We start from the raw sequence: 71,478 nt of genomic DNA, 5'->3' as shown, positions 1-71,478 counted from the left end.
AACTTGCAAACAGAGCAGAGAACAGTTAACTCATATTCTAACCCCATATTCAGGAACAGGATCAGCGTTCCTAATCACTTTCGGAGCAAAAGCAAGTGGGTTGCGAGACTCAATCTGTTTACGAGTTGCAAGAACAGTATCTTCATGAATAGGCTTGTTGAAGCATTCTTGACATGAACATGGCTCTATGCAGTAGACACCAGCAGCAAAGCATTCACAGTAACTGCACCATAAGTATCAGAAGTTGAATAATAGACTTAAGGACCAGTGCAAGAAGTAAAAAGAATCAAAGAATATCAACAGTTTATCCGCCTCAGGAGATTATGCAGGAGGTAACTCTTCTGCATGTAGACTTTGTAATAACTACCAGGTTTACAGCTTTTTCATAGCAAAGGATAATGTTGATTGAGATAATTGGATGCAACTCTAAAGTGAGGGAAATGAAATTCCTAAGCCAATAGATATCTGACTGATGATAGATTCAAACATGCAACAAGGGCTATGTCTGAATGCAAGCAACGTGACAAAAGTTTTAGGCTTCACTAAAAGGGAGATGAAGAACCTACAGTTTCAGACACTTTGACTTTTTACAGTTGCAACGTTTGCAAGAAGACTCGGTTTCTCCAGCTTGTTCAAACTTGGGCCTGCACATCCAATGAGAATTATAAGATGTCAGATAAAAGTACAAAAATGTAACCAATCACACGAAAATGAAAATGAAGATGACATAATAATTTCATGAAGAATATCTGGTCAACAGAACATGCCTCTTCTTTTTCGGGCTATTCTGGTTAAACTCTTCATTAGCTAAAAATGCAGGTTCTTGGGAAGCATCTTGCAGCAGTTGAACCCCATTTTCGGTGCCATCCATGTCCCTTTCAGAAGAAGCTGAAGAGAAAGATTCATGACCAGGTCCTTGACCAGCTGTGGGGGAATTAGCAGGGGCAGTGAGGTTGGGCAAACTTAGTTGTCTACCATAGGCCATATTTTCACGCTTAATGGTTTTGTAATCTTTTGAGGTTGTTGCAAGAGCATTTAAGTGCAAACCAATTCCAGGTAAGATGCACCGTGAAGATTCACCACCAGGTTTCATTGGAACAAGTTGCTTATCATTTGTGGTGACTTTTTCATCAGATTGAGATAACATAGAAGAACTAGAATTTGGAACATTGTCTAAACTCTTCCTGCGCGCTCCCACCATCTCAAAATCTAGACAGCGCCTTCGCAAACCACGATGCAAATTTAAACCAGGCTAATGCACAAACAGAGAAACTGGCATTAGCACAACCATCAACAAACAAAACAAACAAGGTAATGACAACAATTCATAACAAAGTCAAGAATCTTTGGAATCGGCATTATTAGGACTATCGTGATGGCATAGTGAATGCTTTACCTTACAATTGAACTGCATGGGTGCTTCCAAGTTATTATCTTCTTTCTCGATTTGACTGCTAACCATACAACTATTCAAATGGTCCTGCATCAGTTCTGTGTCTTCCGGCTGACTAGCTTCTCCATATTGAGATGAAGGATCTTCAGTTTCAGGCTGTTCTCCGGAAACAATTGTATCAAGGACTAGCACGTTTTGCTCATCAGCAGTTTCATTCTGTGAGAGTCGCGGCATCAGAGAATTACAGAATCTTGTTACGGAGTCCAGAGGATTCTGCATTATCCCCCTAAAAGCCTCTGAGCCATTGGGGGAATCGAAAATTAATAGGTCGCTAGCACCAGAGATCAAACTCTCCCAATCACAGCCTGTCAATTCGTTTCTTTGCTCACTCTGACATATGTTCTGTAGATGTGCTCCATCATCGGAAGAACCATTTTCAGAGGTCTTTTGAACGTATGGAACGAGTGGAGCTGACAAGTCAGCCACTTCCGACTCACAACCTGCCTCAGTACCACAACGAGTTGTTGCTCCACACTCAGGGCTACCACAGTCATATTTCAAATTTCGCGGCAGCTCAATTACAAACTTTGAGTGCTCATTACGTGGCTCAACAGAAGCTTCTCCAATAGAATCCCCTGGAACACAATCCTCATGTAACTCTGCTGAGTTAATACAGAGTTCGGCCGCATCTTCATTCGTAGAGACTTTATTTCCACTTTCCAGAGAGGACTCGGATTTTGACGGATCAGAAGGGTTATGCCTGAAAGAAATGGAGTATAATTTACTAATAGAATTAGGTAAGAAAAACAAAGTAAAAAAGAAATACAGCAGTGAATTACCCCCTCAGGAACCTGGATTCCTTGTGAGAGCTGACATGGGGCGAAGTGAAGACGGAAGGGAGGGATGCGAAACCGAGTGAGCTGAACGTCTGAGTAATGTGAACAGACTTCACAGGCTTGATAGGAGAAAGACTATTGATATAGTTAAACACAGGAGAATCCTGCACATGTGATGAAAAAAATAAAAAAAAACTTCTTACAGGATGAAACGATTTCATGCAGACAGTAATTGGAAAAAATTAATATATAATCTCAATTGCACCACCAAAAAGAAAAAGAACATTCACAGAATGCATAATACATACAAATTGGTAAAAATTAAATTAAATTCCATTAACTACTGAAAACCAGTAAAAAAAGAGGGGGGGGTGTAAATTGGTAAAAATTAGGTCCACAACAATCCCAAATGGAGTTTTCTGAAGCCAAATGGTGACAATTGCCCCTGAAGCTGAGCTCAATTTTGAGATCCAAATCACAAAATTCTGAAAACCCACATAAAGCAGACATTTTTTTTCCAAAACAAAATAAAAAAAAATAACGTGAGAGAAAAGGATAACAAATAATCTGAAAAGAAATATATTTGAGGACTGATCCAGCTGAAAATCAAAGATCAACCCACATGCAGTGATGCAGGGAAACTTGAACCCATGAAAACAAACAGGAAACTCAAGAAATTCACAAGCTTTAGAAACACAGAGGAAACAACCTCAAATACCAAACAAAACCCAATTCAGCAACGACCTTAATAATTCAGAAGAAGAAAAAAAACAAGAAAATGGGAACAAAGCCTGACCTCAAATTTGGCCTTGGGGGTGCCGATCTGGTTTCTCTCTGGGGTGTCCATTTCCAGAGAGGCAGCTCCACCGCATGCCACCACTACCGCAGCCACTCCATCATCCCACCACCACCACCACTCTCTCTCTCTCTCTCTCTCTCTCTCTCTACTCTTTGGAGGTGAATTTGGCCTTCTTGTCTCCACAGTCCAAGACTGTAAAAAAACAACAAGGAAAGAAATGGCGAGGTGGGTCTTGTGCAATTTGGAAAATAGGTCTAAGAATTTGAAGAAGAGGGAAGGCGGGAGAGTTTGGAAACAAGTCTCGTGGGGATAACTTTGACCCTACCACCACCACCTCAAAGCCCCACCGCTCAACAGCTGTACGTTATATGTATATATGTTTCTGTAATTTTCTCACCATCACCCACCCGACCCAACGCACCCGGCTTTAAAAAAGGTAACGTACAGTTTACTGCGTCTGGATTTTCTCAATCTCTCTCTCTCTCTCTCTCTCTCTCTCTCTCTCTCTCTCTCTCTCTCTCAGCACCCTTCACTCTCAGGCTCCAATTCTTCTCTCTTTTTTGGTCTGGCACTTTGGGTCTTTGGCTTTTTATATTAATAATTTTTCTTTGATTTGCATTCTTTTCACTACTTGACTTTGTAAACTGCAATGCCTGTCCCTTGAGTCATTGACTATTTTGCCCCTCTTCATCAAAATAACACTAGTTTTGGCCTCTGGGAATTACCCATTGTGGCAGTCAATGCCAAGACAATTACTTTTATCTTCTTACATTTTTTACATGTTAATGCATAGAGAAGTATCATAGATTTATCTACATGTGAGTGTTCTCCTTAAGGGAATACCCTAATGTACATTACTAGTTTGGTGTAAATTGTATCCGTGGAGCCAAAAATAATCACAAGGCGACATGTGGATTTTTGACAAAAGAAGACAAAACTACCCTTGAGGCATACCGGGATTCCTACGCGCAAGCAGCAGACAATTATCTCTCAACCAAGTCAAAAGTGGCCAAAATAGGTATCAAATTAAAACCTAATTTATTCATATATTTCCCATTTCATTATTTAGCTAATCAATTAGTTAAATAATATACTTATTCCTTTCATATTTCCTAAAATCATAATAATTGACTAATTAAGGGATTAATTACCTAATCAATCCCTTAATTATCAATTGAAACACCCATCCAAACCTAAAACTACTAAAGTGGCCGGCCAATCCCATCAAGAAAAGTAAACCATCTTATTCTCCACATTTTCCACTATTTTCCCTTTTTAATTACCCTAATTAACTAGCCAATTAATTTCAAAAACCACAAAAACATTCATTTTATGTTTAAATAGCCAAATAAATTGGCTAATTAAACCTAAATCAAACACAAAAACCCTAGCTAGGCCGGCCACCCCTATCCCTATAAATAGATTCTCATTTTCACAAAAAGATCATCCCAACACTTTGGCAAAAATCCCAAAATTCTCTAAAACACTCTTTCTCTCTAAATTCTAACTTTGGCATCGGAGGTTCTTCGGCCAAAGCCCCCCCCATTCATCGTGGGCGCGTGAGGCTCTTGGCCTTAACCTAAGGTGTTAATTATTTTGTAGGTGCAAAATTGTCCAAGATCAAAGAGGAAGAAATTTGCATTCACAGTATCGTTTTTATAGGGTTAAAGTCATCACTTCAACACCTATTTCAGGGTTAAAAGTGTCTATGTACCATCTGACGCAGTTAAAATCAATGAATTTGACGTTACAGTCTATGTTCAACGTGAATATAAAAAATGATCGTAAAACTTATTTTATGTTTTAGGTTGAATAACACTTTCCATAAAAACTAATTTAAAATTCATTGTTCAAAAACTTGAGTTGAGGTACTTGTCATTATAATTAAGCATCGACTAGATTGTAATGGCAAATACCTCGACTAAGTGTCCCAAAACTCAAAAATGTTAAGCCGTTGGCAAATGTTTATAGGGATTATAATGATGGTATATACATTTACACACCCTAAATTAAGTTAATTAACAACAAAATGTAACGCCCTAAAATCTTATGGTGGTTCTAATTTTATGAAAATTAATTGGTAAATAAATAAATAAATGCATATATGAAAATCTTGAATTAATACAAAACATTTATAAGGTGAACATAAAATTCCCGTGAATTGCATGAACCAAACTTATTCTTGGTCCCTATTTACGTTTTGTCATCATCTTGATTGATATTACTTTTTTAGCCCTGTGAAATGACATCGAAGCTACTTTTAGTGTCTACGCTGAAAGGGCTTTTTGGAGAATGTTCAAATTATTAATAATTATTGGCATTTACTCTTCACCGTTACTTTTGGTGCTTGACGTAACGACAGCGAGTTATGCAGTTTTGGCGCGCAACGATTTCAAATGGTACGTTATTTGCAAATTGCTAGACTGAGGTCCCACCGCTACCTTGTATATTATGGATTTAGTTTAACAATAATTATGCCGCCAAACACAACGGAGCATCAACATAGACGTTAGGTTTGCCGGCCTTCCACAACAAAGGGTTCATCGAATCCTCTACTTCTCGAAGCATGAGTATATTATCACCGTGATATTTTGTGTCCTAAAAATTATTCATATTCTCTCTTTAGAGCAAGTTTTTTTTTTTCTCACAAACGTGGGATAATGAATAATGCTACTAGAAATTACATAATATAATAGCTCAATCTATTGTTTTGTTGCTCAGACACCTTATTTAAAGGACGAACCTCAAAATTTACCATTTTCGAGGCCCACCTTGTTCGTTGTGACTCAACATGTACGGTGTGATCAAAGTCCCCATCATAAACTTATTGCATTAATGTCACACTTGCAAGTAAGGTATCAAAATTAATCAAAATGCAAATAGATTAGGCATGAGGCTCGTAATAATTGATAATTCCATGTTCACCTTTGGACTTTATGCCACTTTTACAAAGTTTGGTTTAGGGCATGTGGTCCCATAAAAAATAAAGGTGTAGTAGTGTCACGTGATTCTCCCCACAATTTTTGTTTTTAGAAAATCAAAATAAATAAGAATAAAAAAGAAGCTTACAATTTGCTCTTTCCCAACTCCCCACATTCTCTGAGAGAGGAAGTTCGTGCGAAATCATAGTGTCTACTACATGCGTACTTTGTCACAACACACAAATTCTCCACCTGCATTCTGCAAATATAAGGTGATTTTTTTTAATTTTTTTTTTGCTTAATTATTGGCTAACACAAGCAAATTAGTAAATTAGTAAATTAGTAATTAGTAATTAGTAATTAGTGATTGGATAAGCGTATTAGTAGGTACAGTTGTGATCAATTATTTGAAGTTTGATGACTGGTTGTGATTTAGATTTGAGTAAAGTCTTGTGATTTAGTGAGTGTCAAATTGTGGGTTACTAGAATAAAGCATTGGGTTGACCCAAATACTTAGGATTTTAATTAATGAAGATTAAGATGCTCTTGTAATCCGCAAGGGACCAAAATAAAATTCAGAAGGACAAAAAGTAATGAATCTAATGATTCAGGCAAATGTGAATCAGTACAAATTATGTGAGGCTAATTTTGGTTTTGGATGGAGATGAGATATTGTGGAAATGTGTCAGCCAAAACCTGCTTTGTTTTTCTCTATGTTATTTTGCACCAGGAAGTTTCTCTTGTTACAAACATGTACTACCATTTGGCTCTCTACTTTTTTCAATCATAAATTAAAATACTAGGGTAAAATCAGTATTTTGTTTATATTTTTTGTGGGTAGTTTAATGTGGGGTGAATGTGTATGTTATCCTACCATATCAATGGGCTGTGGTCATCCTTTTCCCACTATTTTTATCTCAAAGTGTAAATGGATTTTATTTTACCTTTGCGAAACACATAAAGTACATGCCCATACACTGATAGGGATGGGTAATGATTATGGCAGACATATAACCGTGGTTATTTACGTATAATTGTTTAAGTCTTTATCGGCATAACCGTTTCCCATTAAGTAATTGCATAAACAACATAGGGTGAATGTGTATGTTATCCTACCATGTCAATGGGCTATGGTCATCCATTTCCCACTTAAAAGCATCTCAAACCACGACTTTGAGACCTCATTTAGGGACTTTAAGAGAATATTCAGGTTCTAAAGGAATATTGTCTGCAATGGGAGATCCGTATATGATAATCCCTAAATATGGAGACTAAAATATTTTAAAAAAAGCACTTGTACATTTTGTTTGAGTATTATGGCCATTAATTAAAAATAAAAATAAAAAAAATAAAAGAACCCATCTCTACCGTTGTTTTCCGAACGGTTATAAAAAAAGGGAAGCTACAGGAATGGCTACCAGGATTCATGTGGGTGGGTTAAAAAAAAAAACAAAACAAAACAAAACAAAAAGAGAAGTTGTTGTGTAGCATTCTTGCGTGGGTGGTGTTTGTTTCCACTTAAATCAATAGCGGCCCACTCTTTGAGTCCCTATATACAATCCTCACATTTAAGAATTTGTTTGAGGTATTCGGCAAGTTCTTATATATTGAGATACTTTGAGGACTTATATTCCGACCCATTGGAAGCCTTTTGTCCCTATATTTACGGATCATACGGTTGTAGGGACTTCATTTAAAGTCTCCATTCAAGACGCTCTTATTTTTAGCTCAAAGTGTAAGTGGATTTGATTTTACCTTCATGAAACACACAAAGAACATGCCCATGCATTGATCATTTTCATTGATCACTTGCTTCTTCGCACTTAAAGTTTTGTTTAGCTCAAATCACCATTTCATATAGTTACGTACACCTTTGTGTAGCCATGCATTGATCACTTGCTTCTTTGTGCTACAAGTTTTTGTTTTTCCTTTTGACTTAGCCCTAAATGTAAGTACAAGTGCTTTACCACTAAAATTACAAGCATCCACTTTCAATTTATAGCTTAAAACCCATAAAAAATTGGACCTAGAATCCGGGCTAGCCTAAGCCAAATTACAATAGTAAACTTTGTTATAAAATTAGCTTATGGTTTATGAGATCAATGTTTGTTTTCTATTTTTTATTCTAAGGTTCTTTTTCTCACACTGTTGATGCATGTCTCTGGTCAACCACCAACGAAGTCCAAACAACATCGAGCACGGTTTGGTTCTATTACCCTTGTAACATGCACAAAGAATTACTATTCACTAAGGTAATAATTACCAATTGCCCAATAGTCCAGACAATTATCGTCCTAAGGGGTGAGTTGCTATTATGTTTACAAAATATTTTTGGTACAATGGGTCATTGCTATATTAAGCATAATCTTGGTCCAACCACATTTTTCTTATTGTGTTCCGAGTCTTCTGACTTCTGTGTGTGTGTGCTTCCCAATCTTTGTCATGGTTTCTTGTGGTTAATTAAGTCTTGAGCAATTTCATGCACCCAGAGCCAACATGAAATATAATACATTACTTAGTACTTTGCAGGCAATTGGTTTCAAGAGTCCAATGCATTACGTAGCAGTTGAACTTGGGACAACCATCAACCAACCGGTTTCTCACTTGGCTCTTGTGAGTTTTCTGACAAAGTTTGCAAAAGATGCATTGGTTTGCTCTTACTATTTTGACATGTACACATTTGTTTTTCAACTAGCTTTTTATGTACTGTTGACATGTTATAATGTTGTTTCTACATATGCCATTCTTGTAAGCATTCCATTGCATTATTTTAATCACCCGATTTTCGTTTGGGGATGGTATTGTAAGTTGATTCAATACAAGTCAACAAGGATATGAAGCGAATCTACATCGAAGAAGTACATCAATAGTTCAAGGTCTAAATGTATGTGATGATCCATATGATTGCATCAAGAACTTTTAAGATAAGACCTCATATTTCAGTTATATTGACTTAATACCACTCAATATATTGGGTTTGGATGGTTAAAACGGGGATAATGTTGGTACATTGCTGGATATATGTGTTTACACTTGTGAAGCCCGTGATACAACGCTTAAAGTGCATAAAATTAAGGTGGATGACACATGGTTAAGAAGACTCCGACACTCGATAGCAACTCAATTAAATTCCTAGACCAAAGGAAGAAAAATGTTAGGCTTGATACCACCCAAAATACTGAATTTAGATGATTAAACCTAAAACAACATCAAAGCACGGTTAAATTTAATGATGAACACTTGTGAAGCCTGTGGCACAACAAAGCGCTTGATAAGGTTTAAATTATAGTATTTTGGGCTTGGATGTCGCCGAGTGCAATGCACGTGACCTACTCTTAAGTGTAGCAAGGCCAGGCCTTGACTGCCGCGCATATACACTGAAATTTTGAAAGCGGAAGGGGCTGTGCAAAGTAGCCCACCTAATTGGGGTTAGTAAGCTTATAGTTAAATTTATAGGAAAACTAATGAAAATGACTTGAAAACTTTGAGTTTTAACGATAATGACAAAATAAAGGGTAAATTAAATAGTACCATGATTGACTTTTTAGTGTGAAAATGTGGTTTTTCATTAAAGTGAACAGTACCATGAGCTTTTCGTTAAAATTCCCTAAATTTTTTCTTGAGAATTACACATTAACAATTCATTTGTAAATTTCATTCTATTCCCAAAGCCACAATCTTTGGTCCGAGAAGGACTTTTATGAAACTGGTCCATTGCCATTTTAATATTTGATCTAATTACAATGTTCCGTTAAAGTCTCATTCCACATGACATTGTATTATTGAATCAGAATGCTACTGTAACGGTGAACTCGCCTCATATAAACAGCTCTCATTGAGCCCACCCAAAGCCATTCAGACTCTCAATCTCATCCTCACTTGTACTCATATATGCAATCAATTCATTCACACAATATAAGAACAGTTTAGATACGTTTTTGCATGCGAATCCATCACATATCATAAATATCTGTGTATTGCAACAGTAACAAAAAAGTTTCATACTTTTACACAAAAAACTTCCTTTTACAGGTCCTCTTAAAATTGCTCCAGATTTGGTTATCATAAAGATTAACAACTTTCTTGTTACACACCATGCACGTATCAGTATAAAATCCAGACCACAACCTAGATTTTCAACATTCAACCTTCTCTCATCGCAATGAAAAGAAAAAAGAAGAAGCCTTCAAAACTCAAGGCTAATAACATGAAGACCACAACCAACTACAATTTCATGCCAACCAAAGCTGAAGACGATGAGGCAAGGGCCAATGATTGTGAGCACCAAGTAAGAAGCACTCGTGTTCAAATCAGAGAGAGCTTTCACCGCAGCCGATAATTTTAGAGTCAAGCGATCTACATAACCTAAGAATGCCATCACAAACGAAGGACCTTCTTCCTTCTTAGAAGTTGAAGAGTATGAGTGCTGGTCTTTTCCATGTTCAGCTAGTGGAGTTGGACTTTTATTTCTAGTTTTATATCATTTGAGTTTCATGGATATTGGAATGTTTTCTCTTATATGAATAAAAAGTACTATTTTATGTTATGTTTTTATTTAATTAATCAAACTTGACAAAACTTATCAATAAAGAAAAATGAGATGCTCTCAAAAGAATTATCCTATATATAATGAGAGGGGTGCAAGTTGACTATTTTGAGGTGTCAATAATACAACTCAAAAAGGATTATCTTATATATATATATATATATATATAGCGAGAGAGAGAGAGAGAGAGAGAGAGAGAGAGAGAGAGAGAGAGAGAGAGAGAGAGAGAGAGAGAGAGAGAGAGAGAGAGAGAGAGAGAGAGAGAGAGATGAGAAGCTCAAGATATTTGATGAGAATTAAGTCAGGGTTTATAGGAAATCGGAAACCAAATGAATCACTTAAAATTACATAAACAATTAAAACCAAATTGAAAATAGGTGTAATGTTCATTAAAACCAAATTGAAATTAGTTTCCTCAGACGAACCAGACACTAGCCAAATTCATTCTACTCCCAAAATCTCTCTTAGCACAACCTTAGAAAGGTTTAATAAGACTAAGAAAGGTTTAACTATTTTGTCTAGCGATTGCCTTTTGTTAATGTGATTTGGAATGCAGAAAAGTTGTTCCATAGGATGTTTCTTAACATATGGGGATGTTTTAGCAAAGCTCGGTGTTCTTGGAGTTGAATGTGATGACATTGATGAATATGGATCATATGGGCTGGTTAATGTCGTTTGGTAATTTGGTCGGAATTGGCCAACGGTTGATCCTAAAGGGGATCCTAAGGGAACAAATCTGTTGGTAATGGCTAGGGCTGATGATGAGGAATCGGGAATAGATTCTTTTGACTACATCCAAGCCTGGAACAACATATTTCTTCACCAAACATCTGACTTTAGTCATTCATGGTTTGTTACATTTGATAAAAGTTTCAGGATGAACTTTCCAGCTTGGTTTCCAAATTGGTGGTTAGCTCACGGCCTAACTGCCAGCCTGCTACCCGAAGAACTCATGCAATTCCTTTCAACTGGTTTCCAGAAGCATTTTGACAGAAGCCGTTTCGATGATAGAATTACCCTTCTTTCATTATTTATGGCTAAATATAAAGTCCCTTGGATTTTTCAATGGAATTATGAGTGTGAAACAGGTGAAATTTACAGAGCCAGATGGGTTAAGTGGTGGGATAAATTCGACTATGGAAAAATTGTCAGTTTAGTCTCATCAGAATTTCCAATTACACTTGTTCCAAAGATATCTCCACCAACAACATTGACACAGGCATTGCCAGAAATCCCAGAAAATACCCAATCACTATCAGACATTAGTCCTTCATCATATCTCAAAGGAAAATCCAAATCATCAAAAACTTCAAGTTCGAAGAAGAAAGGGAAATCCTCACAATTATTGAAAATGGTAGATAAGCTTATAGCAAAAGCAGCTTTACTAAACAGTGAAGATGAAGACGAAGATTCAAGTTCAAATTCTTCAGATGCTTCATCACAACATCCTCCCAATCCAGCTAGCCAGAAGACCCCATGGGCGGATTATTAGGATTCCCAGGACCCATTTGATTTGTAATCAGCATGTGAATAAACAGTTTTACCATGTAATAATTAACAGAAAAAGACATCAAAAGCAGTAGCAGTCAACAACAATCATTCCAGACATTTTACTATTCATAAATAGTAAAATCACTTTTTTCACTATTCATCAGCAGTAGCCATCATTTCATTTCAGAAAAGAAGAAGTGTGATTCTATAGTGGTCCGACATCTTCATCGGCCTTTGACACCTTTCTAGTTCACAGCACATGCAGAGCGGGATTCCCGAATCTCAATTATCATCTCTATTTATATATTTGGCTTCTCGGCGAATTCTAAAAGAAAAACAGAAGTCATAGTTCAACTCAATCATTCATTCACCAAAATTATCAAACACTTGTATTTTAATTTTCAATCAAGGATGCCTGCGCGCTATTGTAGATATCTGTCCTTTTCTTTTTGTTGGAAGGAGCAATAGGGGGTAATCCATATTGTTCACAGAACGTTCCTAACTCATACTTAGCGATGGATTTATCTTTATTAACTTGTTTTGAAATTTTCATGTCAATACACATTTTCAAGCCTTCTTTCTGGATAATATTAATTATATTTCCATAAGTAAGGGTATGATATGGTATGATTCCTTCTTCGTTTACTAAAACATTTCGGATTTTATGTGCAAAAAGATTTGGTAATCCATTTATAAATTTTTCTTTCCAAAATGGTTGATTACTGTCTTCTCTGAGTATGACTCTAGACATGAATACATCTTTGTACCATCTAAAGTCGCTTAGAGTTGGACATCTCAAATTGTTGAGTTGATCATGAATCCCAGAGGTGACATTACTAGGTGTTCCTATGAAGTGTTCTATGATTGTGTAAAGAAGTGTGTTAATTGAGTCAGGGACGCCTTGTCCAATATGTTCATCAAAAATTGGTATTCCTTCTTCATCTTTTTTTACAGCGTTTAAAATTTCATTTCTAGATTGTTCAGTGAGATGTTTCTCCCACCAAGAATGAAGCATTCCAGTGAATCCAGTGACCAAAAGGTCGACGATTTGGGATTAGCTGAGATTATGATTGGTAATATAACTATTGGCAACCATGGACATATATTGGAGCTTATTAAGAAGCTCTTGTTCTGACAAACCATCTATATTCTATTCATATAGTTTATTAGAAGAGACTGAGAATTGGTTTTGAATGTTTTTTTCTTCAAATTGAATATCATGAGGGGTTGGTCTGGGGTACTAGTTTTTTGTAAGAGATGTAGGATTGATGCACCGATGATTAATTCTTTTAAGTTCAAAGTTCTGAAAAGCTTGTTCAACTTTTCGAATGGAATCTGTACCAGTGTCTGATTCAGAGGATGGAAGTGATGATTCTGATTGAGATTCATCAGGATGATTTATGGTTTGGACAGTTTTTTCTTTCTTTAATTCAAGTAATAACTAATCAATTTTTTGACTTGTGGAGGTTGAAGATGATTTCAAGGCTACTGCCTTTGAAGAGGATTCCAAGAAATGTACTAAAGGTTTTTCTTTGATTTTTGAGATAGAAAGATTATCAATCTTTGTCTCAATTTTATCTAATTGTTTACCAATTGTATGAAGACTTTGATTGGTAAAATTATTTTGTTCAATAATTGGTTTGGTTCCTGCATCTTCTTTTGGGATTTTGAAAGGAGTTGCTAGAATCTGTTTATTAGCAGTTGTGATGAGAATAGTTTCTTGTGGGGGATGACTAGAAGAGACAATAGTGTTGTCTTCTTTAAGCCAATTTTCTTTGGTTATTACTTCAAGTTTTTTGTCAGACTCGTAGTACTTCTCAACATAATCGAAGAAAAATACCTCAAATCTATAAGTTTCCATAAAGGTATTCCATTTTTTATAAATTTCTGATTTTTCTTCTTGAGTGTATTTGTTTCGGAAAATATTCCACCGTGGAATATTCTCTTCTGCTAAAATATCAGCATTGAGCCTTTTACTATTCTTTTTAAATGGTTTATTTAAAACTAAAAGTTGATGATGAACATGACTTGCTTCAAAGTCAGATTCAGTAGGAGAAGTTTGTCCTTCTCGCTCTTGAGTTTGGGGTTGATAGACTGGATGTGTTACTTGAGAGGCCGTTTCTACTGATTTTAGTTTGATATTAATCAAGTCATTGATTAATTCTTGTTGAGTTACTGATGAACTAGTGTCTACTGATTTTAATTTCCTATTGGCTAGCGAATTAATTAACTCTTGATCCTGACTCATCCTATATATTGGTATGGATCCAGAAAAAGAATTTATGTTAGGAGCAAATGATTTTTGTGAGTGGACTGACTCACAAGACCTTATGGCAGGGCAATCAAAATTAATTTTAACAGTCCCATCAAAATACTGTTCGATATTATCTAAATTTACTAGACTATTCTGGATAGCTACTGGCTTACTTTTATTAATTAAACACTAGTCTGAATGTAGACTGATATCTGACCACCTAATGGTTCTTGGTACTTTAATATTTGCATTTTCTTGATTAGTTTGAATTAAAAGTGTATGATCTCTCAGACTTTTGGTTAAAGCCTGAAAGTTCATATTTGTGCCAGTGACTTTGTAATAGACTCGATAGATTAATACCAAGGGTTGTGTTCCTTCAAGGACTTAGTATCCTGAAGTTTTAATATTCAGAGTGAGTGCTTTCAGCATATGTGGGTCTGAAAGGCTTATGGTGAGATCTGGAAAACAATCAAAATGGATAGGTCCATTATAGAGACTTGATTCTATCATACCAAGTATGCTATCACTAAAATTAGTGAATCTAGCATCTCTGAGACATAACAAAATGGAGGTATTAAGACCTTTTCTTGTTAATGGTTTTACGGCTATTTGAACTAAGCCTATATGAATGTAATTATGACCATCTTTCCTATGAGATTTAATTTGTTCAGAAGAAAACAATTGACAAGTCTCATGTTCTTTGCTAAGAGTATAAGCTTTTTCAACTATTTTAACATGATGTTCACTCCTGAATGAGGCTACTGACCATTTCTTTTTATAAATATTTTTACTTGAGACTTTGGGGATATTCCAATCTCCAAAATCTATACTATCATCAGTTTGAAAATCAAGTTTTTGTTCTTCATTAATTATGTCTGGAATATTGCCTAAACTAGATCTAGAGCTAGTGCTGGCCATTGAATTAGATCTAAATAATCTACTCATAAAATCACAAATCAAACAAGCAAAATACAGAAAACTTAATCTGATTCACCTTCCTCTTGCGCTAGCTAAGCCCTTTCCCCGCTCATGCCTCTCATGGGTCTTATTGTTTGGAACACACCTTACTGTTTGGTTAGGGATTTAAACAAACGACTATGAGGACTGACAAATAAGATAAACTGTGAATTGAAAGCTTGAATCGGAACTTACTTTGCAGATTATGAAGATGCTAATGCAATTACCACTCACTTGGCTCTAATACCAAATGACGGAAGCCAATTATATAAATAGAGATGAGAAACTCAAGATATTTGATGATTATTTCTTTCTTAGTCTTATTAAACCTTTCTAAGGTCGTGCTAAGAGAGATTTTACGAGTAGAATGAATTTGGCTAGTGCCTGGTTCGTCTGAGGAAACTAATTTCTTTAGTTTTTTGAGATAAAAAGATTTAAGTTATGGGTCATCGACTTTGCTTATTAGTTCAAGAAGAAAATCTTCTTGTTCTTCTTGTTTATTAAGGATTGAGATCTTGTTATTGCAACAAGAATCTACACATCCTACCTTGATATTTGGAGATGAGCTATTGCTCAATGAGTTATTGTTTTACTGGTGGTGGAGGTGGAAGAATGGCTGGAAGCCTCCTTTGACTATTGCTGTTTTTCCCTGACATTCTTCCCCTGCTGAAATTCTCTAGTTAAAAAATCTGGAATGCAGTTATGGCTACCTTTAATGTATTCAATGTCAAAATAAAAAATGCTTAATATGGCTTGCCATCGTGCAAAAATCTGTTTGGATGCAATGTTTTGAACATCTTTTTGTAAAACATGTTTTGCAGATTTGCAATCAACACGAACTAAAAATTTTTGATTTAATAAATCATCTTGAAATTTACTAATGCATAATACAATAGATAATATCTCTTTCTTTATAGTACTATAATTAGTTTGTGCTGGATTCCAGACTCCTGAATGGAAATGAACAATCTGTTTAGGAGACTCAGAAGATGTTATTTGTTTGAGGATACCTCCATAACTTGCATCAGATGCATCAGTTTCAACTATTTTAAAAGAGTTGGGAGTTGGAATGCCAAGACATGACAATGTCTTAACATGAGTTTTAATCTGTTTGACAATGGAAGTATGAATGGTAGACCATGTTGGAGGATTATCTTTAAGACGATCAAACAATGGTTTACATTGTTAACAAAGATGAGGATAAATTTCTGAAACATAATTTAATGATCCAAGGAATCTTTGAAGTTGGGTTTTATCAGTGATCTGATCTGGAAATTTATCAGCAAATTGAATAACTCGATCTATTGGTTGGTTGGTAGACTGATGGATGTTATAACCTAGAAATCTAATATTAGTCTGAAACAGTTTAATCTTAGAAGCTGATACAACTAATCCATTGGTCTTAATAATTCTAGCAAACAAATGCAAATATTTCCAATGTTCGTCTATTGACTTTGAATATATAAGCACATCATCAATGTAAACTGTTGATGCACAAAATCAGTGAGGACTTTGGTACAACAGAAAGTGTTAAGTTTGTGACCTTTGCTAGATTGCTCCGGTCATTAGTGTGGATAAGTATGTAAATGGATAGAGACAGGGAAGCAAACACAAGTTGTACGTGGTTCACCCAGATTGGTTACGTCCACGGAGTAGAGGAGTTCTCTTTAATTGTGAAGGGTTTACACAAGTACATAGGTTTAAGCTCTCCTTTAGTGAGTACAACTGAATGATTTAGTACAAATGACATTAGGAAATATTGTGAGAGAATGATCTCTATTTATAAAAGAGAGTTTCTAGTTTCATTCTGACATTGACACGTGTCGTGTTATGATTGGCTTCTGATGTTGACACGTGTCACGCTATGATTGGCTTATGATGTCGACACGTGTCGCGCTGTAATTGGCCTTCTGGTTTGAGGGAAACTCTTCTGGGTCCTTGACGGTATAACGTTGACCGGTGCTCAGTAGTTTCGGGATTGGTCAAGTATGGTACAAACAGTGCTCCCCTAAGTTCCCGAGTGAGGGAAGCTCCTCGGTTGGGGACTTGCAAGATTCAAGCCATTGAGTAATCACGAAACTTCTAAGTACCGAAGTGTGGTATCATTTTCACTTGCCTTATCTGTCTCATACGTAGCTGTGGCATCTTCTTTAGAAGTATTTTTCCTCCATCCAAGGGTGGTATCTTTAGTCGATGAAGATACACAAGGTAATGTATCAATTTCACTTGAAGCTTACTTGTAGTTTCGGCTTTGGTCAAGTGCAATACAAAACCCTATATTGGTGAAGCTTTTGTGGGTGAAGCTTTTGTGTTGAAGCTTTTGTAGGTGAAGCTTTGGAGTTGAAGCTTTTGTTGGTTACCATGAATTGATTTTGCTTCACACTATCTTGATCAAGATAGTGTAAAGCTTTTGAGAATTTGTAGTTGTCTTCCATTGATGAAGCTTTTGTTGGTGAAGCTTTTGTGTTGAAGCTTTTGTAGGTGAAGCTTTGGAGTTAAAGTTTTTGTTGGGTACCATGAATTGATTTTGCTTCACACTATCTTGATCAAGATAGTGTGAAGCTTTTAAGAATTTGTAGTTGTCCTCCATTGATGAAGCTTTTATTGGTGAAGCTTTTGTGCGTGAAGCTTTTATGGGTGAAGCTTTTATGGGTGAAGCTTTTGTGTTGAAGTTTTTGTAGGTGAAGCTTTGGAGTTGAAGCTTTGTAGGTAAAGCTTTGGAGTTGAAGCTTTCGTTGGGTACCACAATTGATTTTGCTTCACACTATCTTGATCAAGATAGTGTGAAGCTTTTGAGAATTTGTAGTTGTCCTCCATTGATGAAGCTTTTGTGTTGAAGCTTTGTAGATGAAGCTTTGGAGTTGAAGCTTTTTTTGGGTACCATGAATTGATTTTGCTTCACACTATCTTGAAGCTTTTGAGAATTTGTAGTTGTCCTCCATTGATGAAGCTTTGTTGAATTTCCCTTTTTCTTTTTTCTTTTTTTTTTGGAAACTAGAAATTTGAAAATGTGGGAGAGACAACATATACAAATTTTGCTTCCATACTGTTGAGCAAGAGATTGTGATGCAAGCCACACCTTGTAGTAGTCGAAGTTTTGGATGAACCATATAAATTGAATTTGCTTCGAACAGTCTTGAATTTGCTTCGAAGGTTTGAGAATTGTAGTTGCCCTCCATTGATGAAGCTTTTGTTGACACCATAAATTGGTTTTGCTTCACACTGTCTTGATCAAGAGTGTGAAGCTTTTGAGAATTGTGGTTGAACTCATTTGATGAAGCTTTTGTTGGCACCATAAATTGGTTTTGCTTCACACTGTCTTGATCAATAGTGTGTGAAGCTTTTGAGAATTATGGTTGCCCTCCATTGATGAAGCTCTTGTTGGCACCATAAATTGGTTTTGCTTCACACTGTCTTGATCAAGAGTGTGTGAAGCTTTTGAGAATTGTGGTTGCCCTTCATTGATGAAGCTCTTGTTGGCACCATAAATTGGTTTTGCTTCACACTGTCTTGATCAAGAGTGTGTGAAGCTTTTGAGAATTATGGTTGCCCTCAATTGATGAAGCTCTTGTTGTTGGCACCATAAATTGGTTTTGCTTCACACTGTCTTGATCAAGAGTGTGTGAAGCTTTTGAGAATTGTGGTTGCCCTCTATTCATGAAGCTCTTATTGGCACCATAAATTGGTTTTACTTCACACTGTCTTGATCAAAGGTGTGTGAAGCTTTTGAGAATTGTGGGGGTTGAACTCTTTTGATGAAGCTCTTGTTGGCACCATAAATTGGTTTTACTTCACACTGTTTTGATCAAGAGTGTGTGAAGCTTTTGAGAATTGTGGTTGAACTCCTTTGATAAAGCTCTTGTTGGCGCCATAAATTGGTTTTTCTTCACACTGTCTTGATCAAGAGTGTGTGAAGCTTTCTACGAGTTGTAGTGTTTGCATTGTTACAGAGGGGAAATGTTTGAAGCAGATGCAAAATGGCTGAATAGCTTAATCTTCGTATGCCATGCACTGAAGTTGTTGTTGGCTTGCAATAAGACTTTGTTGGTGACTATAACTCTTGTTGGGCAGAAATGCTCATCTAGTTGAGTTGTCAAGCTTGAGGGTTTCTGATTATTTGTGAATGCTAGGAGTTCACATGTATAAGTTGTACCACTCGTCTTCTTGTAGGTGGAATGAATGGTGAGTTGCTTTCATCACTTGGTTGGTGGTACGAAGGTGAGTTATTTCTTCCCCTGGTTGGTGGCATGAATGGCAAGTTGCCAAATGATATTAGAGTATAGGTTGTATATTTCATCACCTGGTTGGTGGCATGAAGGAGAGTACAGGTTGTACATTTCATCACCTGGTTGGTGGCATGAAGATGAGTTCCTTCTTCACCTGGTTAGTGGCATGAGTGGCAAGTTGCCAAATGATATTAGAGTACGGGTTGTACATTCCATCACCTAGTTGGTGGCATGAAGGAGAGTACGGGTTGTACATTTTATCACCTGGTTGGTGGCATGAATGGCAAGTTGCCAAATGATATTAGAGTACGGGTTGTACATTTCATCACCTGGTTGGTGGCATGAAGGAGAGTACAGGTTGTACATTTCATCACCTGGTTAGTGGCATGAAGATGAGTTCCTTTTTCACCTGGTTGGTGGCATGAGTGGCAAGTTGCCAAATGATATTAGAGTACGGGTTGTACATTTCATCACCTGGTTGGTGGCATGAAAGAGAGTACAGGTTGTACATTTCGTCACATGGTTGGTGGCATGAAGATGAGTTCTTTCTTCACCTGGTTGGTGATATGAGTGGCAAGTTGCCAAATAATATTAGAGTACGGGTTGTACATGTCATCACCTGGTTGGTGGCATGAAGGAGAGTACAGGTTGTACATTTCATCACCTGGTTGGTGGCATGAAGATAAGTTCCTTCTTCACATGTCATCACCTGGTTGGTAGGAATAAGGGCAAGGTGTCTAGGCACATTGTAGCAAGTGTCGAATGACACAAAATATGTTGAACCTTTTCAAAGCACAGTTGGCTTATATATGAATGTGTTGGAATTTATGATTGAACGAATATACTGTGAAGCTGTTCGTTTATTTGTATAGTCTTGTTGACATATACTTAGACTTTGTTTCATGTTGGAAGCATTCATGTTGAAGCTTTGAACCCGAGTGTTTCATTGCTAGGAATGTAAGAAGATTAGGATCGAATTGTCTAAATCACCTCTTTATTGAATTCATGCCAAATAGTCTTCGTTACATAAGATGCCGAACGGCTGAAGCTTAACACTTGTACAATGTGAGTTTACTTGTAATAGTACTTCAAGTGATCAGCATTCCATGGATGGCCAAGGGTCTTGCCATCGGAGCTTCTAAGCTTGTAGGAGCCAGGACGACTGATGCCAACAACTTCAAACGGTCCATCCCAGTTTGGACTAAGTGTTCCTTTACTCGGGACTTTGTCGCAGAGTAATCTTTTCTTCAATACCCAGTCCCCCACGTTGAAAGAACGAGGTTTGACCCTTGAGTCATAGTAGTTGGAGATGCGCTGCTTGTATGCGACATTCCTCAAGTGAGCCTGGTTTCTGTGTTCCTCGACTAGATCTAAGTTGAGGGAAATTTATTTGTCATTTTCGCTTTGCACGTAGTTCTGGACTCGGAACGTTGCTTGCTTAAGCTCAACTAGGACAACTGCCTCTGTACCAAAGGCAAGTGAGAATGGGGTTTCTCTTGTTGATGTCCGATACAAAGTGCGGTATGACCAAAGAACTTGGGGTACAAATTCTGGCCAACAACCTTTAGCCTTGTCCAAGCTGGTTTTCAAAGTTCGCTTGATTATGTTGTTGATGGCTTCAACTTGTCCATTAGACTAAGGATAAGTTGGGAAGGCAAAACATAAGTTGATGTTGAACTTAGAGCAGAACATCTTGTCGCCCGTTGTCAGTGACTATTGCATTGGGAATGCCGAATCTACAAAAGATGTTCTTCCATACGAAGTCTTCTATTTTTGCCTCAGTAATGGTTGCCAAGGGTTCTACTTCGACCCACTTTGTGAAGTAGTCAACTGCAACGATTACATAGCGAACCTTGCCTTTCCCTGCAGGCATTGGGCCGATCAAATCAAGTCCCCATTGGGCGAAGGGCCAAGGGCTGATCATAGGAGTGAGCGGCTCGGGTAGGGAGTGAGGAATAGTTGCGTAACGTTGACACTTATCACATGAGCGGGATATTCTGATGGCATCTTGGTGGAGTGTTGGCCAGTAATATCCTTGGCGAAAAGCCTTGTGTGCTAGGGATCGAGATCCAGCATGATCTTCGCAGACTCCTTCATGTATTTCCCGAAGGACAGTTTCCGCCTCTGCGGGCGTAAGGCATCTTAGGTATGGTAGGTTAAAACCCCGCTTGTAGAGTTGGTCATTAATGATCAAGTAACGGGTAGCCTTGTATCGAATCTGCTTAGCTTGGACTTTGTCATTTGGAAGGGTGCCATGAGCAAGGAATCTATAAATCGGGGTAATCTAACTATCCCCCTGTTGTAAGTTGCACACTTCCGCAGCCATGATGCTTGGTGCTGCCAATAATTCGACCTGAATTTTTCTCCTAATCTTGTCTTCCACCGCTGAGGCGAGGCGAGCCAAAGTATTTGCATGACTGTTTACCGCTCGAGGAATTTGGGTGATCTGGTAATGGAAGTGCTTGAGCAACAATTGTGTTTGTGCCATATAGGCTGCCATGGAGCTATCCTTAGCATCAAAGTTGTTGGTGACCTGGTTAACCACCAATTGAGAGTCACTGAAGATATCAATTTGTTTAACCCCAAGGTGTTTGGCCAAACGTAAGCCTGCTATGAGGGCTTCATATTCGGCCTCATTGTTCGACGCCTTGAATTTGAAACGAAGAGCATACTCCATCGCCACTTTGTCAGGGGTCGTAAGGACTAATCCTGCTCCACAACCCTGTTGGTTGGACGAGCCATCAACATATAGACTCCATGCTGGGGCTGTTGGTTATATTTTCTGAGTTTCCGAGGGTAATGAAACCACTTCTTTAGGCGTATAAACAATGTCAACATGATATTTGAAGTCGGCGATGAAGTCTGCCACTGCTTGGCCCTTCTCAGCTGGCTTTGGTTGGTAGGAGATGTCAAACTCACCTAATGCTATCGCCCATTTGATCATTCGCCCGGAAATGTCAAGACTTTAGAGTATCTGTCGAAGATGATGATTGGTAAGCACAATGATGGAGTGTGCTTGGAAGTAAGGGCGAAGTTTTCGACTTGTGGAGGTTGAAGATGATTTCAAGGCTACTGCCTTTGAAGAGGATTCCGAGAAATGTACTAAAGGTTTTTCTTTGATTTTTAAGACAGAAAGATTATCAATCTTTATCTCAATTTTATCTAATTGTTTACCAATTGTATGAAGACTCTGATTGGTAAAATTATTTTGTTCAATAATTGGTTTGGTTCCTGCATCTTCTTTTGGGATTTTGAAAGGAGTTGCTGGAATCTGTTTATTAGCAGTTGTGATGAGAATAGTTTCTTGTGGGGGATGAATAGAAGAGACAATAGTCTTGTTTTCTTTAAGCCAATTTTCTTTGGTTATTACTTCAAGTTTTTTGTCAGACTCGTAGTACTTCTCAACATAATCGAAGAAAAATACCTCAAATCTATGAGTTTCCATACATACATACATATATATATATATATATATATATATATAGACACACACACGCTAATTACTTATACAATTTTTTGGGAGATATTACTTATATATGGTGTGCCCTGTTTCTTAAAAGATGTTTAACGAAGGAATTGTAACTTATTTGGTCATGAGCATACACCATTGCACTGCAGGTACCGAGTGCGATCTCCCCTACTCGTTCGAATTAAAAAAAGTCCCCAAAGATTGTGTAATGGTTGTATATAAATCGTTGGCTTTGTTATTCAATAAATTACATGCCCCGTACATTTTATTAAAGGTAAAAGTAAATGTAGTAAGTGGTGGATTATCTTGGTAGAAATGGATTTTCTTTTTTAACTCATTGTGTCATGACTTTAAATCCTTCTCTTCCTTTTAGCGTAACGTAAAAAAAAAATATCGTTTGTAATAAAATAAAAGTGGTGCTATTTACACATTTATTTTTACATCTCATGTAACATCCCACATTGCCTAGGGGAGTGGATCATCTAAGCCTTATATGTACATTCACACCTCCATTTAGCACGAGACATTTTGGGAACTCACTGGCTTTAAATTCCATTGGAACTCTGAAGTTAAGCAAGTTCGCACGAGAACAATCCCAAGATGGGTGACCCATTGGAAAGTTCTTGTGTGAGTTCCTAGAAACAAAACCGTGAGGGTGTGGTCGGGGCCCAAAGCGGACAATATCATGCTACGGTGGAGTCGAGCCGGGAATGTGGTGGGGGCCCGGGCTCGGATGTGACATCTCACACACATTTCTTAATTTACAGCTATAGGATCGAATGAATTAAAGAAGATTAATTGACAAAAATTAATAAAGGTGTGTGGGAAGTAAAAATAAGGGTGTGAATAGCACTGCCCTAAAATAAAACTAAAGGTTTTTTTTTTTTTTTGCTTAAGGTTATTTTAATTAAATTTCTTACTTATTTTAAGTCACACACACAAAAAAAGTTTTACTTTTGTTTTTAAAATTGAAAGAGAGGAAGAGATCAGAGAGAATATGAGACTGGGCCATAAGGGAGAGAGATTTTTTTTTTATTTTAAATTTTTTAAAATTAAAGATGTTAAAATCACCTGTAGGTGATGCTTAAACAAAAACCATCAAAATTTTATTTGTGAAATTATATTACTACCCTTAACTTTTTTGTTGTGATAGAAGACTAAATAGTCTTTTCACCATCTTTTGGTTAACAAAAAGAATTCTATTAATATGTAGTTTGATTACATGATATACGTGTATTCGTAAACTTACCAATTAATCTTTTTTATATACAATGATATTTTACACTAACAAGTGAAGCATATCAAATTCTCTATTCATGGGTTTCAGAATCTAAGATGTTTCACTTGTAAGTGAAGAGAAATATCATTAAAATGTGGCCTAGTGGCAAAAATAAGAATTTAACATGCTATGTTTTAGTGAAATTTTGCAAACCACATGACACATCCCGACCGAGATCAAGGCATGCTGGCCGTCATGTAAGAGTGACGTAACCATGTGCACATTGCGGAAGCAATAAAGATAAGGATTATACGAATAATTAAAAACCGAGTTACTAGAGTGCACTACTAAACAAGAAGTGATAGAAGTTAGTTACAACAGTAAACACTCCTAAGCAGAGCATATTAAGTCTAGGTGCAGTCCAGTAGGACAAGTATTAATTATACAGTACCAGGAATGTCCTACTATTATTTAGATAGGTCAGAACCGCCGACGTCCTCAAGCCTCCAACAACAAGCTTACTTAAAACCTTAAGGGGTACAAAACAGAAAACGTGAGTGGGCAAAAACAAATGTTTTACAAAATCATTTTCTTTATCAACATATCTAACCCCTCGTTGTAAAATATGTATAATTTTCCCAGAATCAAGATATAAGCATATACATATATATTTATATATCTCAAATCATAACAATTCAATTCATGTTTCACATAATCATATTCAAATATATGCCATGCCAATATATAACAGAGTAAACAATTCAGGTGAGAATAAATTCATAGAAATATGATATGTTTGTTGGAACCCCTGTGGTAGTCTGTACGGTTGAATTCATAGTTCAAAAGTCAATCTAGCCGGAGTCACTACAATAACCTATACGGCAATATAATGCACATAAGTCGGAACCACTAAAAAAGTCTGTACGACAAGATTGGGTGTAATATAGTTATGCTCAATTTTACTCTCTCATAATAGCCAGGTGATAAATCGCTAGTCACCTACGAGTCGGAACCATAAATAAGGTCTGTACGACAAGACTGTGCACTTAAGTTGGATCCAAATGAGCATATAGTGCAGGATGTGACGTAAATAAACAGGCATGTACTTCATATCTCTGGCTAAGTCACATTCACCCTATGTGCAGTTTTATGAGCTCAACATTATTCAATCACATATCACATCATCGATGATTCACATAATCAAACATAACTTACCTGAACTTACCTGTGCCTCCACATCACCGCATTTATATATATATGCAACCATGAAATGCATATTCAGAATATAAAAGCATTTGACATATTATTTCAAAGCATACTTTCCTTAAAAATGCATTTCTAGGAAATATATCAAGTATATAAATATATACTGAAAACAAAAGCCCACTCACTGGTATGTCGACAGGTCGTAACTCCCGAGTCGCCCATGGATACGCTCGTCCTCAGGATAAGTCTCATCTATATGCGAATTAACTATAAAAACGTTATTTTAAAGCATATAGACAAAACTAGCTAATAACTTCTCATACATTGCTTAAAATGGGTATATGAATATACCACAGTGACCTACCCAATCTTAGGATCATCCTCAAATTTTTAGAATATTTTTCTGAGCTCTCACGCGCCACCACGAGCCGGCAAGGGCACGGCAAAACGGGCCGGCCATGCGCGACCACGTGCCTGGCACGCGTAACGGAACAAAAACAGCGTTAGGAATATTCCGTTAAAACCCAACGGTAACCGTCCAAACTAACTGACGGCATTAGCATATTCTGTCCAAATTGACGAAATATTCCGTCTTCGTCTCCGGCGAGTCGCCGGTCGCCGGAAAACTGGGTAAAACTTTAAACTCACTAATCTCGCTCGTTTTTTAACCATTTTTCATGAAATTTAAACCATATGAAAGCTTACAGTGAGAAGAATGGCGTTATACCTATTTAAAGCTTCCAATCTCACGAAATCAAGTCGGAGAAGCTTCGAAATTCCGACCAAAACTGCAACTCGACGTTTCTCGTGATCCCGACGTCCAAATTCCTCAAACGAACTACCCCAAGACTCGTGAGGACCTCATTAAGCTTCCTATGAGCTTAGATTTCCCTAAAACACAAGGTTTTACGTGAGTATGAACAGTGCATGAAGATTGGGATACGGGTTCACAAGTTTTCGAATGATTCCTTACCTAAAATTGGTGTCAAATGATTCGTAGCATTACAAGGAACAAAATGGTGACAATTTCACCCTCGATCTGCAAGGTTTGTGGTGAGTTGAAGCTTGTCCGTACGAAAAAGGGAAGAGAGAGAGTGAAAACCGAGAGAGAGAGAGTAGGGAGTGAGAGAGAGAAGGGAGGAGTAATGTGTGTGGTCCAAAACTAGCCAACAACCCAATCACAACCAAAGCTTCTTAGTTCCTAAGTGGTTCCAAAAACTTAGGAGAAGCTTAATTAATCCATCTCAAAACAAATCACGCACCACACATTTATATATCCAAGGGTAAACTAGTCTTTTCACATCAACGATGATTATTTCTTGGGACGAGCTATGACACCACATCATTTGGTTTGCAAATTTGGTTTAAAAAAATTGATCTTCCTAGCATTACCTTGTTATTTAAGCTTGAGTTTTGGTTTGTAAATTTGGTTTTCCTAGCATTACTCTAAATATTATGCTTAAAAAAGGAGAAATTTTTCGGTAAACTGGGTACACACATAAGCATAACAAATGGTGTTCCCAGCTAATTACTTACTGACAACTCTAAAATAACAATTAAAACAGAGATAACTCTTTCAAAAATTAATTGTTTTGATAAAAATAATAAAAAAAAACAGTCAGTAGCCGATTCCAATTCCCCATATCGACCCACCACCATTTCTCGTCCTTCCCCAACCGCACCGACGACCATTTCCACCATTCCTCCCGTGGAACCATCCATACCATCTTTACATTCTTAATCATGCTTAATCATTTTGTAGATCAACCAAATATAACAAAAATCGAAATAAATAAGAAAAACATGATTAACTGATGGGGATTTCGCTGACCTCACAAACCCTTAAACGACAGCAGATCTGAGGGTGCCGCTGACTATTTTCGGGTTACATGTCAACATAAGAGTGGGAGAGAGAAGAGGGAAGAGGAGAAAGAAAGTTACTGGTGTTGTGACGTGGAAGGGGTAAATTTGAAATCAGATAGGGTAAATTTGGAGTTCAATTGACAAAAAATTCTGATTATTTAACAAAACTTCACTTAAATGATAACGTGACTATTTTTTTTATTTTAAAGCTAAGATATCAAAGTGTTATGATTTTATTTGTTGAGAACTCCATGTCATTTTATTTCATGTTCTAGGTAGTCAGAAAACTTCCTCCTTAAAAAACAAAAACAAAAAAAAGATTTGAGTTTTTGTCCAACTAATTTGTTGCCACTTTTCCCGTATCCGTCTGTACCTCTCAATTGTACCTCTCGTCCTTTTTCTTTTCCTTAATTTTTGAAACAGCCCGTCTCTCTCCTCCAAAGCCGTACATTAGGCAAACCCGCGCTTCCCTCTCTATCCTCTCCCCTTTTTCTCTCCTCCTCCTCTCTCTCTCTCTCTCTCTCTCTCTAAAACTCTCATTCATTCGCTTCTGCCTTCTGGCTGTGGCTGCCTGTTCTGGTTTTTGGTTAATCCTCTCGCGAAATCTCATCCGCAAAGGAAAAACCAAACAGAAACAATAGACAACCTATTAGCCCCAACCTGCCAAAACACCCCAAAAACGTTGTCTTTCTGTTTGTTTATTGTTGCTAAGACAACTTTGTCTTTCTCCTATTCTGTAGTGTTCAAGGGCCAACCTTTTCGTCTATCTCTATAAATTATTCATCTTTTGGGATCGATTGGGATTTTTTGCACGCGTGAAATCCTTCTGGTACTTGTCCGTGGGTTTGATTTGTACCTCAAGGGTTTGTTTTGTGTGAATCGTATATATCTAGTTGTGGAAATTGAGTCGTTTTCTTAGAGTTTATTGCCATTTTTTTGGAAAAAAGATAAATAAAAAGGAAGTGGTTGGTGACGAGGTACTTGGGATTTTGAAGATTGTTTTTTAACTGGGAATATAAAAGAAGGGAAGCTGCTATCGATTTTTCTCTTTGGCGCATGATTATCAATACTGGAGGCAATTTGGTTGTTGTCATTGAGTTTCAATTGGATCATATTTTTCTGTTTGTTTGTTGAATTTAAAGATACCTTTGTTGGTTAAATCGATTTGTTAACACGAAAGGCTTTTCGAATTTATCTGTTTTGAGCATTTGTCATTGATGGGATTCATCCAAATCTGGCAAAGATGATGATGAGATGACGACGAAAATTTGAAGCTTTGTTGATCATGTCTCTCTAAGACAGCAGTTTGACACAGATTTGTTTTTGGGATTTGCTTGTTTTCTTTTGATTGTTTTTTGTTGTTTCGATTACTCTTTGGTAGTTGGTGTTCTGCGATTCGGTTGTTCTGCATTGATTGTTAGCAATGGATTCAAGGACAAGTGAGAATGTTGAAGTTGCGGATGTACCAAACATGGTGGATCACTTGAAAGGTAATATGAAGTCAAAGCTCAGAAGTGCAGGGAGTGTGAGTTTCAAAGAGGTGGAACCAAATATTACGGGCACAGGAAGTATTAGTAACAAAGAGATGATCTTCCGAGCGGATAAAATCGATTTGAAGAACTTAGATATACAGCTTGAGAAGCATTTGAGCCGGGTTTGGTCCAAAAACATTGAGAGAACCAGGCCTAAGGAAGAATGGGAGATTGATTTAGCTAAATTGGAAATAAGATACATTGTAGCTCGAGGGACCTATGGTACCGTATTCAGGGGTACCTATGACGATCAAGATGTTGCAGGTAATCACTAATAATGCCATTTCCATTGTAATTTTGATTTTGATTGGTCCGGTAGGATATCGTGTTTTTGTTTTGATTACAATGGAGTTGCCGATTTGTTGAATACATATTCTCCAAGTATCTCTGATGTTAATTTGGGATCTCATCACCAATTTTAATTTGGATTGGAGTGTAACGATAATGATGTAATATTAGAATTTGAATAATGGTGATGTTAAAGCACTAATTTGGAATATATCAAGTTTTTAGGCATAAACTGGATTACATGTTACATGTTCACATTTGAGCCATGACATGTGAGTTTTATATGGTCATGGTATGCATGCTAATTTATCTTTAGATATTCACCTTATCTTGACGTAGTGATGTATTAGAAGGTTGTGATTGCAGGGCTTAAGTCGAATTTTGATCGACACATCAAAATCACATAATTCTGATATGACACGGCAGCAACTCTCTAATAATATGAATTGTATTTACAATTTTTGGCTTCCGTTATTGACAGTACCATTGCATGTATGGTCAATTGTGTACTGATGTCTATCGAACTTTCTGTCAAGGCGAATATGTGACATAAATCCTGTTGTTTCACTCTTTTCTCGCTAAGTGTTTATCAGTCATATAAGTAGGTGTTGAACCTCGTATATGCTCTCTTGGATGCTTCCGACAATGTAAACTTAGGGGTACAACTTCGTATTTTGAATGATCTCAACTGGTAGTAGTATAATGAATGTGTTAATTAATGTAATGTTAGACAGGCCTTGGAAATAGTAGTTCAAAAAGGAAAAAAGAAACTTGTGGAGCCAGGATGCTAGCAAATTGATAATGGATTATTAAAAAACAGGAAGAACGGAAGAGCTTAATTTGTGTAGAGAGCAAGAAATGTTATACTTTCGGGATTTTCTATGGTAGTATGAGAACTTTCTGTAAAAGGTCATACCCAGTGCACAAGGCTCCCGCTTTACGCAGGGTCTGGGAGAGGTGAATGTCGGCTAGCCTTACCCCCATTTATGGAGAGGCTGCTCTCAAGTCTCGAACCCGAGACCTACCGCTCATGGGCGAAGGCACTTGCCATCGCACCAAGTGCGACCTCTATGAGAACTTTCTGTATGGTCCTAAAATCTGCAAAGTATCGTGTTTATGAACTACTGATATTGGGATTTGTTTGGTATTGCCTTATCCGTAATCCAATGGAGTTTGATCATTTGTCATGGTAGCATTATGATTGAATCTTGGCTTTCCGATATTGTATAACACTTGCGATTTAAATTTGGACTACGACTAACAAACTGAGGTCAAATAAGAGCAACAGAATTGTTTGCCTCTTTGTTTGCGTGTATATCGAATTCTAATTGCAATCTCATGCTAAATATTATAGTGAAGCTGTTGGACTGGGGGGAGGACAGCTATGCCACAGTTGCTGAAACTGCTGCTCTGCGGGCATCGTTTCAAAAAGAAGTTGCTGTTTGGCACAAGCTTGACCATCCTAATGTTACAAAGGTGCATACCTGTTCTTCTTTATATCTTGTGTTCAGTTTTGAAATCTGCACTATTAATGTTCAATATATTGTCAGCTGTGGAGTGATTATCATTTCCATTTTGTGCTGGTGATGTTAATAGTTATTTTACTAAATGATTCGGTAAAATAGTAGTATCTCAGATCCTCAGTGTGGTTCTTTGTTTATTATAATCCTTTGGGTTTTAACGATTCTCTCCACTCCCCTCTTTTATCACAGTTCATTGGAGTTTCAATGGGAACTTCAGATCTTAAGATTCCTACAAAAGGCTCTTCAAGTGACGGTGTAATTTCACATCCTGCTAGAGCATGTTGTGTTATTGTGGAGTACGTCGCTGGTGGGACACTAAAGCAGTACTTGATAAGAAATAGGCATAAGAAACTTGCCTTTAAGGTTGTGGTCCAACTTGCTTTGGACCTTTCTAGAGGGTGAGTTCGATTGTTCTCTACATTTCAGGGCCATGTGCTTTTCCAGTAAATTTGTATTGATCTGGGTTTTTTACCTTTCCCCTTGCAGTCTTAGCTATCTGCATTCTCAGAAGATTGTACACCGTGATGTCAAGACAGAGAATATGCTACTTGATACTCGCATAAACCTTAAAATAGCTGATTTTGGTGTCGCTCGTGTTGAAGCTCAGAATCCAAGGGACATGACTGGTGAAACTGGTACCCTTGGATACATGGCTCCAGAGGTATTCACGCCAGTTAGTATCTTTACATGTTTTGTTACCCTTAAAAGCTAATTCTTTAGTTGTGCTCTATGAACTTGGAATATAAGAACAAAAAGAAAAGAGAAATACGACAAACCTCACTACACTTTTAATGTCATCAATTAACACCTATAATTATGCATAGTTTCTAAATGCATCTTTTTGTTTGGTATTGCCCTTTAAAATGGGTGGAAATAACTTGTGGCTTTCACATGTGAGCAAGCGTGTGCCTTTCATGTGAGAAAAATGCCATAAGCCTGTTGTGGGGCAAATGCAAAGGTAACTGGGCTCAGGAAAACGGTATGAAGGAAAGCTCTGACAGGGTCTCAACATCCCTATTGAAATGTTGGGGATTGCTTGTTGTAGGTGGTATTCATAGTAGTAAAGATGGTATTACAAAGCCACCTTCCTTTTACTTTTGCCCGGACAAATCGACACTTAATTGTACTAACTACTTCTCCATCCCACCTTATGACCCCTTACTCTTAACCGCACCAAATTTGCAAGTGAAGGCGATGAACACAAGGACTCAAATGAGAGGTTTTTTAGCATCCAAACTTGATTACGAATTCAATGTCCTCCCGATCGTCTCCCTTGGCATTCTTGCAATCCCCAGGCATCAAGACCCAACAAGTAATACGTTGAGGTCGAGTCTAATAACCTCTTATTAAATACACTAGCAACGCCACTGAGCATTTAAGAACTAGTTTCATGACCTTTTCGTATTACGAAAAATTAGCTTGACTGATTAAGTTGAATCGAGCTTTAGATGAAAGAGAAAGAAGGGGAAGGTGATAGGGTTTAGTTGAAGAGTTGCAGATTTCAGGATCATAATTGTAGATCATACTGAAGTCATTGTTACTGATGATACAGAATAAGGATTCCAGGCCCTCGCCTGAACTAATACTTGGCATATAAAGGGCCAACCTTTTGAGAAGGGTGTTAGAGAGTGGATAGAGAGAGAAGGCATTATGGCTATGATATCAAGAAAAAAAGGGATGTGTGCCGGTTGAGGGTTGTGATGGGGGTTTGGACAAAAGGGTCTAACTATTAAGTGTCGAATTAGAAGCTATCATTGGAACGAGCCTAGAGTTTATGGGGGTTAATTGCATTTTGTTCCTCCTTGATGAGGTAAAACCATCACTTGTGGTGTTAGTTACAAATATCTACGTAATTTTTTTTCTTTCCAATTTTATGTACATTATTATTGGGTTTGCAATGAATGTCAATGAACGAAAATTAAACTTATCACGTTCCTCTCCTCTCGTTACATCTCTCATTGCATGTTTGAACACACAGTTCAGTACAGTAGCTCATGTGGTAGCATGTAGGGTTTTCAATGGTAAACCATTAAGCTGACAATATATTTATATAGGTTTTGGATGGTAAGCCTTACAATAGAAGATGTGATGTCTATAGCTTTGGCATATGTCTATGGGAAATTTATTGCTGCGACATGCCCTACCCGGATCTTAGCTTTGCTGATGTATCATCTGCGGTTGTTCGGCAGGTAAGTTTGTTCTATGAATAGATGGCTCTTTCTTACATAAGGACGTAGAGTTTACATTTCTCTGTTGGTTCAGTCTGAATGAACTTTCGTGGTTGTCTTAGCAAAGATTTTAATTTTTTGTTCTGTTAAAGATTTGACATATAACTTTCTATGGGCGTTTCATTGTGCATATTATACGATTTTGTTATCAGAACCTACGGCCAGAAATCCCCAAATGTTGTCCAAGTTCTTTGGCAAACATCATGCGCATGTGCTGGGATGGAAATGCAGATAAACGTCCCGAAATGGGTGAGGTGGTGAAACTGTTGGAAGCAATTGATACGAGCAAAGGAGGCGGAATGATACCTGAAGACCGTTCTCCGGGCTGTTTTTGTTTTGCTCCCACTCGCGGTCCATGAGCTTATTACCCTTTATTTGTACCAACCACCAAAGAAAATTGATCGGGCTGTTTTCTTGCCAGAAATAAGATAAAAACAGAAAGAGAGGTGAGGTTTTCTCGGATATGCAGTTGCAGACTCTCTTAAGGTTGCAAACTTGTTTCTTTATTGAATCAACAAAGAAAGGTTTATGATTTTCTCATCAATCTCTATTCCATCTTGTGTTTGTGATGTGGTTGTGTGTCAATACTGCGTCGTGCCATATCAACTGGTCCAAGGTGGTTATTCTTGGGGAGATGTTCTTGCATTTGAGATAAGCCGAGTGAAAGGCTCATAATGTAAAGCTATGAATGCCATGTGTTAGAATCGTAGACTGTAGGAAGATGAACGGCTGAGATCACTTTGATGAATGTGTGAGCTCCAGCTATGTAACTGAGTGCACGATTTCTTTGTGTGAGAGTGAGAAGAATATGAACATTCCTCTGTGGTTTACAGAGGCTGAAGCATTCAACCATTCTGAGCATTTTCCATTGTACAATAATGTCATCACCTGATAAGAGATAAAGAATGCGACATGCACATGGTATAATTAAGTTTATTATGGATGTAACACAAAACCAAGAACTTACCTCTCCTCAAATATCTCATATTATTGTAGCTAACAAAACGTAACGACATGCAGAGCGGATTTATTATAGAACCTGGGTGGTCATGGGACCACCCGAAAGCCCAGAGAGTGGCTGTGAGGATCTCGGAGGACCAACCAAATCTAGGCTGAGGTGGAGGAGAAGAGCAGCAGCTGCTGTAGGAAGTTCTGCAGGCAGTTTTTTGAGTCATTGTTTTGATTCCAGGTAAGTTTGGAGCTGCCTTTGCACCTGTGAAATCTGGGGTTGGTAACATGTCGGTATCGAAAAATTAGGGAAAGGATGTTTGTTTGTTTTTTCATCTTTGGAAATTGTAATTTTTAATTAATTATAAGTTAAAAAAGAAAGGGTAAATTACATAATACCTCCCTCATGTTTGAGGTCTATTACAATCTCATACATCTTTAAAACATTTCACTTTCATACCTCACGTACTATTTTATTTCAAAATAATACCTCCGTTAGATTTTCCATCCATTGGTCTGTTAAATGCTGACGTGGCTGCCACATTGGTATTATGTAATTTATTCAAAAAGAAATAATAAAATATGAGGGGTGAAGCAGTACCTTCTGAGACATTTTTTTTTTCCGATGAACCACCTTCTGAGATTTTTAGATGCAGCCTAAGTGCCTAACATGTTTGAGTTGTCCAACATGGAGGTGGATTGTTTGCCATCCTATTTCCATACTCTTCTCATCATCTCCTATTTTGTGTGGTCACGGTTAACCCACGTCAACATTTTATATTCCTATTATTTTTTGTTTTATTATTTTTATAAAAAAATCAATATAAAATGTTGACGTGGCTTAACCGTGACCACACAAACAGGAGATGATGAGAAGAGTATGGAAATGAGAGGGTAGACAATCCACCTCTGTCCAACGTGTCTCCACGGGTCAAATGAAAAGTCGTAAAAAAAAAAGACTTCAAATGTTATTATTTGACTCAAATTATTATACGTACATTTGTTTTGACTAAAATATTTTATGTTTTGGGACATATTGACTTCTAGTTCACTCTCATCATAATGGAGGCAGATTGTCTGCCCTCCTGTTTGGATGTCATTCTCATCCCCTCCTATTTGTACAGTCACACTTAAGCCACGTCAACATTTTATATTCTTATTGCTTTTTGTCTTATTATCTCTATAAAAAATTAATATAAAATGTTAACGCGACTTAACCGTGACCGCACAAAATAGGAGGGGATGGGAAGGGCACCCAAACAGGAGGGCAGACAATCTGCCTCCCATCATAATACTTGAAAGGGTTAATCTCTGTTTACTACCTTCATGTTTCGTGGTTTTCAACATTTAGTACATCAAGTTTTTTTCGTCCCAGAGTCATACCTAAAGTGTAAATTTTGAGACAGTCACATACATCCGTTAGTCAAACCGTTAACTCTCAAGTTAACTGATGAAGTGGCGCCCATTTGGACAATGACTAGGTGCCACGTATCATTAAGGGTCCACATGAAAATTAAAAATTCAAAAAAATTTAAAATTTAATTAATTATAAATTAAAATTTAAAAAAAAAAAAACCTAAAAGCTTCCCGTATTCTACCTCCCCCATTTCTTTACTCTGCAACGCCAACACCCCCCCCCCCCACCCACCCGGCGCACCCTCTCCCTTCCTCATCGCCCCGCACCCTCTCCCTCCTTTCTCTATTCTGCAACCTTCACCTTTTCCCTTCATTCTCTCCTTCATCCTCTTCTGCAATTCGTCCGCCAAGTCTCCCTCCCGTCGTCATGACCTTGGTTCCCCCTTCTTCTCAAGTAATTGTTATCTGGGTGCTCTTTTCTTTCCCCAATTCTAGAAGTGGTTATATTTGTTCCTGATCAAATATTTGAAATTCTCAACTGGGTTTGGTTTTCGATCTTCGATCTCTTTTTTTTTTTTTTCCTTCTTCTTCTTCTTCTAGGTTGGGGATGGAACTGGTTTGGGTTGGGGGGGGGGGGGGAAGACGAATTGGGTTTTGTTTTTTTTTTCCTTCTTCTTTTTCTACTTCTTGGGGGGTTTGGGGGGGGGGGGGGGAAGGGGAAGGACGAATTGGATTTTTTTTTCCTTCTTCTTCTTCTTCTTTTGGGTTGGGGGTGAGGGCGGGGGTGGGGGACGGGGGGCTTCTTCTTCTTCTTATGGGTTGGGGGCGGGGGAGAAAGGATGGGGTTTTTTTTTTAACTTTTATTTAATTAAATTTTTTAAATATTTTTTAATGACACGTGGCGCCTAGTCATTATCTACATGGGTGCCACGTCATTACTTAACAAGAGAATTAACAGTTTGACTAACGGATGTATAAAACTGTCCCCAAATTAACACTTTAGGTATGACTCTAGGACGAAAAAAACTTGATGTACTAAATGTTGAAAACCACGAAACATGAGGGTAGTAAACAGAGATTAACCCTACTTGAAACAATACACTAGGTGACTTGTGTTTTCGATACTCTAAAAATAATGTGGAAAACAAAATGCATCGAGTATTTCAATATGTGTATTTACTTATTGAATTGACTTTAATTTTTTCGATTACAATTGCCTCAGTGGAGGGAGCATTTTTCATCATGAATATCGTAAAAGAGTCTACTCGCAACATAATGGGAGAACAATGGTTACTTATAACTTAGTTGTCTGCATTAGGAACAATGTTTTCTTGTATTGACAATGAAACTATCGTGACATGTTTTCAGAGTATGAAACCTCATCGCAGATATATTTACCTTTATAGCTTGTAATCTTGTTTGCATAAAGACTCTGGAAAAAAATTGCAGTTTATCGTTTAATTTTTTAATGTTATTTTCGGAAAGAAATGAATGTTATGCAACTTAAATACTATTGACGAAAAAAAAAAAAACCTTTTGCAAATTGTAACTTAAAATCCTACATACGTTCTCAAATACAATAGGTGAATACATGCAAGTTTCAATCTTGAAAGTTGATTTCCACACACTTTTATTTAATTATAAAGAAAGCAAAATACATAATTATACACCATAATTAAACAATGGTGTGTACCAGAAAAAAAAAAAAAAAAGAATACGTCATTATCAGTTTCTAATATTTTCTCTAAATTTTGAAGAAACTGTCATCTCAAAAAATAAAAAATAAAAAAATCCGCTCAATTGGAAAACACGGGGAAATTTTTTCTACAAAACAGTATGATGAAATCCAATACGATTCAAGCGTCCAATCCCAACGCAAAAGGAAGCAATTGAAACATTTCAGTTAAGTTAGTTGGCACAGTTGGTGCAAATCCCAAACAGGGTAAATCCCACAACAATGGCTGCGACGCTCCAACTGAGCCCTCTGGTCTCCGCGGCCCCAAGCCTCGCAGCTCCCACCACCCAAAACGAACCCAAAACCACAGCCATGGAAACTTCCCCAACTGGGTCACTCAGAAACTGCAAAACCATGAACGAAGTAAAGCAGCTCCACTGTCACATCACCAAAACCGGCCATGGCAGCAAACCATCCACTGTCACCAGGCTAATTTCTACATGCGCCGAAATGGGAACCTCCGAAAGCTTGGAGTATGCCCGAAAAGCCTTCGACTTGTTCCTTGGGGACCAAGAAACAAAGGGTATGTTGTTCATGTGCAATTCTCTGATAAGGGGTTATGCAAGTGCAGGGTTCAGTGATGAGGCTATCTTGCTTTATGTTCAGATGGCGGTGAGGGGGATTTTGCCTGATAAGTTCACGTTTCCGTTCGCGCTGAGCGCTTGCTCGAAGGTTGTGGCTTTCTGTGAGGGGGTTCAGCTCCATGGAGCGCTTGTGAAGATGGGTTTGGAGGGAGATGCGTTTATTGACAATTCTTTGATCCATTTTTATGCCGAGTGTGGGGAGTTGGATTATGGACGCAAGGTGTTTGATGGAATGTCTGAGAGAAATATTGTGTCGTGGACTAGCTTGATTTGTGGTTATGCTAGGAGGAACTCCCCAAGGGAGGCTGTTTCTTTGTTTTTTGAGATGGTGGCAGAGGGTTTTGAACCTAATTCAGTTACCATGGTGTGTGTCATTTCTGCTTGTGCAAAGTTGAAGGATCTTAAATTGAGTGAGAGGGTGTGTGCTTACCTTGGAGAGTCGGGAGTGAAAGTTAATACGCTTATGGTGAATGCACTTGTTGATATGTATATGAAATGTGGAGAAACGGATGCTGCAAAGCGGATTTTTGACGAATGTGTGGATAAGAATTTGGTTCTTTACAATACAATTTTGTCAAATTATGTGCGTCAGGGGCTGGCTAGGGAGGCACTTTCTGTCTTGGATGAAATGATGCGACAGGGTCCAAGAGCCGACAGGGTTACATTGTTATCTGCAATCTCAGCATGTGCACAACTAGGCGATTCTTTATCTGGAAAGTGCTGCCATGGTTATGTTATAAGGAATGGACTAGAAGGTTGGGATGCTATCTGTAATGCCATGATTGATATGTACATGAAGTGTGGAAAACAAGAGATGGCCTGCAGAATTTTTGATAATATGTTGAATAGGACTGTAGTTTCATGGAACTCTGTGATTGCTGGTTTTGTAAGAAGTGGTGCAGTGAAGTCAGCGTGGCAAATGTTCAATGAGATGCCGACGAGTGATCTTGTCTCTTGGAACACCATGATTGGTGCCTTGGTCCAAGAAAGTATGTTTGAGGAAGCAATTGAGCTTTTTCGGGTGATGCAGGCTGAGGGAATAAAAGGAGATAGGGTGACCATGGTGGAAGTGGCATCTGCCTGTGGATATCTAGGAGCTCTTGATCTTGCAAAGTGGACCCATGCTTATATTGAGAAGAATAAAATCGACTGTGATATGCAGCTTGGCACAGCCTTAGTTGACATGTTCGCTAGATGTGGCGATCCTCAGAGTGCAATGAAGGTGTTCGATAAAATGAGGAGAAGAGATGTTTCTACATGGACCGCAGCCATTGGGGCAATGGCCATGGAGGGAAATGGGGAACGGGCTCTAGAGCTTTTCGATGAGATGATTAGGCAAGGAGTGAAACCAGATGAAGTTGTCTTTGTGGCACTGCTAACGGCATGCAGCCATGTTGGATTTGTGGAACAAGGATGGAACATTTTCAGGTCAATGAAGTCTGTTCACGGCATTTCCCCACACATTGTTCATTATGGCTGCATGGTTGATCTGCTAGGCCGAGCGGGGTTCTTGGAAGAAGTTGTTGATCTGGTAAAGAGTATGCCAATGGACCCCAATGATGTCATTTGGGGGACCCTCTTGGCTGCTTGCCGAACTCATAAAAATGTTAAAATCGCATCATATGCAGCCGAACAGATGTCCACGCTATCTACTCAAAGGACTGGGATTCATGTGCTTCTATCAAACATATATGCATCTGCTGGGAAATGGGATGACGTTGCAAAAGTGAGGCTGCATTTGAAGGAGAAAGGCGTCCACAAGGTACCCGGATCAAGTTCCATAGAGGTTAATGGAATGATCCATGAGTTTACTTCTGGCGGTGATACAAACACAGAGAAGAGCCAGACTGCATCGATGCTACAAGAAATAAATTTCAGACTGAGAGAAGCTGGTCATGTTCCGGATTTGGACAATGTCCTGCTTGATGTTGATGACAAGGAAAAGGAGTATTTGCTCAGTCGTCACAGTGAGAAACTGGCCATTGCTTTCGGGCTGATCGGAACAGGACAACGAGTGCCGATTCGTGTGGTTAAGAATCTCAGAATGTGCTCTGATTGTCACTCCTTTGCCAAGTTTGTGTCAAAAATATACAACCGGGAAATTACCGTTCGAGATAACAACAGGTTCCATTTCTTCCGTCAGGGGCTTTGCTCTTGTGGTGATTACTGGTGATAGAAATATAATTGAAGAAAGACATCATCTACTCATCTATGGATTAAGCATATTCCACTTTGGACTGGGATTGGGGCACAGATATTGGAAACCCAGGCTCGGTTTCGGCCTCATCCGTCGATAAGCCAGCGTGAGGAGCAGCCGGCTACTTCGACTTCGCCAATGATTTAGCGACAATGAGCAACCTTTCGTGGTGGTTTATCCCTCTCAGAATGAAGGCCTACTGAATTCAAATGCGATCAACATTTTTTGTTTTCAGGATCTTAATAACCGACATTCTAAAGCTTGAGCGTTAACAAAGTTTTTATTTCATCAGGATACAAAACAGAGCAAGTCTACAAAATTTAACGACCATTTTGCATGACAAAATAACCAAGCATCATAAAACAGTCCTAAATGCCTTTAGGCTATCACGATTTGCTTCGTAGCTGGGGAAACATGGCGTCAATGGAGGCATGGTGCATCGGATCTTTGAGCCAGAGATTTGCTACATGATGATGAGATGAGGTCTGCCGGTGGACTTCTTCAACAAGCCAGATGGTGGCTTCAGCTTTACAAGGATGAATGATGGTATCCAAGGGCCTGTACTCCTCCTCACTGTCGATCCTCAGCTGATCCCACTGTTTTAGGAGAAGATTGGTGAGGTAATGCAACGGTTGTCCATACAATTGCTTAATGGACTTGCCTAAACCCGTCCATGAGGTAAATGGAATAACAGAGCCACGGTTTGATGGGATCGGGATCTGCTTCATGTAGTCCTGATACATCTCTGCCCTTCGTGCCAAAGCACCTACAATTAAAAACACGTTTAGAGGATAGAAAGCTATCCAACGATTCAAGAGCATTGGATTCATCAAGGGTGTTAACGTACACTTCATTGGGTGTGAAACGTACATTTCAAACGACAAGAATAGCAATAGTGAGTCCACATTTTATTCAGCTTAGTTAACAAGTTAATCGCATTGTCATACTGGTATTTAATATAGCCAACTATGTAGCCAGCCACTACACCGCAATAACAGGAAAAACAGAACTTTCTGGCGGATTATCTTAGCCAATGAGCGTTTTCAGTAATAAAATGGAAAAATGTTAATCCATTTACCGGAACAAACAGCATTGCATGGCTTGGAACAGAAATTTTTACAGATGAATAACATCTTGATGGAATTAGTCACCGTAATCTAAACATGATACGGGTGCATAATGTTCCAGCTATACAAGGTTGATAATAAGCATCTACGATGATAACTTCCTCAAACTTGAATGTAAGGTATTTTAAAAGCATGTTTAAAGCACTAGCAATTTCAACTGGACTTCATACTTCTTTATAGTTAGAAAAAACCTAGCAATAAATCTTAAATGATAGTAACACTACGATTTCAGCATAAATCGGTTCACCAGTTTCAGCAAAACAAGGCTTCAATAGCTTGACTGCACGTACCTTCTGGTGTTATTTCTTTGTCAGGCTGATCAAATGTGATATTAGTGTCTGACTGCTTGCTATCGCACTCATTAACGGATTCCATCTCCATGTCCGGGGAAGAAGAGTCATCTGATGAAATAACATCCACCTGCTCATCCCAGGGAGCTGCCCTCTTCATAGTATGTGGACTGTAAACCTGCAAACCTGTACACAACATCACTCATTTAGCATTCTCAGGGAGTACAAGATTAAAGAGGTAGCTGAAATAAAAAACACGAAAAAGTTAAGCTCCCAAAAGAACCATAAGTTACTCAATTTCTGCAGCATACACACCACCCACCACCATAAAGCATCATTTCGATAAGTTAGCTACACGGAAGGTTTCAGAGAAAATTACAGATTCTGGTGGCATTTGAAACATAATCATCCTATCATCGGGTTTTTCGCTAATCTTCAAATACAAATTGTCGAAAACAATGGCGTTCCGAGGAAACTAGATGCATGACAATACCTGCTGCTAATTTCAAAACCATGGATGCCCACATGGGAACAACAACTGTCACAAAAATTCTCTATTCCTAATTCCCAAAGGCAAAAATTAAAACCTAAACAGATAAATTAGGTTATGAATTATGGATAAAAGGCATGCAATAAACAGGCACAGTCTAAGCTAATCTAATCTGGACTACCAAAATCATGAATTATCAATTTTTAATCTTTTCAATTTCTACCGGGAACCCATTTCCTTCTGCCAAATGGGTCTTTCAAAGTTTCGCTCGATTCTATCAACTGTGTCAGAATTAACAATTCTACAAAGCATTTTGCAGTGAATTTCCATGAACCATTTTTGCCTAATTAGTTTTCAATTGCATGGTATTTCAAAAAAAAAAAAAAAAAATACAAAATTCCTAAAAACATTCTTGATTCTTCAAAATTTCCCAAAAGTGGCAGAACTCAATCACCCAATTTGTCAAATTAGAAGACCCAATAAAGAAGAGGTAAGAGAGTTTAATGAATTGCACAGAGAGAGAGAGAGAGAGAGAGAGAGAGAGAGCAGCGGAGGACTGGAACCGACTGACCTGTAAACGGCAAAGGAGAAACGAATTTTCGTGGTGACGTCAACTTTTCTCAGTCAGTTGTACCAATTCGGTCGAATTTGTAATAGAATAAGTACGCAGAGGAGACTGAGGAGAGTTCCACTTTGGGCTCCATCATTGACCCGTCCGTATGTGTACTCACATATGGGTCGCCCCGACCCAACCCTTTTACGTGTGGGATCCATTGTAAACTAATGGTAACAATAACTCACAGTCACTTTTGACTGCTTTGTATGAAAAACTAACGATTATAAGGGCTGACAATCACTTTTCCGTGCTTAGCATGAAGAACCAACGACAATTAAGGCTGACAATCAATTTGCATAATTAGCGTGCACGAGGGACGTTAACATTTGACCCTCCCTTTAATGTATAATTCAAAATTATTGTTGTTTTGTTTCTTAGCATGAAAAACTAATGATTATAAAGGCTGACAATCACTTTTGTGTGCTTAGCATGAAGAACTAACGATTATAAAAGCTAACAATCACTTTTGTGTGCTTAGCATGAAGAACTAACGATTATAAAAGCTGACAATCACTTTTACGTGCTTAGTATGAAAAACCAACGATTATAAAGGTTGACGATCAATTTTGCATAATTAGCATTCATGAGAGATTTGTTCATAATTCAAAATTATTGTTGTTTTGTTTCTAACTTTAACTTTTCTTTCATTTTTCAAGGAAAACATCACTCACATCACGTGTTTTAGTATATACAATCACAATCAACTGGTAAGATTTGTTCATGAAAGGGAGTGGCTTTAGCATGTGGGTTTAATGGTAACAATGACTGACAATCAACTTTGCGTACTTAATGTGTATGAGAGTCAAATGTTAGCATTGTATCCTTCCATTATATTGGTAAAAGATTTTGTTCTTTTGTTCCTAGTTTTAACCTTTTTCCTTTTTAAAAAAGGTATTTCGCATCACGAGTCTTAGCTAGTATATACATTAGCAACCAAATAGTAAGATTCATTCTTGGAAAAGATGAAGATCGTATAACTGGCGAACACTATAATATTAATATCATCTTCAATTATATTCCAGGAAGCTCTTTATTAATTCTTCCTCGAACATTATTTATTTACTAGCCTCTCCATACGCACTAACATACGAGAGACATTTTTTTAATCACGGGCACATATCATGTCATGCCCCGACCCACGAACAAGGATCATTCATAAGTTAGGGTGTGAGTCACATCTTAGCTATAAATAAATTCTACAACCAAGATATGGTGGAAAATAAAATTAAATACCATACACCATATAACAAAATCTTACTTAAAATTTATCAAATATGCAGCAGAATAACAATAGTGCACAAATTAATTCACAACAAGAACTACCAACAACAACAACAACAACAAAGCCTTTTCCTACTAAGTGGGGTCGGCTATATGAATCCTAGAACGCCATTGCGCTCGGTTTTGTGTCATGTCCTCCGTTAGATCCAAGTACTCTAAGTCTTTTCTTAGGGTTTCTTCCAAAGTTTTCATAGGTCTTCCTCTACCCCTTCGGCCCTGAACCTCTATCCCGTAGTCACATCTTCGAACCGGAGCGTCAGTAGGCCTTCTTTGCACATGTCCAAACCCATTTTGTGTACGTGTTGATGCTTCACCGCCCAACATTCTGTGCCATACATCATTTACCCCTCCTGAGTTTCATCTATCAACACTATATCGTTTGCAAAAAGCATACACCAAGGAATATCATCTTGAATATGTCCTGTTAACTCATCCATTACCAAAGCAAAAAGGTAAGGACTTAAGGATTGTTGATGCATAAAATCAGTTAGGACTTTGGTACAACAGAAAGTATTAAGTTTGTGATCTTCGCTAGATTGCTCTGGTCATTAGTGTGGATAAGTATGTAAATGGATAGAGACAGGAAAACAAACACAAGATGTACGTGGTTCACCCAGATTGGCTATGTCCAGTAGAGGAGTTCTCATTAATTGTGAAGGGTTTACACAAGTACATAGGTTCAAGCTTTCCTTTAGTGAGTACAAGTGAATGATTTAGTACAAATGACATAGGTTCAAGCTCTTGTCTTCACTTGCCTTATCTGTCTCATAGGTAGATGTGGCATCTTCTCTGGAAGTACTCTTCCTCCATCCAGGGGTGGTATCTTTAACTGGTGGAGATGCACAAGGTAATGTATCAATTTCACTTGAAGCTTACTTGTAGTTTCAGGCTTGGTCAAGCGCGATACAAACCATGTAGTAGGAGTCCCCCAAGTCGCCGAGCTAGGGGATCTGCTGAAAGAGGCGACAGACAAGGTAAGCAATCAGATCTCCAAGCAATCAGTCCCATATCAGAAGTTTGATTTCGAGTTCCGGCTGATTGCTCTCATTCTCCCTATCTTGCAGGCAGCATGAAGGATAAAGAGAAGAAAAGAAGAATATATGATATGAGATACTTTTGCTGAAGAAGTAACTTTCCACAGGCTTATTCTTGAACTGGGCTGGAGGATTTTCTGGTTTCCTCCAGAGTATAAGGCCGACTGAAGAATTTGAGGGTCAAAACAAGTCCATCAAATCTAGAGTACGTTCGACCCTGTTGATATGGGATACTTTTGTTGTTGACAAAGTAGTGGATGTATCGGCACGTGTTCTGTTACGCTTGTCTCCACATGCTTCCTTGTATCCTTCTCACTTTCCCTATCTGTTCCTCAGGCAGATGTGGTATCTTCTCTGGAAGCATAAGATGTTGAAGATGAGTACTCGAGAGCAATGCCAGGTAAGTAATCAGGTAAGGGGTTCCAGGCAGTCAGTTCCTGACTAGAAGCTTGATTCCAAGTGCTGACTGATTGCTCTCTTTCTCCTTGTCTTGCAGGTAAGAACAAGGCCAAAGGAAAAGACAGGGAAAAAGCATAATATGGGATACTCTTGCTTTTAACCCTGATGATATGAGATATTCTTGCTCTGGTGTAGCTTGTTGCAGAGGGATTATCGGGGGGAAAGAAAGATGAGTATTTCGAGAGGCTTCGGTGGGAGTGCCCTCTCAGATATGAGGAAGGGTTGAGCATTTTTGCAGGTCTGCTTGTCCGTTAAGGATGAAGGTCGACATATATAGAAGTTTCCCTAATAACAAGTAGTAATGCTATTCCTTTACCCTGCTTGGTCATAGCACGGTAGTGGGAGCTGCCAGCTTCACGTGTGTTAGAGCACTTTGAAAAAATGATCTGTGGTATCTGAAAAGCTGATGTTGCGTGTGAAGATTACAGACAAGCTTTATCCAAGGAGATCTGGCTCTCGAAGTTGAGAAAGCGGTGCCTCTTCGATTTTCAAACAATCAATCCTGTCGAGGATTTGGCTCTCGAGATTCGGAGAATGGTGCCTCTTCGATTTTTGAGAGAGCAATCCTGCTAGGAGTATGGCTCTCGAGATTTGGAGAGCGGTGTTTCTTCGATTTTTGAGAAAGTAATCATGTTGGGAGTCTGGCTCTTGAGATTCGGAGGACGGTGCCTCTTCGATTTTGGAGCAAGCAATCTTGTTGGGAGTGTTTTCTTGAATGTGAGTAAAGGTTGGGCATGTTTGCTAGTCTACCTTGCCACAGAGCACAGAGGTTGACACATAGGGACTTTCCAATTATCCAGCAATGGTACTGTTCCTTTACCCTTGTGGGTAATAATATGGTAGCTAGACCTTCAAAATTTATGTGTCTAAACTTTGTTAGTGCTGTTTCTTTGCTATTCTTTTACCCTTCTTGGTCATAGCGATGTAGTGGGAGCTGCAAGCTTCACATGTCTAAACTTTGTCAAAGATCTTTGGCAAAGTTATCTGTGGTACCCATGAGCTGATGGTACGTGTGGAAAGTGGATGATTGAACAGTAAGATTCACGTGCTTTCTACTTCACCAGAAATCTTCAACAGAATGCCCGTAATTTCAGCAAAGCTGAGTGTGCATGTGACAGGTGCTGACAAGGCTGAGAAAAGCAAGTGCCTCTTCGATTTCTGAGATCGGCCCTCGTAGTCTCTGAGCAGCCTAGCTTTTGATAAAGCAAGCGCCTATTCGATTTCTGAGATCGGCCTTCGTGGTTTTTGAGCAGCCCAGCTTTTGAGAAAGCAAACGCCTCTTCGATTTCTGAGATCGGCCCTTGTGGTCTCTAAGCAGCCCAACTTTTGAGAAAGCAAACACCTCTTCGATTTCTGGGCAGGCGCCTCTTCGATTTCTGAAGCTCCGTCGAGTGCAGATTTTTATAGAGGCTGGCATTAAGTTCCAAAGCACACTTGAATCTTCATCAGTAAAAGCTCCCTTCTTGCACTTCTAAGATCTTGATTTGTCTGACCTTTTCTCTCTTCAACACTTTTGAAAATGTCTAGCCCCTCCGACCGTCGTTTTGACTTGAACCTTGTTGAAGAGGCAGCCACGCCTTCTCCAGACAACATATGGCGCCCATCCTTCTTATCCCCTACTGGTCCTCTTACCGTTGGGGATTCCGTGATGAAGAATGATATGACTGTTGCGGTGGTGGCCAGGAACCTTCTCACTCCCAAAGATAACAGACTACTTTCCAAACGGTCTGATGAGTTGGTTGTTAAAGATTATCCGGCTCTAAGTGTTCAGTGTGCAGGTTCTGTGTCTAATATGGCCCAACGCCTATTTGCTCGAACCCGCCAAGTTGAATCATTGGCGGCTGAAGTGATGAGTCTCAAACAGGAGATTAGAGGGCTCAAGCATGAGAATAAACAGTTGCACCGGCTCACACATGACTATGCTACAAACATGAAGAGGAAGCTTGACTAGATGAAGGAATCTGATGGTTAAGTTTTACTTGATCATTAGCGGTTTGTGGGTTTGTTCCAAAAGCATTTATTGCCTTCGTCTTTTAGGGTTGTACTGCGTAATGAAGCTCCAAATGATCAACCTCCGATGCCTCATCCTTCTAGGGTTCTGTCCAGTACTGAGGCTCCGAATGATCCCCCTTCGGTACCTTCTCTTTCTGGGGCTCTACCGACTGCTGAGACTTCTCCTAAGCAAACTTTGTGAAGGCTCCCTCTTGTTTGTTTATTTTGACTCATGTATATGTACATATTTGTAACTTATCGGAGATATCAATAAATAAGCTTTGCTTCATTTCAACGTATTGTGTTAAATACACCAAAGCCTTCTTCACTAAGTGAGGTCGGCTATATGAATCTTAGAACGCCATTGTGCTCGATCATGTGTCATGTCATCTGTTAGATCTAAATACTCTAAGTCTTTTCTTAGAGTCTCTTCCAAAGTTTTCCTAGGTCTTCCTCTACCCCTTCGGCCTTGAACCTCTGTCCCGTAGTCGTATCTTCTAACCGGAGCGTCAGTAGGCCTTCTTTGCACATGTCTAAACCACCGTAACCGATTTTCTCTCAATTTTCCTACAATTTCGGTTACTCCTACTTTACCTCAGATATCCTCATTCCTAATCTTATCCTTTCTCGTGTGCCCACACATCCAACGAAGCATCCTCATCTCCTAATTGTTTTATGTTATTCTGGCACGCTGTGTGGCCCGAGCACAGTGATAAGTGAGCAAGGGTCGCTGTATCTCCATTGGCACCCGGATGCAGTGTTAAATGAGCAAGGGGGCCATAAAACTTCTTTTCGAACGACTCCACTCAAAGTTGTTTGGGAGCATATCATATAACAAAATCTTACATAAAATTTATCAAATACGCAACAGAATAACAATAGTGCACAAATTAATTCACAACAAGAACTACCAATTAAATAATAATTAAATTGTAACAATTCTTTCAAATGCATGAAATATATGCAAATGAGATGGATGAATGTACTCACTCCGTTCTAATTCTTCTAACACATACCTAAGGCATCCAAGCATGCACGTCCCATACCATGCTTATACCACTTGGCTCTGAATACCTTAGAATATGAGTTAACTCCCGCTCATCCCTTAAGCCCAATTTTCAGAATTAAATTCTCAATTTCCACTTTATTTATATAGGCACTTCTCCCGACGTCCAATTGTATATTCAAGCCCTTTCTCCTTTTCTCGACGCTTGACATATACAAGATTTCATTATTTATATTCAAGGCAAGCTTCAGCCCTTGAATATCCTCACAACTCAAACACAACTTAACTCTTTTTCTTACTTTACAAGAATGCTTATGTATATGCCATGTTACTGTGAAATATATTGCAGAAATATACCAACCATTTATATGATCAAATATAACAAATCAAATGTATAATCACTATCAGACTTATGAAAATTAAATTAGGACAAAGGAATAAGAATAAATGGCCTGTGAACCGAAGAGAGGCGTGATGTCGCTGCCCTAAAGTCGTAGACACCTCCTTATGTGCAGGTTATGGCAGTGCCTACAACTCTAAGATACAACCCAAAGCCTTACAGGATGTCTGATCCGTTATACATGCTAACGACAGACGAGATTGCCAAGTAGTGATCAATTGCCTAAGAATTGTAAAGTAGGAATGTAAAGTGAGATGTGAAAACTGAGGGAGACAAAAAAGTTTTAATGTATTATGTTTTATGTCTGAGATTATTTAAAGAACTTCTCATACCCTTTTAGAAAAGGATTATGACTCTTCAAATAAAAGACAACTCTTAAATATTAAAAATAAATAAAATAAAATAATAATAAGTTTTGAATCTTTAAAATAAAATATAATTAAAATAATTAAAATAACCAACAATCCCCTACAAGATTCAAAACTCTATGAGGAATGAAATAGACGCAATTGAAGAAATGAAAGTTTGGGCAATTTGTATACTATGCAATGGATGTAGATGTCTTTTGGACTTGAACCTACACTTAGTGTTCATAGTTTTCATATGAAGGAATCATAATGAACTAAGTCTTGAACTAGATTCCTCTAATTCAGATTACAACATTTGACACACATAGTATTGATAAAAAACTTGGCGCGAGTTAGCACTATTTATGGCCATGCGCTTAATCTTGATTCTCATGAGTGTTTTTAGAGAACAACCCAATTCTCATAGTCGCGGCTTCACGACTACTCTCACTTAGGTGAGTCCTCCAAGAGTACATGTGACCTGTACTCTACGGGAGATTGCCTGCCTTGGAACTCATTCAAGACAATGTCCTTCCTTAACATCACATATCATCAGCACAAATGCCATAGGGATAAGTAGGGGATTTATATTTCAAATCTACTATTTTAGAGTGCTGGAATATAAGTCACGCAATATGGATTGTTTCTACCCATTGAACATTCTTCATGGGATCTCCAATCACAAAGGTTAGGTTTCTTCCTTAGGTGACTTCCTTATGGGTTTAAGCCCACCCCCCTCGACAAATCTAGGACTCCATTCCTAGATAGACATTTGGCCAATTGATCAACAATATTCTTTTCCGACTTCACATAGTCCAAAAACACAACTTCTTTATTTAACAAGCTTCTCACAGATTTATGTCTATTTAATTTCTTATTTGTACGTGTCTGCCTCACTAAATCTATCACAGCCTTATTATCACAATGTATGGAGATGGCAGGTATAGGCTTGCTCGCCAAAGGGATATCAAGCAAAAAATTCTTAATCCATTTAGCCTCTATACATGTAATATCAAGAGCTATGAGTTCAGACTCCATTGTACTTCTAGAAATTATTGTTTGTTTCTTAGATCCTCAAGATATAGCTGCTCCTCCTAATAAAAATACATAATCTGAAGTAGATATCACTTTCAGAGCTATCAGTGATCCAATTTGCATCACTGTACCCTTCTACTACATAAGGAAATCCGTTATAGTGTATAGAATAATTCATAGTTCCTCTTAGATACTTAAACACTCACCTTAAGGCATTCCAGTGTTCTTTACTTGGATTATGAGTGTATCTACTTAGCCTTCCAACTGCATAAGCTATATCAGGTCTAGTTTTATTTGCTATATACATCAAAGACCCAATCATTTGAGAATACTAGAGTTGACACACAGGTTCACCATTATTTTTAAGTAAGCACACACTTGGTTCATATGGTGTCGAGACAGGATTGCAATTGGAAACATTGAACTTCTTAAGCATTTTCTCAATTGAACTAGCTTGGTTTATAATAAAAATTGATTGTGTTCTTTCTACTTTCATTCCCAAAATAATATTGGCTTCTCCTAGATCTTTCATATCAAATCTCTTTGATAGATAAGATTTAACATCTTTCACAATTTCCAGACTTGTTCCAAATAATAATATATCATCAACGTAAGGACATAAAATTACACACTGTCCATTGCATTCCATATACTAAACACACTTTTCATGCTCATTTATTTCAAAATCATATTCTAAAATGACTTTATCAAACTTCTCATGCCATTGCTTAGGAGCTTGCTTGAGTCCATAGAACGATTTAACCAACAAACACACCTTATGTTCTTGGCCTTTCATTATAAATCCTTCGGGTTGCTCCATGTAAATTTCTTCATCTAAGTCTCCATTAAAAAATGCTATTTTAACATCCATTTGACGAATTACTGAATTGTGTATAGAAGCTAATGCTACGAGGATCCTAATTGTGGTAATCCTAGATACAGGAGAGTAAGTGTCAAAATAGTCAATTCCTTTCTTTTAAGTGAATCCCTTGGCTACTAGCCTAGCTTTGTACTTATCTATACTTCCATCAGGCTTCAGTTTCTTCCCAAATACCCACTGACAACCAATTGGTGTAGTACCGAATGGTAAATCCGTTAACTCCCAACTGTTGTTTTGTAAAATAGACTTAACTTCACTATTTATAGCTTCTTTCCAAAATGGAGCATCGACGGAGATCATGGCTTCCTTATATGTTGTTGGATCACCTTCAATTAAAAAAGTATAAAAATCATCACCAAAGTTCTTCTCCACTTTAGGTTTCTTACTCCTTCTGAGTTCTGCTAGAGGTTCTTCTTCATTAGTAACTTAATGGCTAATACTTGTGGAGGCTTTGTCAGTACTAGTGCATGATCTATCTACCACTTGCTTTTGCATTCTAGTCTTGAAAGGAAATATGTCTTCAAAATATGTTGCATCCCTAGACTCCAATATAGTGTTATTCGAAATTTCATTTATTTCAGAGTTGATGACTAAAAATCTATTAGCACTACTATTATGAGCATAACCTAAGAAAACAATATCAATAATTTTAGGTCCTATCTTCTTTCTCTTAGGTTCTGGGATTACAACTTTAGCCAAACACCCCCACACTTTCAAGGCTTGGAGATTTGGTGTTCTCTTTTTCCAAATTTCATATGGAGTAGTAGTGTTGTCTTTAATGATTACTCTATTTCATATCAAACATGTAGTCAAAATTGCTTCCCCCCACAAATTTTATGGTAATCCAGAACTCAAAAGCATTGCATTCACCATGTCCAATAAAGTCTTATTCTTCCTTTCTACAACTCCATTGGATTGTGGAGAATAGGCTGCTGTTACTTCATGTATAATACCATGCTCTTCACAAAAAATACTAAGATCGATAAGAGTGTACTCACCACCTCTATCAGACCTACGTCTCTTTATCTTTTCCTCTAATTGATTTTTTGATTTTGTCTTGTAAATCTTGAATTTACCAAATACTTCATCCTTGGTCTTTATCAAATAAATATAACAATACTTCGAACAATCATCTATAAATGTGACAAAATACTTATTACCAGCTCCAGTAGGTAATCTATTTGAGCCACAAACATCACTATGTATAAGCTCTAAAATTTGGGTATTCCTTTCCACGGACTTAAAAAGGTTTCTTTGGTTGTTTTTCTTGTACACAAATTTCACACTTATGCTTAAGGTTCATATTTGACTTTGGGACTAGGTCCAAATCCATCATTACATGTCCCAAACGTCCATGCCAAACATTACTAGATTCAACATTGAGAACTTTTGGAAGATTATTGCACTCGGAAGAAACACTTAACTTAAATAATCCTTCATTGATAAAACATTTTCCTATAAATACATTCTTCTTAGTTATTACAACCTTATTTGATTCCATTACAACTTTATAGCCTTGCTTTACTAAACATGATCCACTAATTAAATTTCTTCTAATATCAGGTGCATGTCGCACATCCTTCCAAATTAAGACCTTTCCGAATGCATGTACATTAGCTCCAGAATCTACCCACCAATCCTTATTTTCATAAGTAAATTTGACAAACGAATCATACTTAAAATGTGTTTGAGAAGATTGTTGCCCCATCAACGTATTTGATACGAGCATATTTATGCGACTTAGTTAGCTTGTTTCTTGGCATTTATGTTGTTAGTTCGTAGTTATTTTAGTACTTTAAGCTATTTTCGTGTGTTTGTAGGTCCAAAGGGTTAATGTGGCAAAGAAGTGCATTTTGGAGCATTTTGGAGCATTTTTGGGCATGGAATGGATAACATATGCTTGGAGCAAAAGGAATGGACGAAATTTGAAGTTTGTGCATCATCCTCTCCATATAAATAACCATTTTAGCACACTCATTTCACCCAAGACATCCATTCACCTACCACTACATCCACTCATTTCACCCAACACATTCACTTACCACTACATCCACTCATTTCACCCAACACATCCATTCTCCAAACATCCATCCACTACACTCATTACATTCACTCATTACCAAACACTCATCTACTACACCCATTACATCCACCTACTGCACCCATTACATCCACTCATTACCAAACACTCATCCACTACACCCATTACATCCACTCATTACCACAACACTCACCCACTACACCCATTACATCCACTCATTACAACTCCATACACTTCTCTCCCTAGCCTATAAATACATCCACCCTTCACCATAATTTGGGGGGCCATCATCCAAAGACACCACATCATCTACACAACTCTCCACCCTTCACCATAACTCACCTATATCCATCCACCGCCACAAGAGACCATCCATTCACCACTCACACCTTGGTGCCGCATATTTGCAAGGAAGGAGGATTGCTTGGAGTTGTGCTAGTCATTCAATTTGGATTGCTAGAGCATTCTAGGTGTATTCTACTTTGGTTTTCAATGTTTAATTTCAATTGTTTATGTTTAATTGCAAGTATGAGGAACTAAACCTCTTTTGGCTAGAGGAGAATTCGAAACCATGAATATATTTGCAATATGAATTGATTTCTTCCAATTGTGATTTGATAAGTTGTGATTGCAATTCAATTATCTATTTTATTCATAACGGATTTGTGTATGTTTATTAAGGATGCATACTTAGTTTTCATGCATGAATTTGATGCTAGGATATAAATAAGTTTCACCTAATCGTTACAAGTTTATATTCATGAGTAGTGAAGGTTGCTTGTCACAATCGCGTTAATTGAATTCTTGGCAAACGTATCATGCATTCATAGTTACAATTGCCTCGTCAACGCTTATGATTTTCATGGAACTTAATGATCTTTAATTGTACCTTTATTATGCATTCATATAGGGGACTTTTAGAGAATGATTTGAGTTGTCGCATGCATTCATCCAATTCAATGAGTAAAGGAAAATCTGAGGGTTAATTTGTGCATCACGATTAATCTGGGGTGTTGAGCATCATAGTTTATTGAAAAGCAATTGGAGATTGATTTGTATGCAAGTGTGTCATGTGTGGAGAAAGACCTTCTAGCTAGCCCATCATCCATCCAAAACAAATTTCGTGCAAATCTGTTTTGTTCTAGTTTCTGTTTTGTTTTACTTTATTTTCGTCCAAAACTCAATCCCCCTTTACTTTAGTGTGTCTAATTAGTTAGAATCTGTTTTAGTTTGTGTTTTTAAGTGTTTTGAGTCTATAGAGTCTAGTTAAGTGTTTTTAAGTTTCTTTTTGTAAGTCAGTTTAGTTTAGATTAGCAATCCCCGGTCCAGAACGATCCCTACTTATACATGTACTATAATTGTCAAAAGAGGGTTTAATCTGAGTGTTTAACTCTCATCGCATCAAATTTTTGGCGCCGTTGCCGGGGATTAGCAACTTTGCTAATCCCCCGTTGTTTCTTTTTCATGTCTTTTGTTTTAGTTACTGACCTTGTTTCTGTTTGTGTCTTTTATTTTTACTTGTGATATTTGATTTAGTTTTGTTTCCTTGATTTTAGGGACTAGAGAAGTAAGACATGGATTTTGCTACCATTCAAGCTCAATTAGCGAAACTTACTTCTCAATTGTCACAATATGCCGAAAGGACCACAATGCAAAGTGTCCCTACATGTGGTGTGTCCTATGGGCAAGGATATCCAACTCATCAATGTCCTCAATTCACTGCGAATGAAGATGCTTGGGGTTATCAAAGCCATAGTCAATCATGGGACAACATGTTTTCCGATGCTTACAATTCAGATTGGAGAGATTATTCAGATTACATGTGTGGAGAACCGCAACAATTCCAACAAGATGGATATTGGCAGCAAGAAGAGGAGTTCTATCACTGGCCATATGAACCATCACAGCCACCACAACAATCTGCCCAATTCAATTAAGGTACATCTTTAGATAATGATATGTTTAATAAGTTACTCACCTCTTTGAACCAGGATGTAGAAAACCAAAACAAAGAGGTGCAAAACCAAGCCAAAAAGACGAGCGAATTGGAAAAGCAATTTGGGCAGATTATGGAGTTCACGGCACAAATTCAAGAGCAAAGTGAATTCTCCAACTCAACTGTTGAAAATTTGAAGGAAGATTTTGAAATCCATGATGCTATTACTTTGGGAAGTGCTATGGAGGTTGGAGGTGAACCCAAGACGCCCAAACCAAGCCAAAACATGGATGAACAGCTGCTGCTCGAAGAAGAGGAGAGTAACAAGGCCACGACAAGGAAAGAACCACCCTTGCCGCAGCCCCATATGCCCTCTATGTCATCCACTACAACCAAGGTAAGCCTAAATTCAATTCGTCCTGACCCCGTTTCACCAAATGTTCTTATTCCTTGCAGGATCATGCAATCTAAGGAAGAAGGGGGTGAGAAAGGCATCTTCGGAACCTTTCCAAAGAGTCAAAAGCAAGAAGTGGATGGGGAATGTCTACAATTCATCAAAGAAGATACCCTTGAGACGAAAACTCCCAAAGAAGGTGGATTTTATGACACGGGAAAAGTCATAACTCTCAAAACACCAAATCTGGCCAAGTCCCATATCCCTGCAACCTTCAAAGATGTGGTGTTCGTAATTGAGTTTGTGTTGGAACAAGCAAGTAAGCCATCTTCTCCAACTTCGATTTTATTATATACTAACTTCCTGATTTTGATGATTCAGGCACCTACACTAGAATTTAAACCATTGCCGGATCACGTCAATTATCACCTTCCATTCAAGGATCAATTCCATGTCGTGGGCCCTGTACAAGCTTAAATGGAGGTATCGTCTGGCTGGAAGACGTTAAAGCAAGCGCTTCTTGGGACGTAACCCATGTATTCAAATAAGGAAGATTTTTGAATTGCTCCACAATCAGTTTTGCGTTTCTAAAAACCTTCCATTTTCTGTAGTTTTATTTTCCCATGATTGTCATTTTTATCTGTTGCTTGTTTAATTGTTTTTGGTGTGGGTTTATTTTTGAAACACTAACAGTTATGCAAGGTATTTTTACATTCATAAAAAAGGAAAGGAACATTAAGCAGATAAATACAATAGGGAGCCTTCACAAAGGCTGCTTAGGAGAAGTCTCAGTAGTCGGCAGAGCCCCAGAAGGAGGAGGCATCAGAGGTTGATCATTTAGAGCTTCATTATGTGGTACAGCCCTAGAAGACGAAGGCAAATGTTGTTGGAACAAACCCACAAACCTCTGATGATCAAGTAAAATCTGACCATCAGATTCCTGCATCTGGTCAATCTTCCTCTTCATGTTTATAGCATAATTATGTGCGAGCCTGTGCAACTATTTATTCTCATGCTTAAGCCCTCTAATCTCCTGCTTGAGACTTATCACTTCAGCCGCCAATGATTCAACTTGACGGGTTCGGGCAAATAGGCGTTGGGCCATATTAGACACGGAACCTGCACACTGCACACGGAGAGCCAGAGAATCCTTAACAGCCAACTCATCAGACCGTTTGGCAAGTAGCCTGTTATCTTTAGGAGTGACAAGGTTCCTGGCCACCACCGCAGCTGTCATATCATTCTTTATCACCGAATCCCCAACGATAAGGGAACCAGTAGGGGATATGAAGGATGGGCGCCATATGTTGTCTGGAGAAGGCGGGACTGCCTCTTCACCAAGGCTCAAGTCAAAACGACGATCGGAGGGGCCAGACATTTTCAGAGGTGTTAAAGAAAGAAGAGGTCAGACAAGTCAAGATCGTAGAAGTGCAAGAAGGGAGTTTTTACAGGCAGAAATTCAAATGTGCTTTGAACATCTTGCGTACTTTTATAAAAATCAGCACTCGATGGGATTTCAGAGATCGAATAGGCGAGCTCAGAAATCGAAGAGGCCAACTCAAAAATCAAAGAGGCGCTAGCTTTCTCAAAAGTTGGGCTTGCTCAAAAACCACGACCAATCTTCTTTTCCAGAATTGTCCGCACTTGTCACATGCAACCTCTACACTCGACGGGATTTCAGAGATCGAAGAGGCAAGCTCAGAAATCGGAGAGGCATCTGCTTTTCCAGACGTGTCAGCATCTGTCACATGCAGAGTCAGCTTTGCGGAAATCACGAGCAGTTTGTCGAAGCGCTTTTTCAGACGTGTCAGCATCTGTCACATGCAGAGTCAGCTTTGCGGAAATCACGGGCAGTTTATCGAAGCGCTTTTTCAGACGTGTCAGCATCTGTCACATACGGAGTCAGCTTTGCAGAAATCACGGGCAGTTTGTCGAAGCGCCAATTCCAGATATCGAAGAGGCACTTGTTTTTCCAGACATGTCAGCGCCTGTCATATGCACACTCAGCCTTGCAGAAATTACGGGCAATCTATTGAAGATCTCTTGTGAAGTAGAAAGCACGTGAAGTTTACTATTAAATCATCCAACGGTTGCTGACAAGAGTGAAAGAATAGTACCGGTTATTAATTCCTATAAATGTCACCCCTCACCCTCCATTGCAAGGCAGACATACATAACCCTTCTTCTTATCCAAGAATGCATTTCCAACAAACCCTCTCGAGTCACTCGGTGTTCTTTATTCCTTGGGGTACCTCTGTAAATAACTCATCCAAAGCAAAAGTATTTCATATCATGAAGGTTGAAAGCAAGAGTATCTCATATCATGTTTTCTCTCTGTCCTTCTCCTTGTCGTTGTTTTGGGACAAAGAGAAAGAGAGCAATCAGCCAGCACTTGGTATCAATCTTCCGATCTGGAACCGACTGCCTGAAACCCCTTCCTGATTGCTTACCTAGCCTTACTCTCGAATACTCATCTTCATCATTTTATGCTTCCTCTTCGTCTACCACATCTGCCTGGGGAACAGATAAGGGAAGTGAAAATGATACCTCGAAGCATGTGGAGACAATTTGCCAATTCATCCTCAACTAGGGACAAGGAGAAAGAAAGCAAGAGGTGGGCACTTGGAAAGATTGAAGAAAGAAATAGACCAACACCTCTACCTCGTGCATGCCTGCCGTGCAAAAGAAACAAGCAGAGAATAATGCAGACTGCACAATCAAATCAACCCAGCAGAATGAGTCTGATTTGAAACCAAGGAACTTTGATATTCCTCGCTAAGAATTCCAAACCAGTTCGAGATCAAAGTTGTGGAAAGTCAACAAGATCATCTATCTCCAAAACTAGATTTGCGTTCTTAAACTCTACTTTGTCTGTTTTTTTTTTTTTTTTTTACTTTGCTATACTTGTCATGTTTATTCGTTGTTTGTTTATTTGCTTGTTTTTGTGTGAGTTTATGCTTGAAACATTGAGGACAATGTTTGATTTAAGTGTGGGGGGGGTAACCATTGTTTTGCATGAAATTCGTAGGAGTTTATTACCCATTACTTCTAATGTTGTTCCTTGCATTTTTAAGTGTTTTTAAGCTGTTTTGGAGTTGTTTTGCATGAAATTCGTAGGAGTTTATCACCCATTACTTCTAGTGTTGTTCCTTGCTGTTTTAAGTGTTTTTAAGTTGTTTTGGAGTGTTTTAGTGTGTTTTGACATAAAAATCCGAAAATCTCATAAAAAATTTGAAAAATTGTTTTGAAAAACCCAAAAAGAGTTGTTTTTGTATGTTTATTTGTGTCTTAGGGTACCTTCCAACACAATGATGAGGATTTGGTTTTTAATTACATGACTGTTAAAGAGAGTTATAAACATGGATGAAAATTTGATTTACTCTTTGGTGTATGCTTGGTTGTGGTTATAATTTATGAATTCACATGCAATCATAAAGGAAAAATCAATTTTTGTAACATGCTTGAAGGAAGGAACTCAAATGAACGCTACAACCTTGTGAGACTTGAGCCTAAACGTTTATTTGGAGAGTTAATAATCTGTGCACTATTGTTTTCTAAAGTTGTTGCATGATCTCATTATTCTTTGCTTGGTTGCTACTTAGAAGGCGTTTCATCATTTAGTTCCAAATGCTAGAACTCATGCCTATTTCATTCAAAGCATGCTATTGATTTGCATAACACATATTCAAGATGAAGTTGTGTAGTGACCACCACAGCCAAATTGTCGTGCCCTATTTCATTATGTGTTTAAGTTTAACCCCGTTGAACCTTTTGTAGCCTATGTTCTTTGTTAACCCACACTATCCTCACCTAGCCTAGATTAGGACCATCCATACCCTTGTTCTTGAAGCATAGTAAAACATAATTTAGAAGGAATTCCTTTTGTTGAACTTTTGCAGAAAAACAAGTGTGGGGGAAGTGATTCTTGTGTGTGTGTGTGTGTGTGCCAAAGTCCTTAATAAGGCACGGGTAGAAAAGAAAAAGAAAAAAAAGAAACATTCGTGGAAAATAGAATGAAAATAAGAAAAGTTGTGAAAAGAGTGAAAAAGAGTTGAAAAATATGTGAAAAAGGAGCTCTAAAATGTTGTTTGTTGAAGAAAAGGTCCAAAACATTGAATTCGGCCCTAAGTGTTGCTTGAATCTTCCCTTCGTGTTTAAAAGTTAATTTCTGCATTATTAAGTGAATTCCAAGTGTCTATTTCATTACTTTGCTTGCTATTGCTTTCAGAACGTTTGTTATCCTTATCCTTTCTTTGTTAGCCATTACCCTTAAACCCCGTTACAACCCTTAACTTTATCTTGAGTGTTATGCATTTCAATATGTGGAGTTTGGAATTGGTTTGAGCATATGGTGTCACTGGTTCTTGCATCTAAGTAGTAGCATTCCATTCATGAGATCATATCTAAACATGTTGAATAACTCCAGAAAATTGCCCTCTTTGTTATACATATATGTGAGTGTTTGTTTTTATGTTTACATCAATCTTCTCACATATAATTAGTGTAGGGTGTGTAGTCAGAAAATGTGTGTGAAAATAGAGAGTATCTTGTAAGGAATTGAGTAAATTCTCTAAGGCATGTTACTACATTCAAAACATCGTTTGAATTGGTTAATTGTGAACTAGTAAATGGTGACTATAAGTATGTGCTCAAGTGTAAGGATGACCAAAAACTGTGGGAATGATGATTTTTAACATGTCATGTTTCATTAAAAATTCCTGAGGCAATTGTTGGAAGGTCTAGGTTGTGTTTTGTTTTGTTTGTCTAGGTTGTGTTTTGTTTTGTTTGTTTTTTTTGTTCGAGGACTAGCAAAAGCTAAGTGTGGGGGAATTTGATACGAGCATATTTATGCGACTTAGTTAGCTTGTTTCTTGGCATTTATGTTGTTAGTTCGTAGTTATTTTAGTATTTTAAGCTATTTTTGTGTGTTTGTAGTAGGGGTGGGTTCAAAAAACCGAAAACCGAAAAAAACCGAGAACTAAACCGAACCGAGACCGAAAAAAACCGAACCGAAAAAAAACCGAACCGAAAACTGTCAAACCGAACCGAACCGAATATGGCTGGTTCGGTTTCGGTTTTTGAGGTTCGAAAACCGAACCGAATATATATTTAATTATTTTTTTTATAATATTTTAATTATAAAAAATAAAAAAATCTCTAAAGTTCTGGAGGCATGTGGGTTTGAACCCGTGCACTCCTGTTGAGAGGTTTCAACGAAACAAAAATGGCAATTGGTATTGTTTTGTTATAGTTGTATAACTAAACTATTTATAAAGATATAAATCTATAGCCTTTTGTGCAATTAGAAATCAACAAAACCCTAGCCACTAGTAGTAGCAGCCAACCTTTTCTTTTTTCATTCCCCTCTTCTCTCTCTCTCTGCCCTGCGCCTCCAGACTCCCTTCTTGTCCAAATTTCTCCATTCTTCTCCATTCTTCTTTCTCCGTTTCTCGATCTTCTCACTCCAGGGTAAGATCTCCAATCTCTCTTATTTATTTTGTCGATTTATGGGTTTTTTTAGAGTAAATTCCATGGAGGGAATCTGAAATTTTGGTGTAAATTTATGGGTTGTTGTTTTGTTTTGTATTGTAGATTTGTTTGATTTTTGTGTTGTGAGAGTCTCACCCATTTCTTTCCCTTTCTTTTTTTCTACCTTGATATCTATATTTGCTTATCCCCTTTTTTCGCAATTCTTTTCTTCATTTTTGCATACTCCTTTCTCAATTGACCTTTTTTGTTTGTTTTTGATAATTTTTTTTATGTCAATGTTGATTTTTAAATTCCGTTTGAAGTTCAATTTTTTTTCTGGGTAATGTTTCCAATTATTTTTGTAATCTTTATATTTTTCGGTGGATTTTTTGTGACTAAAGTTTTAATCTTTTCGTTTTGCAGTGGGCACTGAAGTTGGGTGGATGAAATCCTTTTCCTCCTCAGATCACAGGAACAAGAAACAGTTGTTGCATGCCTCAAATCGTTACTGTTTCGACGAGGGTTAATGGAGAGAAAGGGTAAATTTGCAGCCGAATGCCGAAAAAAAATGTGCTTCAAGCTCCAGATATTAAAAAAAAAATCATGAAAAAACCGAAAAAAAACCGAAACCGAATCGAAAAAAATCAAAGCCGAAAAAAACCGAACCGAAAAAAACCGAAAAAAAATCGGACCGAACCGAACCGAACCAAAATTTCAGTTTGGTTTCGGTTTTAGCAAAAAACCGAACCGTTTCAAACCGAACCCAGCCCTAGTTTGTAGGTCCAAAGGGTTAATGTGGCAAAGAAGTGCATTTTGGAGCATTTTTTGGCATGGAATGGATAGCATATGCTTGGAGCAAAAGGAATGGACAAAATTTGAAGTTTGTGCATCATCCTCTCCCTATAAATAACCATTTTAGCACACTCATTTCATCCAAGACATCCATTCACCTACCACTACATCCACTCATTTCACCCAACACATTCACCTACCACTACATCCACTCATTTCACCCAACACATCAATTCTCCAAACATCCATCCACTACACCATTACATCCACTCATTACCAAACACTCATCCACTACACCCATTACATCAACCCACTGCACCCATTACATCCACTCATTACCAAACACTCATCCACTACACCCATTACATCCACTCATTACCAAACATCCACCCACTACACCCATTACATCCACTCATTACCAAACATCCACCCACTACACCTATTACATCCACTCATTACCACAACACTCACCCACTACACCCATTACATCCACTCATTACAACTCCATACACTCCTCTCCCTAGCCTATAAATACATCCACCCTTCACCATAATTTGGGGGGCCATCATCCAAAGACACCACATCATCTACATAACTCTCCACCCTTCACCATAACTCACCTATATCCATCCACCACCACAAGAGACCATCCATTCACCACTCACACCTTGGTGCCGCATATTTGCAAGGAAGGAGGATTGCTTGGAGTTGTGCTAGTCATTCAATTTGAATTACTGGAGCATTCTAGGTGTATTCTACTTTGGTTTTCAATGTTTAATTTCAATTGTTTCTATTTAATTGCAAGTATGAGGAACTAAACCTCTTTTGGCTAGAGGAGAATTCGAAACCATGAATATATTTGCAATATGAATTGATTTCTTCCAATTGTGATTTGATAAGTTGTGATTGCAATTCAATTATCTATTTTATTCATAACGGATTTGTGTATGTTTATTAAGGATGCATACTTAGTTTTCATGCATGAATTTGATGCTAGGATATAAATAAGTTTCACCTAATCGTTACAAGTTTATATTCATGAGTAGTGAAGGTTGCTTGTCATAATCGCGTTAATTGAATTCTTGGCAAACGTATCATGCATTCATAGTTACAATTGCCTCGTCAATGCTTATGATTTTCATGCACTAGTAGAAAAACATGTTTGCGCGACGAAATCTTGCGCGACGTAGAAAATTTTGTCGCGCAAAGTATGTTTGCGCGACGGAAAACACAAAACGTCGCGCAAACGACCTTTGCGCGACGTAACTTTGCGCGACGAAGGCTGACGTCGCGCAAAACAGCTTTGCGCAACACAGAAGTTTATGCGTCGCGCAAAACAGCTTTGCGCGACGCCCACCTTCGTCGCGCAAAGATTTTTTTTTTTTTTTTGGTTCTTGCATTGTCTTTTTCTTTTATGGTATCCACATGTGTAAATGTTTTAAATTGATGATCGAATTAGTTCATTGTATTTATATAGGCTTAAAGAGTGTAGCTGTAAAAAATCATCAAAATCGAAGTTAAAATAACCGTTAAATCGTGATTTTTCGTTTATAACCGTCGAAAATTTTGTCTCGTTACTTGATCTCTGAATGTTTTTTTTTGTGCTATTTTTGGTGTATGCGATCTTGAAGCATATACAACCAAGCTTGATGGTTGGATCGTTCAAACTAGTTTCGTACAATGCGTTTCCCACCAAAATCAATGGTATATGTATTTAAAAAACATTTTCATTTATTTATTTTGTACTTATAAGCAAAAGGGCCAAAAAAAAAAAAAAAAAAAAGGAGTTTGCGCGACGTAGGTACCTCTGCGTCAATGTTTTAAATTGATGATCGAATTAGTTCATTGTATTCATATAGGGTTAACGAATGTAGCTGTAAAAAATCATCAAAATCGGAATTAAAATAACCGTTAAATCGTGATTTTTCGTTTATAACCGTCGAAAAGTTTTATCCCGTTACTTGATCTCTGAATGTTTTTTTTTGCTATTTTTGGCGTATACGATCTCGAAGCATATAAAACAAGTTTGACAGTTGAATCGTTTAAACTAGTTTCGTACAATACGTTTCCCATCAAAATCAATGGTATATGTATTTAAAGTACATTTTCATTTATTTATTTTGTACTTATAAGCAAAAGGGCCAAAAAAAAAAAATTGACTTTGCGCGACGTAGTTCATTGTATTCATATAGGGTTAAAGAGTGTACCTGTAAAAATCATCAAAATCGGAGTTAAAATAACCGTTAAATTGTGATTTTTCGTATATAACAGTCGAAAAGTTTTGTCTCGTTACTTGATCTCTGAATGTTTGTTTTTTGCAATTTTTGGCGTATGCGATCTCGAAACATATACAAACAAGTTTGACGGTTGGATCGTTCAAACTAGTTTCGTACAATCCGTTTCTCATCAAAACGATAAATTCATTAACACTTAGAATTTATTACTACTTTCATCAACTATAACATAAGATTTTGTGGTACCCACTTGTGTAAATATTTTAAATTGACGATCGAATCAGTTCGTGGTATTCATTTAGGGTCAATGAGTGTAGCTGTAAAAAATCATCAAAATCGGAGTTAAAATAACCGTTAAAATCATGATTTTTCGTTTATAACCGTCGAAAAGTTTTGTCTCGTTACTTGATCTCTAAATGTTTTTTTTTTTGCGAATGCGATCTCGAAGCATATACAAACAAGTTTGACGGTTGGATCGTTCAAACTAGTTTCGTACAATGTGTTTCCCAACAAAACGATAGATTCACTAACACTTTGAATTTATTAATACTTTCATCAACTATAACATAAGATTTTGTGGTATTCACTTGTGTAAATGTTTTAAATTGATGATCGAATTAGTTCATTGTATTCATATAGGGTTAAAGAATGTAGCTGTAAAAAATCATCAAAATCGGAGTTAAAATAACCGTTAAATCGTGATTTTTCGTTTATAACCGTCGAAAAGTTTTATCCCGTTACTTGATCTCTGAATGTTTTTCTTTTGCTATTTTTGGCGTATGCGATCTCGAAACATATACAAACAAGTTTGACAGTTGGATCGTTTAAACTAGTTTCGTACAATACGTTCCCATCAAAATCAATGGTATGTATTTAAAGTACATTTTCATTTATTTATTTTCTACTTATAACACTTAAAAAATTGAATGATATATATGTAAAAAAAATTATTGTGGGTTTTTGTTAGAAAAATATATTATTGTGGGATTTATGTAAAAAAAATTAAATTTGAAAGGAGTAAAGTCACATTTTCAGTAATTTTTATAATATTATTTTAAAAAAAAAATTACCTTGCGCGACGTCTCAACGTGGTCGTCGCGCAAAACCGTTTTGCGCAACGTCAAATTGTAGGCCTACGTCGCGCTAGGTGTGAAAATTTTGGCGGTGCAATAGTGAAAAATAGGCGCTTTTTTTTTTTCAATTTTCCATGTTTGTCAACCTTGAACCCGTAGACCTGCATCTCCTCTCTCTTCCCTCTCGCTCTTTCTCTCCCGTATACCTGCATCTCCTTTTTCTTTCCCGTAGACCTCTCTCTTCCCATAGTCCTGCATCTCCTCTTTCTGTCCCGTAGACCTCTCTCTTCCCTCTCGCTCATCTCTCCCTCTCGTTCTAAACGATGGGCAGCCGACGCGAATCTCGAATCTCCGTCCCACTCCCTCTCTGTTTCTCTTCTTCAATCAGTCTGACGTAGTTTTGCAATTTAGGGTTCAGTGCATTTCAATCTTTTTTACTGGAATATACATACATATACATGTCTAAATTTGTTCAATTTTTCTATACACGGCTGTGTTAATTTGATTCTTGACCTATGATTGGATATTATATTACAATTGTGGGTTCTGTTTTTAGGGCTGGATGAAAAGAAACACCCATCAGAGCTTTCAACAACTTGAAGGTCAGTGATTTCTTCCTTCTCTCTAATTATGTTTCTGCTATTTCAATTTGTAGGATTTAATTTAGGGTTTTAAGTTGGAAAATTTAATTAAACATTTTCAGTTGGAGAGCTTAGTGTATACAACAATTAGGTTTGTTAATTTGGATTGCAGGTCTACTAAATGTTTTATAACATGTAAACAGGGAGTACATACTTTGTATGCCATGGATAGGGAATGGATACGTAATTAGATCAATTGATGGGTGCCGCTGTTTTGGATATCTACATCCAGCAATATCTGGTATTTTGTGTTTTGTTGTTTTAGCTCTTTGTTTTGTTGTAATGGATTGGAATTTCTACTAGAATCATTATTATTATTATATATTTAGGGGTTGGGTAAATTGATTTTAGAGATTTTATATATGGTTTGGGTTCTGATTTTGTTTAGAGATATGGTGCTTGATTGTGGTTTAAGTGTTTTTAGTATATTCCCTGCACATTGCAAAATTCTGGTACTATTTGGGGGTTTTGGTGTTGAAAGCCTAGGCTTTAGGGTTTAGCGTTTAGCGTTTAGGGGAATGAAAAGAAGGGATGTCTGCGTTTCTGAACTCTTATGCAAATCTATTTTGAAATATGAAATACATTTCGTATGTTTCTCAAATCTCAGCAATAGGTTTTAGAATCCTGAAATCTAAGTAAAGCTACATCATTCCTATTTTCGTGTTTTTTAAATTCCTATCATCATGGCCACGATTAAACGTGAATATGCATGCCAACGTTGCATACTCAGTGATTAAAATTGTTATCACTGATACAACTTGGGATGTAGTTGGATCCATTGATACTGATACAACTTGGGATGTAGTTGGTTATATTCAAATCAGAAATAAAATTGTTGTGTATATTCCGCATTTGATTGAAAATCTGTAATTTTATGAATCATTTATTCGGATTTAATTTCAGTTAAATAGAAATTATTCTTCTTCGATATAACTGTGCGCAACACATAATTTCAATTTTTATTTTGCGGTAAGATTCCGTATAATTAACCTCTACAATTTTATTCACGTGTTCATGGTCACCACTTAATTAATTAGTAATTGGGTGTTGACCACCGAATGTTTCTTTTTTCAGTTCAATTAGGAAGCATTAAGAAGAATCATTTTATCATTCCCTATCTTTGCAAGAACGGATACATAATTGAAGTACCCAATACATATTGTCTCTTCTTTGCATATCTGCCAACCGATGTTTGGAGTTTATTGTCAGCAGATTTGTTTTTTGTTTCTATACAACAATTTACGAATTCTCTTTTGTTTTACAGCGAGTCAACCACTGCCAGCACTCTTGTTGCTTAGGTTGGTTTTGCAACTTGCTACCGCTCTGTGATTAGCTTGGGTTGATGAGGTATGCTTCGGAAAGCTAAAAAGGAAGATGGTGGTATTGCCGATTTGGGGTTTTAGTGACTAATCAGACTTGTCCAAGTTGGGGTTTTGCCGAAATTCAATGTAAGTCTCGAGTCTCTATCATGTATATAGGTTGTTTTAGTGACTGAAGAGATTAGGGTGGTGTTCAATTTTGAATGCGAGTCTTAAATCGGCATGAAACAAGTTAATTTCAATGTCAATATTATATTCCTAAAGCATACTCGTATAGTTTAGGATTTTGTTCAAATTCTAGAGCAGGTATTTAAGTTCCAGGTGTGAAAGCTAGTTCATTTTCAATTTCAAAACCACCAAACAACAGGAAAAGAAGAGGGGCACATGGGATAGTTTCATAAGATGCACTAATTTGGAATCATGTGTTTGTATGTGCTGACAGGATTTTGATATACTTGTGGCCAACCCTAGAAAACAAAAATTATACATCCAAGTCAACGATTCTCTTGGATTCGCATACTTAACTATTGGTACAAGAGAGGTAAAAGATCTAATCCTTTCAAATACTGAACTTGTTTTCATGATTGCAATGGTCGTAGCATACATGATTGGGATGCATGCATGTAATGTTTGTGTTTTCAGAACCAAGACGTCATGAACAACATCTCGATTTTGAGTCTTTTTGAATTATGAGTTGTAGAAAGAACGCACAGCGAATATTTGAAAAAGAAAAGAAAGATAAAGGAAGATCAAAAGGATAGAAACTATTAACATCACACCTGTGGGGTTCCTAGGAATCACTCCTAGGGTAAGGTTGCATCACACAAACCTAGAGAGAAGCAAAGCTCCAGCAATTCTATTAATCTTTAAACATGTACCCAGATAGTTACAAGGATGTAAATTATAAAGACTTAAACCTAAAATCCTTAAAGAAGAATTAAATAATTCTTGTAGGACAAGGAAACTAAAAGACTAATGCGCCTGCTGGAGCCGGCAACCTGTGTTTTAAAACCCTAGATAGTAAAAGTAAAGCACCCTTTGCCCACTTGACAGACTTAGGGCTGCCTTCACTTTTGCTCTTCATTTGCTTCTGGTATTTGTGTTTTATCGATATGAACCATCTTCTGGTATTTGTGTTTTATTGAAGGCGGAAGTGACGCAGCTGAGGGCCGAGGATGAGCAGATGAAGGCGCAGCTGAGGGCCCAGGGCGATGAGATGAAGACCTGTGTCGGGAGGGTGCAAGAACTTGTACAAGCCATACAGATGTCGGGCCTCCAAATCTCGCTACCAGCACCTCATCTTACTCCACCTTCGACCTTAAAGCCACCTTGCCCTGCCGATACCTAGTAGCCTGATGTATTAAACTTAGTTCACTTGTAGTTTTTTCTTTTTGTTTGGACATCTTGTATGTACATTTTCATATATTTTATAATTAAATATTTTTGCTTGGTTAATTAATTATTCTTTAGAATTTAATTACAATATTTATCAAAAAAATTAAAAAAAAAAAGGGTTTGCGCGACGGATGTGCGTCGCGCAAAGTGACTTTGCACGACGTAGGTGTACGTCGCGCAAAGTGGCTTTGCGCGACGCATGTTATCTCTTCGTCGCGCAAAACTACTTTGCGCGACGTATGCTGAGTCGCGCAAAACTACTTTGCGCGACGTAGGTTGCGTTGCGCAAAGTAGTTTTGCGCGACGAAGAGATAACATGCGTCGCGCAAAGCCTTCTGTCACTGCCTTGCCGCGACGGTTTGCGCGCGACCAAGGTAAGTTGGGCAAAGTTTTGCGCGACGTTTTTTGACTTTGCGCGACGAAGGACCTGCGTCGCGCAAAGTGTTTTTTTTACTAGTGATGGAACTTAATGATCTTTAATTGTATCTCTATTATGCATTCATATAGGGGACTTTTAGAGAATGATTTGGGTTGTCGCATGCATTCATCCAATTCAATGAGTAAAGGAAAATCTGAGGGTTAATTTGTGCATCACGATTAATCTGGGGTGTTGAGCATCATAGTTTATTGAAAAGCAATTGGAGATTGATTTGTATGCAAGTGTGTCATGTGTGGAGAAAGACCTTCTAGCTAGCCCATCATCCATCCAAAACAACCAATTTCGTGCAAATCTGTTTTGTTCTAGTTTCTGTTTTGTTTTACTTTATTTTCGTCCAAAACCCAATCCCCCTTTACTTTAGTGTGTCTAATTAGTTAGAATCTGTTTTAGTTTGTGTTTTTAAGTGTTTTGAGTCTATAGAGTCTAGTTAAGTGTTTTTAAGTTTCTTTTTGTAAGTCAGTTTAGTTTAGATTAGCAATCCCTCCTAATCCCCGGTCCAGGACGATCCCTACTTATACATATACTACAATTGTCAAAAGAGGGTTAGTTTCTTTCCGGATGCATGTACATTAGCTCCAGAATCTACCCACCAATCCTTATTTTCATAAGTAAATTTGACAAAGGAATCATACTTAAAATGTGTTTGAGAAGATTGTTGCTCCATCAGCGTATTCACTTAAGCTTTTGGACCATTATGATTTGACTTAGACTTGTTCTCCTCAGTCTTCTTGTAGAAGCAATACTTAGCCTTATGATTGGTTCTTCTGCAAACGAAGTAAATCCCCTTCTTTCTCCCTTGATCCTTAGTCTTGTGGAATTTCTTATTTTGGTTGGGTGATTTGAATTTAAAATTTGTACTTCTAGATTTGAAATTCTTCTTATTATTTATGGTGAACTTGTTTTTGTTTTTTCCATATTTGTTGGTGTCACGTTCAACTAAGTTCACAGTTGTTTTCTTTTTGGTTTCCTTCTTTTGGCTTGACCTATGTTTCTCTTCGATTCTAATTGAATTTATGACTTGAACCAAAGTAAATTCTCCTTGTTTACGCCTTAAGGTTCTAGCAAAGTCATTCCAAGATTGAGGCAGTTTATCAGTAAGGCAGGAGGTTTTAAAGTCCTCATTGAACTTTGTTCCTTTCTTTTCAACACCTCTTAATAACTCTTAATAGTCATGTATTTGTTTCCCCACAGACTTATTATTAACCATCTGATAATCTTAAAGTTTGAGACAGTGAACCTATCCATCCCAACATTTACAATTCCATATTCTGCTTCTAAAGTTTCCCAAAGTTCTTTGGCGGTGGATGTAGTAGCATGCTACACATCATAGGGGTGATCAGAAATGGCACTTAAGATTCTGTTGTGACAATGGTATTCTATTAGTTGAAGGGTTAGTTTAGAAGAGGAATTTTTGTTTAATTGAGTTTCTTCGAGTGCTAATACAAGTCCTAAGATAATTAACTGATATTTCACTTGTTTTTGCCACCTACGGAAATTATGGCCACTAAATTTTTCAGGTTTAACACTATTGGCCTCTTCTAGGCTTGCCATTTGTTATGTAATACTGACTACTAACAAGTGAGAGAGATATAAGATTGCTATAATACTGTAGAAATTAAAACAGAATGTCACTCAAAAGTTTTAACTATACTACTACTGTAGAATAACCACAGACCAATTAATAATGATAATCACACACAAATTTAATTAAAGCATAAAGCAATTAACATATATCAGTATGCAATTGTAGTCAAATTGTAATAATCACTCACAAATTTAATTAAAGCATGAAACAATTAAAAATACATCCATATGCAATTTTAGTCAAATCGTGTATTTCCAAGAGTTTACAGTTAAAAAGCAATTCAATTTTATTTTAAATTGATGACAACTTAATATTTCAGAATTAATTGCAATTAAACTATACAAGATATGCAGAAATTTGAAAGTGGGGTTTTAGTAAGAATTCATTTGATTTTGGACATTATAATTTAATCTAAAATTTGAAAGTCGGTTTTACGATATGCAGAGAATCAAATTATTAACAACAGTGCTCAAGTCAAAGACGCAATCAACGAAGAAAAATATACAGGATCTTAATATCACTACTTGGTACCGAATAAAAAAAAGGGCTATATTATCCCAGAAAATTCAAAGATGCATAGAATAAAAGATGCAAACGAAGGCAAGGTTACCCTTTCTACGTGCAGAGAGTCAAAAAAGCAACGACAGGACCCGAATAAAAAAATGCAGAATGTCAAAAATGCATTGAATGACAAAACCCTAAAATTCCACTTTCAACACAGGAAAAACTACAATTCTTAGGGCTTTCAAGGTACTGTAAAATCATATTGTAAAATTTGTAATTATATTGTCACATCTATATGGCTTTAGATTGTGAGATATATTACAAAAATATACCAACTATTTATATGATCAAATATAACAAATCAAATGTATAATCACACTTATGAAAATTAAATTAGGAAAAAGGAATAAGAATATCTGGCTTGTGAACCGAAGGGAGATGTGATGTTGCTGCTCTAAAGCCGTAAACACCTCCCTACGTGCAAGTTATGGCAATGCCTACAACTCCAAGATACAACCCAAAGCCTCACAGAATGTCTGATCTGTTATGCACGCCAACGACAAATGACATTGCCAAGTAGTGATCAATTGCCCAAGGATTGTAGAGTAGGAATGTGAATTGAGATGTGAAACCTGAGGGAGACAGAAAAGTTTTAGCCTATTATGTTTTCTGTTTGAGGTTTCTTATTTAAAAAACTTCTCATATCCTTTTAGAAAAGGATTATGACTCTTCAAATAAAAGACAACTCTTAAATATTAAAAATAAATTAAATTAAATAATATTAAGTTTATGAATCTTTAAAATAAAATATAATTAAAATAATTAAATAACCAGCGGTAACAAGGATATCAATAATCATATGCTCTAAAACATCTGCAACACTAATCATATTGTTAGTAACCAAAATTGTGTTATATTATCAATAATATAGTATTGATAACACACAACAATCTAATTGAGAAATATTACTTTACCATTTTACTCCATCTCTCTCTAGGTGATATTGATGCATAACCCCATATGAGTTCCACAGAGCAATTCGAATGGGTAAGCTCTCATGCATTTTCTGGGATTTGCCTCTCTTATTTTACAACATTCTCAAGGAAAGTAAATGGAGATTTTCGATGG

General features: G+C 37.6%; 4 protein-coding genes and 4 long non-coding RNA genes across 11 annotated transcripts in view; 5 read left to right on the top strand and 3 right to left on the bottom strand.

Annotated features, from left to right (window-relative positions):
• The window catches only part of LOC126608869 (protein tesmin/TSO1-like CXC 2), a 4,826-nt gene extending 1,306 nt beyond the window's left edge, over window positions 1–3,520 (bottom strand). Inside the window, exons 1-6 of one of the 2 annotated variants that reach the window (XM_050276887.1) lie at window positions 3,026–3,520; window positions 2,233–2,393; window positions 1,397–2,153; window positions 768–1,252; window positions 567–644; window positions 43–223 (exon numbers count right to left, since the gene is read on the bottom strand). In XM_050276887.1, the coding sequence (XP_050132844.1) occupies window positions 43–223; window positions 567–644; window positions 768–1,252; window positions 1,397–2,153; window positions 2,233–2,393; window positions 3,026–3,076 (1,713 nt within the window). In that variant the 5' untranslated portion in view covers window positions 3,077–3,520. The remainder of the gene's footprint in view (window positions 1–42; window positions 224–566; window positions 645–767; window positions 1,253–1,396; window positions 2,154–2,232; window positions 2,394–3,025) is intronic. The other variant, XM_050276886.1, reaches the window with a different exon arrangement.
• Window positions 3,521–24,498: 20,978 nt separating this feature from the next.
• LOC126608876 (uncharacterized) lies at window positions 24,499–26,207 on the bottom strand. The gene is made up of 3 exons (XR_007618003.1): window positions 26,045–26,207; window positions 25,503–25,569; window positions 24,499–24,640 (listed from the first exon to the last, which is right to left on the bottom strand). It is a non-coding gene; the product is annotated as an uncharacterized LOC126608876 (long non-coding RNA).
• Window positions 26,208–27,588: 1,381 nt separating this feature from the next.
• Window positions 27,589–33,603, top strand: LOC126608871 (serine/threonine-protein kinase STY13-like). The gene is made up of 6 exons (XM_050276889.1): window positions 27,589–28,976; window positions 30,355–30,476; window positions 30,713–30,921; window positions 31,010–31,184; window positions 32,578–32,712; window positions 32,904–33,603. Exons 1-6 carry the CDS (start codon window positions 28,604–28,606, stop codon window positions 33,108–33,110), a joined length of 1,221 nt encoding a protein of 406 aa, XP_050132846.1. The 5' UTR covers window positions 27,589–28,603; the 3' UTR covers window positions 33,111–33,603.
• Window positions 33,604–36,779: 3,176 nt separating this feature from the next.
• Window positions 36,780–39,872, top strand: LOC126608597 (pentatricopeptide repeat-containing protein At3g22690). Of its 2 annotated transcripts, XM_050276550.1 has the most exons (2): window positions 37,127–37,313; window positions 37,397–39,872. In XM_050276550.1, exons 1-2 carry the CDS (start codon window positions 37,266–37,268, stop codon window positions 39,545–39,547), a joined length of 2,199 nt encoding a protein of 732 aa, XP_050132507.1. In that variant the 5' UTR covers window positions 37,127–37,265; the 3' UTR covers window positions 39,548–39,872. The 2 variants fall into 2 exon arrangements, with proteins under 2 accessions (XP_050132506.1, XP_050132507.1); XM_050276549.1 differs by having other exon boundaries at window positions 36,780–39,872.
• Window positions 39,833–42,177, bottom strand: LOC126608598 (protein RDM1). Its single transcript, XM_050276551.1, has 3 exons — window positions 42,050–42,177; window positions 40,989–41,174; window positions 39,833–40,337 (listed from the first exon to the last, which is right to left on the bottom strand). The coding sequence occupies exons 2-3, from the start codon at window positions 41,146–41,148 to the stop codon at window positions 39,958–39,960; spliced, it is 540 nt and encodes a 179-aa protein (XP_050132508.1). The 5' UTR covers window positions 41,149–41,174; window positions 42,050–42,177; the 3' UTR covers window positions 39,833–39,957.
• Window positions 42,178–52,825: 10,648 nt separating this feature from the next.
• On the top strand, window positions 52,826–62,096 carry LOC126606847 (uncharacterized). Its single transcript, XR_007617395.1, has 2 exons — window positions 52,826–53,039; window positions 61,909–62,096. It is a non-coding gene; the product is annotated as an uncharacterized LOC126606847 (long non-coding RNA).
• On the top strand, window positions 60,213–60,991 carry LOC126606846 (uncharacterized). Its single transcript, XR_007617394.1, has 2 exons — window positions 60,213–60,368; window positions 60,792–60,991. It is a non-coding gene; the product is annotated as an uncharacterized LOC126606846 (long non-coding RNA).
• Window positions 62,097–64,625: 2,529 nt separating the features above from the next.
• Window positions 64,626–67,872, top strand: LOC126608526 (uncharacterized). Of its 2 annotated transcripts, none has more exons than XR_007617897.1 (5): window positions 64,626–65,069; window positions 65,252–65,349; window positions 66,373–66,556; window positions 66,870–66,968; window positions 67,575–67,872. It is a non-coding gene; the product is annotated as an uncharacterized LOC126608526 (long non-coding RNA). The 2 variants fall into 2 exon arrangements; XR_007617898.1 differs by having other exon boundaries at window positions 65,221–65,349.
• The last annotated feature ends 3,606 nt before the right edge of the window (window positions 67,873–71,478 follow it).

This window comes from Malus sylvestris, chromosome 16 (genome assembly GCF_916048215.2).
Source record: "Malus sylvestris chromosome 16, drMalSylv7.2, whole genome shotgun sequence".
In the NCBI taxonomy this organism is placed as follows: Eukaryota; Viridiplantae; Streptophyta; class Magnoliopsida; order Rosales; family Rosaceae; genus Malus; species Malus sylvestris.
This window is presented reverse-complemented; position numbering and strand designations above follow the sequence as displayed.

Coding starts and splice junctions, on each gene's coding strand:
- LOC126608871 (XM_050276889.1), top strand. CDS start 28,604: ATGGATTCAAGGACAAGTGAGAATGTTGAAGTTGCGGATGTACCAAAC. Junction 30,922..31,009: donor GCTTTGGACCTTTCTAGAGG/GTGAGTTCGATT, acceptor TTCCCCTTGCAG/TCTTAGCTATCTGCATTCTC. Junction 32,713..32,903: donor CATCTGCGGTTGTTCGGCAG/GTAAGTTTGTTC, acceptor TTTTGTTATCAG/AACCTACGGCCAGAAATCCC.
- LOC126608597 (XM_050276549.1), top strand. CDS start 37,013: ATGGCTGCGACGCTCCAACTGAGCCCTCTGGTCTCCGCGGCCCCAAGC.
- LOC126608598 (XM_050276551.1), bottom strand. CDS start 41,148: ATGAAGAGGGCAGCTCCCTGGGATGAGCAGGTGGATGTTATTTCATCA. Junction 40,338..40,988: donor CAAAGAAATAACACCAGAAG/GTACGTGCAGTC, acceptor TTTTAATTGTAG/GTGCTTTGGCACGAAGGGCA.